The sequence below is a fragment of the Triticum urartu genome, chromosome 2 (genome assembly GCF_003073215.2).
Source record: "Triticum urartu cultivar G1812 chromosome 2, Tu2.1, whole genome shotgun sequence".
Lineage (NCBI taxonomy): Eukaryota > Viridiplantae > Streptophyta > Magnoliopsida > Poales > Poaceae > Triticum > Triticum urartu.
In genome coordinates this window covers 209,347,362-209,419,450 of record NC_053023.1, presented here as the reverse complement: position 1 = coordinate 209,419,450, position 72,089 = coordinate 209,347,362, and the positions used below count along the sequence as shown (strand labels likewise).

Genomic DNA, 72,089 nt, shown 5'->3' with positions numbered 1-72,089 from the left:
AAGGCTTCAGTCGAAGTAGATGGAGCTGATGGAGTAGGTGCTGGAGCTGGTGGCACTGAAGCTGTAGCTGGTGCAGATGACGTGGCTCTGGTGTCTGGAACAGGCACTGCAGCAGACCTCTGAGCTCTAGGCACTCTAGAAAATGCATCCGTGGTTGTCTTGCCCTTCCTCTCCTGCATATCATCTTGAAGTTGCTCCACAACAGACTGAATCTCAGTTACCTTCACATCCAAGTCATAGAATTTTTGCTCCACGATTCTTTCCAAGCTCTCCTCGTTTCGAGTCAGGGTGGCCAGTCCTTTCTCTATCCTTAGAGTGGATGCAATCAAGTAGCCAAGCTGATCTTGCTTGCTTTTTAGAAGATACTGAGATGCCTCCTCCTGGGTTGGCATCTTTGCAGCTTTTTCTGTTTTTGCCTTCTCTCTCTTGGCTTGTGCTTGTACTGAGGATGGTTCATCTTCATCCATAACCACTTGGTTGTCCTCAAAATCTGGATAGATGACAAAGTGTTCCTTATCCAACAGATATTTTCCTGTGCCCATCTTTGAGTTAATCAACTCCTGAATTTGTGGGGCATATCCACAACTTTGGTCTGCTCCTGTCCTCTTGATAGTCTCAACCATGAGGCTCATGACCTTGAATTTCTGTGGCACATCAAATATGTGTAGCAAATTAATTGCATGCCCTCTGATCATGTTGTGGTCACCTGACTTGGGCAAAAGAGTGTGCCTTAGGATCCAGTTGATCGTTGGCAGTCCTGACAGAAGAAAGTGGACTGACCCAAACTTGAAAGTCTCAAGAGCTTTGTCTGGGATTTCCTTGTACATCTGTGACATAGAATTGTGATCCATATTTTTCTTGGCATAAACATCCAAGTCATCTTCACTTTCCTTTGGGGCATTGATCAGATTGGCCCATTCCTCAATAGTTGATTGGTATCTCATTCCTTCAGACATCCAAACTATTCTGCCATCTGGATAGAAATGTGATGTGGAGTAGAATTGCATAATGAGCTCATCATTCCAGTTTGTGAGCTTCTGCCCAACAAAGTCTGCAACTCCACACGCACTGAAGCTGTCATACACTCCAGGATAGTGTTCTTCATTCTCCTTCATGTAGGTCCAGTCGACCCACCTCATATCACACACTATAGGCTTCTTGTCCAACAGGATTGTCTCATAGAAATATTGTTGTTCCTTTGTGTGGAACCTGTAATCAACAGCAGTCCTTCTCCTGGTGGCATATGGATCTGACTCTCTCCATAGCCTCAACCCTGAGTCTCTCCTGATCTTCATGTTCTCAGCCACAGGATGAGCATCATTGTGGTCTGGAATCTTGGGTTTGAGCTTCCTCAGGACTTGTCCTTCATCAGCAGCAACTTCAGGCACTGGGGCCTTGTTCTTCTCAGCAGCTGGTATACTCCTGGTATTCCTCTTAGGTGCACTCTTGGGCTTGGAGGCTGCTTGGGGTGCTTCTTTGGGCTTTGATGTTGTAGCCCCTGACTTTATAGCATCACCCATCAGCTTTTGTGCCTTGGGTGCTGGTGCAGCAACCTCTTCTTCTTCTTCTTCCATCATGGAAGCCTTTCTGATCACTCTAGCCATGGTCTTCTTAACCCTTTCCTTCCTTTTCTTTCCTTCTGCAGCAGGCTCTTTGGGTTTGGATTCCAAAGATGCTTGAGTGGTGGATCTGGCTTTTGACATGGGTTGTCTTCCTGCTGGCCTTTTGATCTTCATCCCTGGCTTAACTGCAGCTGAGTTGTACTCCTTCTTGAGCACTTTCTTCTTTGATGTGGCATCATCCTCAGTGGTCACATAGTCTTTATCCTCAGACTCTGAAGTTTTTTTCTTCCTTGTTCTGGTGGCAGCTTTGGGCAAGTTGCTGGGAGTGCTCCTGCTTCCATCATTTGAGCTGCTAGAGGGACTAGTGCCCTCACTCAGGTGAACCTGCTCTTCTGACCTGTTCTGGCTGTCACTCAGATCAGACATATTGCAAACACTGACAGCAGACCCTGTGAATAGATATAGATGAGATAGAGTGGATGAGCATCACAAAATGCAGAGGTTTTTGCAAAAGAATGAGTCAAAAACTTAGTTTTAGTTTTCCACAGAAAGCATTTCGGATCAACCGATTTGTAAACTCGGTGATACCGAAGCAGCTGTTGGAACCTAAACTAGTGAACTCGGTCAGACCGAGTCACAGTTCGGTGGCACCGAGACTGCTAGGGTTTCACAAAGTCCTGAACTCGGTCAAACCGATTTGCAATTCTTGGTCAGATCGAAAATTACATGTGCAATGGCCTGAGCCGAATCGGTGGTACCGAGTTCCACAACTCGGTGGGTCCGAGATGGTTTCGGCGGAAACCTAACCCTAAATTTTCAATTCACGACTAAACTACGGAGTGTTTTGACTGGATAAGAATGATCTCAATCGTGGCAAGATACATGGTGAACACAATATGCTAGGAATCAGATAGGGATAGCACAGTGATCGAGTTCATACCCTAGTTCGGCGATGAACTCGCTACGGCGGCAACGGCGGGGATGATTCCCGTTGACGGCGGCGGAGACTAGCGGCAGGAGGCGGCTGGCGACGAGGAAGACGATCCGGGGACCCTGGAGGTAGAGCGGGCTAAGCGCAGGCGAAAAGACTTCAGAGAAATTTCCAAAAAATTTGCCCGTGGATATATATAGCTTGACCCTGTTGGTGTGACCGAGTGGAACAACTCGGTGGCACCGAGATTCATAACTGCAATCAGTTACTGAAACTCGGTGTGACCGAAAGGTTCAAATCGGTTGCACCGAGATTGAAAACCTAGATCGACTTAGTGATCTTGGTATGACCGAAACGGGTGAATCGGTCAGACCGAAATGCACAAAGAAGTTTTGGAAGTTTAAGTCTATGACGAATCGGGGACTCCGAGTGCTCCTCACACAGAGTGGTTCGAATATGACTTGATCAAATTTTGTGATGTAGCATGAATAGAGTTTGAGACGAGAAAAGCATAGATATCTAGAGAGGGTTCTTGGGCATTCTTGTCCATCCACTTGGCAAAAGAAAAGAAAACCAATCAATCAAAACAACAAGTGGATGTCCTCGAATGAGTAAAATATGCAATCAACATGCTCACACAATAAAATGGCAATTGAAATATGTGGCAAAGCATGCACAACCAATTCTAGCATCTATCAAACAATTTGCGATGACTAGGTCATCTATATATGAGTATATTGACTTAGGAGTCAAATGAGAACATTTGATCATAGGTCATACTCATCGTTTAAGCACAAGTGGGGTTACCACTTTTACATAAAGCATTGTTGTGTTCACATCATTAGAGTTTCTTTAGCTCAATTATTAGAGTAAAGCTCCCCCTAGATGTGAGATCCCCCCTAAGAGGGATGAACTAACCTTGGGTTTTGTCGATGATGACTTCATGTAGATGTTGAAGATGTGGATGCTCAATGTTGATGTAGATCATTTGAAGCTATCCATTGGAGTGAGTTGCACTTTCAATACCTACACGGGTTAGTCCCACAAGGAACAAACAAGGATATCCATAGACATAAAGTGATGCACACACAAGATGATGTCTATGAAAGCTTTTAGGTTACCTTGTCCCTTGTCTTACCAACAAGAGGGTTTGTGACTCCTTGAACTAGTGCAAGATGTGGAAGTTGATTGCACTTGTTCTTGCCAAGATGATAAGAGTGAAGTATGTTGGCGGAATCACCCTCAAGAACTCTCTAGTTCTTCTTCTTCGGGATCCACACCATCTTGATGGGAATCCTCGGTGTTGTAGTTGTACTTGATGAAGTAGAACTTGAAGTAGTCTTGGGAACCCACTTGACCAAGGCCTTAGGAGCTTCTTTAAATGCATCAATTTCCTCTTGAAGCTTGTCCTTACCTTTTTGCTTGTGGTCTTGTGGTGGAAGATCATCTTGAGCTTGTGTCCCTTTGAAAGAAGTAGGATCATACTTCTCTTGTTGAGGAACAAACTTCATCTTGGGGTATTGATCTTCTTCCCACTCAACTCCATTGGCATTGAACTTTCGTTCAAAACCAACACCTTGATTCTTCCGGTGCCTTCCTTGCTTGCGTACAATTTCCTTGAATTGCTTACTTCCGGCAAGGCTCTTGTAAACACCTTTCTCTATAATTCCCTTCAATAAGCTATTTTCTTTCTCAAGTGTAACTTGGCTAAGAGAATCATTAGTGGAATCAAGAGAACTACTAGAAGCAACAATATTGGATTTAGCATGATTATTGTTACTACTAGAGGAAGAATCTTTCTTGTTCTTGTTACTAGACTTGACTTGAGGCATGTAAGTGGATAAGAGTAAACGCTTGGCAATGCAAGAAGAACTTTTCTTACGAAGATCATCATTGATTGCTTTTAAGAACTCATGCTCTTGCTCAAGGTTGAGCTTTTCAAAGCGTAATTTCTCATGAGTCCTTAAAAGTTCTCGATGATCTCCTAAGATAGTTTCATGAGCTAACTTAAGAGTGTTTAGTTCTTTAGTTAGAGACTCAATCTTCTCCTTATCATTGTCATTCGTTTTATCTTGATTAGCATGATTAATTGACGTTTCATCACAGTATTCATCACTAGAGTTGTCAACAAGTAAATCATCATCACCTAACAAGTCATCTTCATCACTATTGAAATTAACATACTCGGGGTGTGATACCTTTGGGCCTTTAGCCATGAAGCATGTTCCAACTCCTTCATTTGGTGAGTCAAATATGTCGTAGGAATTGGTTGTCACAAGTGCTAGACCGGCAACACCTTCATCTTGAGTATATTCGGAGTCGGAGTGATAGCTTCTCTCGGAGTGGTTGTCGGAGTCGGAGCCGGATACCCATTCACCAACATGAGTTTGATGTCTTTGTTTTGTGTAGCTCCTTGATGACTTGTCCTTTCTTTCCAAATCCTTGCTTCTCCGTGAGGGTCTTCGTTCATAACGATCATCTCTACTCCTTCTTTCTCTAGATGGTGATTCTTCTCTTCTACTTCTTCTCTTGGGAGAATCTTCTCTTCTCTTGTAGGGGGCCGTACACTCATTGGAATAGTGTCCGGGCCTTCCACAATTGTAGCAGTTTCGCTCTCGGCTAGAAGATCTTTTGTCATTGTAGGACCTTGACTTGGAGCTTCTCTCTTTGCTTCTACTCTTGTAAAACTTGTTGAAGTTCTTCACCATTAAGCTCAATTCTTCATTGAAGGTTTGTTTCTCACTCTATGATGTGGGGGCTTCACATGAGGCTTTGTAAGCACCACTTGATTTGTTGTGAAGTTCCTCTTTATCCTTGAGTGACATCTCATGAGCAACAATTCTTCCGATGACTTCCGTTGGCTTGAGATCTTTGTAATTTAGCATCATTTGGATCAATGTGCACATGGTATCATATTTTCCATCCAAGGCTCTTAGGATCTTCTTGATGATGAATCTATCGGTCATCTCTTCACTCCCTAAGCCGGCAATCTCATTTGTGATAAGAGCAAGCCTAGAGTACATTTCAGCAACACCTTCACCATCCTTCATTTTGAACTTGTCAAGTTGACTTTGAAGCACATCCAATTTGGATTCCTTGACGGAGTCGGTACCTTCGTGCATATCAATCAAAGTATCCCAAATTTCCTTTGCAATCTCAAGACGGTTGATTTTGTTGAATTCTTCGGGGCACAATCCGTTGAAGAGGATATCACAAGCTTGAGCGTTGTATTGCAGCATTTTCAACTCTTCCGCGGTGGCTTCACGGTTCGGTTCTTTCCCGTCAAAGAATTCACCTTGCAAGCCAATACACACAATAGCCCAAACGGCGGGGTTATGTCCAAGAATATGCATTTTCATCTTATGCTTCCAACTAGCAAAATTAGTGCCATCAAAGTAAGGACCTCTACGGTGATAATTTCCCTCGCTAGACGCCATACTCTCCTAGGTTGTGAAACCAAGGCTATGACTGCCAAAAGCTATGGAAATCAAAGCAGATGGAGACCAGAGCTCTGATACCACTTGTAGGATCGAAAGTATGTCTAGAGGGGGGTGATTAGACTACTTGACCAAATAAAAATCTAGCCTTTTCCCAATTTTAGTTCTTGGCAGATTTTAGCTATCTTAGCACAAGTCAAGAAATTTCCACACAATTCAAGCAAGCATGCAAAAGAGTATATGAGCAGCGGAAAGTAAAGCATGCAACTTGCAAGAATGTAAAGGGAAGGGTTTGGAGGATTCAAACGCAATTGGAGACACAGATGTTTTTGTCGTGGTTCCGATAGGTGGTGCTATCGTACATCCACGTTGATGGAGACTTCAACCCACGGAGGGTAACGGTTGCGCGAGTCCACGGAGGGCTCCACCCACGAAGGGTCCACGAAGAAGCAACCTTGTCTATTCCATCACGGCTGTCGCCCACGAAGGACTTGCCTCACTAGCGGTAGATCTTCACGAAGTAGGTGATCTCCTTGCCCTTACAAACTCCTTGGTTCAACTCCACAATCTTGTCGGAGGCTCCCAAGTGACACCTAGCCAATCTAGGAGACACCACTCTCCAAGAAGTAACAAATGGTGTGTTTATGATGAACTCCTTGCTCTTGTGCTTCAAATTATAGTCTCCCCAACACTCAACTCTCTCTCTCACAGGATTTGGATTTGGTGGAAAGAAGATTTGAGTGGAAAGCAACTTGGGGAAGGCTAGAGATCAAGATTCATATGGTTGGAATGGAACATCTTGACCTCAACACAAGTGTAGGTGGTTCTCTCTCAGAAAATGTGTATTGGAAGTGTAGGTATGTTTTGATGGCTCTCTCCACGAATGAAGAGTGGGTGGAGGGGTATATATAGCCTCCACACAAAATCTAACCGTTACACACAATTTGCCAAACTCGGTGGGACCGAATGGTTAAACTCGGTCGGACCGATTCAGCAAACCTAGTGACCGTTAGGATTTTCGGTGGGACTGAGATGCAACTCGGTAGGACCGATATGGTTAGGGTTAGGGCATAACGTAATCTCGGTGTGACCGATTACACAAACTCGGTGGGACCGATTTTGGTAATAAGCTAACCAGAGAGTTGGTCAGGTAAACTCGATGGGACCGATTCACTCATCTCGGTGAGACCGAAATGTTACAAAAGGGAAACAGAGAGTTTACATTGCAATCTCGGTGGGACCGATCGCTCATCTCGGTAAGACCGAAACGTTACGAAGGGAAACAGAGAGATTACAATCCCATCTCGGTGAGACCGATTTGCCTAGGGTTTGTGGCAGTGGCTATGACATTTGAAACTCGGTGGCGCCGGATAGAAAGAATCGGTGGGGCCGAGTTTGACTTTTGGTTTAGGTCATATGTGGATGTGGGAAGGTAGTTGAGGATTTTGGAGAATATCACTAAGCATTTTGAGCAAGCAAGCCATTAAGCAACACCTCATCCCTCCTTGATAGTATTGGCTTTTCCTATAGACTCAATGTGATCTTGGATCACTGAAATATAAAATGTAGAGTCTTGAGCTTCAAGCTTAAGCCAAACTTTTTATCCTTAGAATTTTGAGGGATCCACTTTCCTCATCCATGCCATGCCATTCATTGAGCTTTTCCTGAAATATTAATCTTGGAATAATGTTAGCTCAATGAGCTATATGTTGTTAGGAATTACCAAAACCACCCAGGGATAGTTGCACTTTCAATATGTATGGAGGTGATGCATGCATGCATGTTTGAATACACAACATTGATCTAGCGCGTGTGTCAAAAATCATACACTAGCTCCCCACACAGAGTGAGATCGGTTCATGATGGTGTCGTTGTACTAGCCACTTCGACTCGATGGGAGGGATTCATGCGTACACATGCATGTGTGTGTGTGTGCTCAAAGTGTATCATGCATGTCATCTCAGAGAAAAAAAATAATCCCCTCCTAAGTCAAATTACCCTCTCTTGTTGTCAGGCAAAAAAAGTGATGGACCAAGCGGGCCCACAAATGAAAAGCATCGATATCGCTGATAATCGCTTAAGTGGATGCGAGAGGACAACCACCACCGCTTTGCATGTGGGCCAACCATATATTGTTGAATACCCAAAATGCACAACTCTGATGTGCCACATGCCTCAAAAACCGTAAACCATGCACCTACACAAAGCGAGGTTCATATCAAGCGTACTACATATGATGGTCCTCTTCCCCCCCTTCACCGCATACTATATGCGCCTGGCCTGCCGTAATATATGTAAAACCCAAAATAATCCTCATCGATGGTGAAATTAATTAACCTCTCCGATGTAGGTCAAAGTGATGCATGCATGCATGCATCGACGATGGCCTCGTGGGCCCACAGATGGAAGCGTCACACGTGAGTGTCCTAGCTAGGATATATATGCATGTGGCCCAAAAAGGTGTTGTGTGATGTTTGAATAACCAATTTCACAATTTTGATGTGGCACGTGCCTCGGTAACCAAAAAGTCCCGACACTGAGTGAGGTGTACTTGTTCACGGACGCATACGTTATAGTATATATGCTAGTCCCCTCCCACCTCTTCGACGCGTACTATATACCAACCATAACACAAAAAAAGATTCTACCTTGCTGGTCAAATTAACCTCACTGCCGGCTGTTCGTCAAAGTGATGGACACGACCTCGCGGGCCCATAGAAAGCGTCACACGCGAGTATCGAGTGTCGTGTAGGACAACCATCGACTGCATGTGGCCAAAACATTTATGTATGAAAGGGTTGTGTAATGTTTTAAATAACGATTTCACGACTCTGATGTGGCACCGCTGCCTAACAAAACGGCCAACCCACACGGTGGCTCACAACTCGTAGTGTACTGCGAGCGCCCGCCACCCCCAGACGCACACACCCACACACACACCGCGAATCCACCGCAACTATGATGCATGTTAAATTAATTGTCCCACAGTGAACATACATGTTACAAAAGGAGGGACGTTTAAATTTCAGAAAAATCACAGAGATCATTAAGACGTTTTAGTACATTGATTAATTGATTTTCTATGGGTATAATGTGCAAAAATCAAATTTGAGCTACATGCACATGTGACAGTGCACCTAAATGGATTGCAAAAACACATGTGTCTCACTAGGTGCATGTTTACTCCCCGTGCAACAAATTTCAAACATTGAGAATCTTGATTTTTAAATTCTAGTACATCCGAAACTTATTTGAAGTTCATCAAACTTATCGTGTTGTCATATGGACACCAATACAAAGTGGCATTGTACTTTTTTTTGTCAAATTTGAGACCAGTTTTGATGTAATCTTTATCTAATTACAGACGGGAGATTATTAATAATTGGGAACCAATATCCCAAACGGATTATTTATTCGAACCGTGAGCGTTAGACCAACAATGGATACGTGCCATGCTTCGGTTAAGCAATAAAGCGACAGTATTAATCATCCAAATAGAAAAACAATATACGAGCCACCGCGCGACCCGTGTGGAGTTCGAGCAGGCGTGAGTTGATGGGACGCATGCGAGCAGTCCGCCGCGCAGGCAGACGGGGAGGCGTGCGTGCAGGTGTGTGAATTGACGGAGGCGTGCTCGCTGCGCAGTGTCATCGGGTGGCGTGTGAGTAGCTGTGTCAAACTTTGGTAGGCATGCCAGTTGTCCGGTGCGCAGGCTCACCGGGAGGCAAGCCATCGGTTTGACCGCCGCCCGCCTCTCTTCCACAACTCCCACTGCTCCATATTAATGGTGCGTCCGAGCGGCCGCACCCCCCATCCTCGCTACGCACGCACACACAATCCTCTCTCTTCGCTTGCATCCTCAACGCCGCTCTCAGTCCTCAAAGTCATCAGTGTATGAGGATGCCGCCGAAGCGCCCCATCGGAGGGAGTGGCGATGCCAGGGCTGCTAAAGTACCGGAGCACGGCGTGGATATGGAGATAGAGGTTGCCGTCACCGCCGGCGAGTTATCGCTGCACCCTGACGTCGTCGACGGCGTCGAGCTTCCATAGCCAGAGGCGGAGTTCCACACCGACTCCAATGACCACTCCGGCGACGACTCCGGTGATGACTCCAACGACGAATCCGACGACCACTCCGGCGATGACTCCGACGACGACGGGAAGTTGGTTAGTCACCTATACCCATTTATGTGTCAAATAGATCATAGGGTTTCTCTGGTTACTCCCGCCTCCCCCTTTTCGGAATAGAAATCCCGTGGTCATGTTCTCCCAATCCATGAAATCTGAGTAAGTTTTGTTAGATCCGTGTAGTGTATTGATTGTTTGAATGATACAGGTGATAAGTGATTAGTTGTTTCATCTGTGCAAATGATTTATGCTAGTAATCCGACTAGAGTTAGTGTTCGTGCTAATAATTCCTAGCCAGGACTTGACAATTGATTTTGAATGACCTACCTATGTTTGTGCCATTATTTTCTTCAAGATTGGTCTGTACATAGACGACTATGCTTAAAAGTCGAACCATAATCTCTGAATATGTATAAATAAATAGCCATAAATTCCTAATCCTACTTCATGGCATGTAATCAGTGATTTGATGCCAAATTTGTTTTACTATTTGTATAGGTGCTGTCTGACGATGTGGACAGCGAGGATGAAGATGCCTAGAGGAGGTACAAGAGGCGAATCCTGAGGGAGCTTTATGCGGGAATGCATAACAGGCATATTAGGACCTGAAACGATGGCTATGGTTGCCCATTTTGCAACCACAAGATTCATGACGCGTATCTAAATGTTCTGGCGCATGCAAGAGGACGGGCCGTTGGCTCCTTCAAGCTGAAGTATTCTCGCAGGGTGGCGCACGACGCCTATGCCGAGTACCTGGAGAAGCTTCAGGATCGTGTCGGCCGCATGTGAGATGAGATGTGGGATGGATCGAACTATGTACGCTTGATTATGCTTAATGACGGTTGAACTATGTACTTATGGTTAAACTATGCTTATGTACGTGTACGCTTATTATCTATGTCTGAGTATGTTAAATATTTCGCCAAATTTTAGTAAAAATTACAACGAGGGACCAATAAACCAGGATGGAGGTAGTACGTCAATCACACACGGTTTGCTCTAGCAAACCGTCGCCCCCAAAATTCTTTGTGGGATAGAAAACCCTGACCACCCAATTCAAAAAAGAAAAAAAAACTCATCATCCCTATGCCACAAAAACCCTCACCCCGCCCACCACCCCCTCGACCCCTCCGGTACGTTCCCCATTCACACCTGCACAAGCTCCTCCGCGTCTATGCCATCGCACTGCCTATCATGGCGGTAAACACTTAGCTCGCCGCCTGCCGCCGCCGCCAGGCTGCTCGCAAAGCCCACCGCATTTCGCCACTTTCGCTTGCCGCCGCCTATCGCCATCGACTTTCTCGACGCTGCTCGTGGTCGACCCAGCTCCGCTCGGTTGGGGAATCTACCGTACTGAGGGTTCTTTCTCATGGACGACAAGGTAACTAATTTAGCGAGATATTATCTTGTCTCTTATCCCAGTTCATCTACCTCCTTTAATCACCTGGCGGAAATCGCAGTGAATTCATTTTTATTCGAGCTGATTTGAGGGTTTTCTTTCATTCATAGAATGTACAGTGCGTCGACACTTCAGGACTTGGTGACCGCCGCCAGAGATTCCATCTCATCGTACCAGATAACTTGAGAGCACGCGCGGTATGTTCAATCTCACCCTAAATCGGTTGGCATGGCCTACTTTCCCGAACATATTCTAAATATTGCTACATTTGGATAAAAGGTGCCACATGCACCTTATACGTCAAAGGGGATTTTTCGCCTCTTCTTTCTATATTAGGCAAATTAATGATGTATTGTTCTTTCGATTACTCTCATATTTCCATGACATCATGTTTACCCTATCTGTTTAATTATAGACTTTTGTCCTTCGATTTCAACTGTTGTACAATTCTTTCAATTTGGGCCCATATTTGCATGTTACCATATTTTTTTAACAATCCTACCATTTTCTGCAGGACATTCCTCGCTATGCAACAGATTATGTAGTGCACAATTTTTCCCTTTACATACATCAAGGCTCCACGAATGTCATACTGCACATAAACCATGGATTTACAATCGTTGTTACTGTAAGACTTGATGAACGTGGTGACTCCTGTTTTGGCACTGGCTTTTGGAATGAAATTGCAAAGTTTTATGTACTGAAAGCTGGCACTAAAATTGCACTACACATAGAAGGGCCTGGTCATGAGATATATGCTAACTTCCCCGACAAAATCATCCGTCCAGACTTTGTTCGAAGTAAGTTTTCTTTTCAACTATCTGCATATGTTGACTTACCCAGCAATGTCAAATGAATTGTGTAGTATTTAAGCAACCAATTGTTATTCCCCTTTCTTACTATATCCCTACCTAATAACTTCTAGTTACCAATACACTTTTCTATTGCCCTGTTTTAACTAAATATTTCCTGTACTCCCATTTCTATCAGAAAGCGCCGCTGATAAGGAGACTCCGGAGGTGGAGAACGGGGCTGCCAACAAGAGGAGGCGGGACGAGCTAGAACCACAAGCGACTCCAGCAAGCCTAGACTTAATCAGCAGCCTCCCCGATGATATGTTGAGAATCATCATCTCCCTCCTCCCAATCAAATATGGGGCGCATACAACCCTCCTTTCCCAGCGGTGGTGCCCCCTATGGAACTCTAGCCCTCTCAACCTAATCGACACCCACGAGCTGTGCCATGGCTATCACAAAAGTTTGGATGCGTTCTCCAAGATCCTTGGCAGTCACCGGCCCAACCAAAGGCCTTAGAATGGGCAACTTCCGTTCCAACGGCAAGGACCGAGCCAAGCTTGACGACTGGTTCCGATCCCCCACCCTAGATTACCTCGAGGAGCTCACTTTTGATGATGGGCATATGCGGTCGCTGCCAACGTCCGCACTCCGCCTAGCGCCCACGCTGCGCGTCACCAAGTTCAGGAACTGCCATTTCTCGCCCCTTAATGACGCGCCCGCTCTTATTCTACCATGACTGAAGCACCTCGAGCTCATCGCCGTCTGCCTCTCAAAGGGTGACATGGAGCGCTTGCTCTGTGGCTATATTGCACTCGAGTACCTTCGTCTTCAGGCGATCAATGGGTTGAGTACCTTCCACATCACCTCCATGACTCTCCAGACTATTTATGTGTGTTGCTGGTGCGGCAGGAAGACATCACAAAAGGTGGACCACGATATGGTCATCCAGGACACACCTGCACTTGAGAGATTACTTGTAGTTGATCAAGAAGGTCCAACAAGAATCAATGTCATTTCTGCGCCGAAATTGATAGTGGTGGGCTACTCGTCTGACAAATACTCCGAACTTGTTATTGGATCCACACCCGTTTAGGTACAACAGCCGCCTTCTACCTCTCCTTCTATAAATTAACATTATTTCTAATTTTGAAGATGTTTGTTCGTCTATCATTCAGAAAATGATTCCGACAATCTTGACCCCGAAACTACGCACAGTGAAGGTCTTGGCACTAGAATCTATCAGGCCCAACCTGGAGCAAGTTATCAGTTTCCTGAGATGCTTTCCGTGCCTGGAGAAGCTATATATCGAGGTGATGTTCCTTTCCTGTTAAATATTAACCATAAGGGAGTTCAATTTGTGACACCTTTTTCCAAGTTTACAATGACAATATACTACAATTTTTGAAGGTTCTTTTGGAGGATTTCAGTACATACATGCCCCCATATTGGTTGCTTGGTCCATATGTACATTCAATAAGCATTTCTTCTTTGGATTCATCTGTACTAGTTTTCTTAGGGAACTTTTCAGCCACTCCAACCTCTTGTGAAGAAGGCTACATTTTTCTAGAATGTAATCAAATGCCCATGTTAATCATGTCAGGTCGAAGATGGCATGTTAGTGCATTTTACAAATCCTGCAAACAAAATAGCTAGGCCTGTAGTAATGTTCAAAACTGCATGTAGGCACTAACACATTTTCTTTTTTTGCAGATAAGATTAGGCCTAGTGGTGGATAATGTAATACAATAAAATAATCACGTCGAATGCCTAGATCTGCACCTCTTCGAAATTACTTTGAACTCCTACCGAGGGACCTTACTGGAGATTATATTCGCCAGGTTCTTTGTTCTCAGTGCAAGGGTGCTGAAGGAAATGAGGTTTGCCTACATTTATTTCATAAAAATGAATGGTCTGTTGATCAGCGCCGCCGCCTGCAGCAGAATGGAGTAGGCTCCAAAAATGCTGAATTTTATTTTGGAACTTCAGATGACAGAGTAATCGGAAGTCATAGGGTCAACCCCATACATGACTTCTCAGTGGCTGACCCCTTTGCAAAAATTGTGAGGTTTCGAAACCAGACTTAGAAGCGGTGATATTAGTTTGAACCTCTTTGATATCCATGTTCAGCGCATCAGCGCGAGCGTTTGCAGCCGATGAGCTGAATATTCATTTCTAATATCAGTTTGAACCTTGTAATCTTTGAATTTGAGCCATATAACTCTGGAATTTGAACCTTGTAACATTTCGAGCTTTTGTGGTATAATCATTGAAATGACATCGTATGAGACTCGTATATTGCTAGCACTATTTTGACCTTAATATGCAATGGTCTTAGATTTTATTAACCATTCTTGAATCAGTTTACCTTGTCGATCTCACAACACACGATCTGTATAGCTAACTCGACTATGATCTTCGACAATGTTGCACACAGTTGGTTTCTTCCACCGTGTGTATTGTAGAGCGCAGAATTAATTATTGCACTCGAGTGTCCATCATCACCCTTCTATGTAACTTTGACCTCATCACCCAAGGGTAAACTTATGACTGAACTCATTCCACACACTTTGTTTTTACAAAGCTTTTTGCCAATAAACGCCCACGATTTGTCCCTCTTCTAGCCGACACATGGCCAAACTAGCCAGGCGGGAAGCTTGCGAAAACAGCGCGGTAGCGCGGGAACAGGCTCTTCGAGCCTACTCCTGGGGTGCGGTGTTGTCAAGCGTGCACTGGATTCTGGAATCCTCCGCTAGGATGGATCCCCTCCCTCCCTCCTCCCTCGCCTCCTCCTCCCCCTCCTCCCCTCCTTGCCCTAGCTGTCCCGCTCCCCGCCCTGTCCCGCTGGCCGGTGCCCAGTCATCCCCCTCTCCGCTTGCAGGTGCTCTTTCTCTTCCCTCCCCTGGCTCCCCGCGGGTGGGGTTCTCCCCTCTGTCTTCACCGCTGCCGGTGCTCGGTTCTCGTTTCTGGGCCCTTGCGTCTGATGAGGAGGATTCGCGGTCGTCGGTCCCTTCCCCCTGTGGTCCCGTGCCTTGTGCTGGGGGGTGGTGGTGCCTTCCGCCGCTCCTCGTCCCCGCAAGTTCGCTCCTGGTGGCCGGGGCCGGTCGGTGGCCGCGTCCTCGTCGGTTGATGGCTGGATTCGGATCTCTCGGCGGCGGCGTAAGTCTGGTAAGTTTGCTGTTGCGTCACCTGATCTCGTTGTCCTGGGCAGTGCGCCTGATGGGGAGCTTGGTGGCCTCCCATCCCCCTCTCCTGCAGCCTCTGCGGTGGCCTCGTCGTCGGCGGCGGCGATGGCGGGGTCGCTGGTGGCTTCGTGTAACCTAGATCTTGATTTCTCCGCGGTGGCCATCGGGCCGCGGGACGTCCCCTCGGGTGGGCTTGATGGGCCTTGCGGTTAGCCGTTGCCCAGTGGGCCTGCCTCTCCTCCCCCTCTTTCATCGGTGGCAGATTTCCCCCCTCTGGTCCCGTCCGGCCCAGTTGGGCCCATCGTCCGGGTTCCTGCTCCTCAACCTTCTTTGGCCCATGTGGCGAGTCGGGCCCAGGTGGGCACGGCTCGGACGGGCTATTTATGGATCCCCCGCGGCTCTTCCTCCCCTTTGCTAGGGTTTGTGGCTTCCACTTCCGATCTGCGCCGTCACCGTCTTCCCATTCGTCGCCTCATTAGATCCTCCCCACCTCCACCCCTCCTCCTTCCTTTTGCTGTGGTGCTATCCATGGACAAGTCGCGGGGCTCTTCCTGCGAGGCGCTCTCAGGCAGCAAGCGACGCCGTGAGGACTCCCCTTCCTCCGCGGTGGATCTGGAGCTCGAGGCTTCACTCCGTTCCAAGTTGGAGGCGGAACAGGCGGCGCGCGAGCAGGTGGCTCGTGACCGCGAGGCTCGGGCTTCGGGTCCGGAGTGGTCGCAGCGCTCGGAGAGGGTTGGTGTGCCCGGATCCGGCCCGCAGGGCTCTGGATCTGGCCATTCTCTCTCTCCGGTGCTGGACCCGTGGGAGGCGGCGGTGGCCTCTGGCGGTGGTGTTTCTTCGTCTTCTGCCTCCCTTCCTGCTCCGGGAGTGAGCCGCGGTCCATCTGCTCTGTCGTGCCCTCCTCCTCCTCCTCGCTCGGTTGGGGTTGGTGCTGGTGCTCGTCCGCGGCCTCGGTCCTTCGCGGGGCCGGCGCGTCGGCCGCCCGGTCCGGCCTCTGGGGCGCCCCCTTTTCCGGGGATGGGGGATGGGATCCTTCCTCCTCCTCCGTCGCTTCCGCAATCCCGCCCGTCCTCTGCTTCCCATAACAACCCCTCGGCGCTCACCTGCTTCGCTTGTCACAGGCCTGGCCATTTCCAGTCTCACCGCACCAACCCTTCTTTTTGCCTGATCTGTCGCTCTGATGGTCACCTCACGGTCAACTGCATGGCTAGGCAGAAACCTCCTGCGGTCATCCAGTTCGGCTCGGGCCTCCCCGGTTGCGCCTTTTTCGCCTTCGACGGTGACCTGCCTGTCCGGGAGGTGGCACCTGCTCTGTCTAATGCTGCGATTGTTACGGTCAAGGATCAAAAGATTTTGCGCCAAATTCTTCTAGAAGGGATTCGCATTTGGGATGAGGCTGGATGGGACTGGCAAGTTGTGCAGATATCTGAATTTGAGTTCTCTGTGGTGTTTTCCTCCAAAGAATGTTTGCGGATGATTGCCTCATGCACTAGCTTCACCTTTCCCCTCAATCAATTGGTGGTTTTTGTTAAAGCGGCTTCTTGCAGTGGTACGGCAGTTGGTCCTCTCTCTCAAGTCTGGGTTTTGATTGACGATTTGCCTGCTGGTCTCCATTCGTCTGCTTTTCTCATGTCTTTCGGGGTTCTGATTGGGAAGCCCATTGAGGTGGATGAAGACTCTCTGAACAAGGTTGGCCCTGCTAGGATGAAGGTTTGGTGTGTGGATCCTGAACGGGTTCATGGCTCGATTGATATCTTCCCTTCTCCCAATGGTATTAAGCTTCGAGTGCGAGTGGAGGGGGCGGCTGCTTTTCAGACTCCACCTCCCCCTCCTCCCCCTTCTAACCCTTCGGACAAGCATGATAAGGAGCGGGACGGCTCTCTGGGTGGCCCTAATCAGAGCCATGGGTCTAACCTCCACTTCACCCAATCTGAATGGGATGGTTTGGCAGATTCTGAACGTGAGTTGTTTCAATCCCAAGCTCCCTCTGGTGTTGCTCCTCGTGATGATTCGGTGATCCCGTCTGCTGCTCCCAATGTCCCTGCTGCTGGTGCTGATATGTCGAAGTTCCCGCCCTGCTCTGCTACCCCCGTTTCTGGTGCTTGCTCCAATCTTCTTGTCCGCCCGCTCTTCCCCACTCGATCGGGAATTGAAGATCTTCCGGCCTCCCCGGCTCGCGATGTGGTGAATCCCAGTCCCTCCGGAAGAAGAAATCCTTAGTGCGCAAATTCTCGGCTAAGAGCCGGAACTCGTCGGGCTCGAAGCACTCCATGACGGGGGTTTGTCGGTGTCTTGATCAAGATTTGGGATCTATGTCCCGTTCGGGTCCCCATGTTGGCTCTCCTGCTGCGCGGTCGCCTGCGATTCGATCCCCTGTGTCCACGGCTCGCAAAGGAAGGAGGGTGGCGAATTCAGGTGTTTCTGTCCTAGAGCGGGCTGCGGCGAAGGATCTCCCTTCCCTGGGTACATCTCCCGTTCCCTCTATTGTTGCTTCTCCGGTTCGGTTGGTTCTACCTTCTCTTTCGGATGATCATCTTTTAAATATTATGTCGGATGTGGGGGTGGTGGTTGATTCGTCTGTTGGTTCTCCTAGTTCTCTTCTTGCTATTATTCGGGCTAACGAGATGGCTCAGGCTGCCATTGCCAAAGCCAAAGAGTCTGTTGCCTCTCAGGTAGGGGCTTCTAGTAGTGGTCCGGTCGTGGATGCGGGCGCTGGTAGTGGCCAACCCCAATCCAACTTGTCTAAAAGGGGCACCAATAAGCGTGCTAACCCTGCGTGGCCCCTTGCAGGTCGAGCCTTTGAATCAAGAATCTTTCTTATAAATGAGGGCGTTATTCTGGAACATTAGGGGGTTCGGTGCTAGGGGGCGCCGTGACCAACTTAAAGATCTGGTTCGTTCTAACTCTATTGACTTTGTGGGGCTGGTAGAAACCTTCAAGGAATCCTTCTCCCCTAATGACTTTTCTGCTATTGTGGGCATGGACAGATTTAATTGGAACTTTTTACCTGCTTCGGGGCACTCTGGCGGGATCTTGATAGGCTCCAATAAAGATATTTTTGATTTTGTTGCTTTTGATCATGGGATCTTTTGGGCCAGTGTTGTTCTCTCTCATAAAGCTCAGAATACTCTTTGTGAGTTTATCGTCGTCTATGGGCCTGCGGACCATTCCTTGTCGCCTTTATTTCTTAATGAACTTTCGTTGAAGATCGATGCTTGTAATTTACCGATGGTTATTGGGGGAGACTTTAACCTTCTGCGGTGCCCTAATGACAAAAGTAATGATAACTTCTCCTGGCCGCTGGCTAATGCCTTTAACGACTTCATTAGTGCCAATGTTATTCGTGAGCTGCCTCGGGGGGGAGCTCGTTATACCTGGTCCAATCATCAGTCAATCCCTATTAGATCAGTGCTTGACAGAGTCTTCCTTTGTCCCAGGTGGGATTCCTTGTTCCCTAGGGCCTCTCTTTACGCCAAATGCATTATCGGTTCCGATCATACCCCCTTAATTCTTGACGATGGTTCCATTAGCCTCAGGCCTCCGGCTAGATTTCAATTTGACGCCTCCTGGTTGGCTGTGGATGGCTTTGTCGATATGGTTGCGGCGAAGATCTCCCTTTCTCTATCATCCAATGCTCGCTCCTTTGGGCCTTTGGATGATTGGCATTCGTGTTCCTATAACCTGCGTAAATTCCTCAGAGGTTGGTCTCGTAATCGTGCGGCGGAGGATCATCGCACCAAATCTTTCCTCGAAGACCAGATCTTGTCGCTGGATCGCGCGGCTGATTCTATTGGGCTCTCTGACGATGGTTGGGTGGTTCGTTATAATCTGGAGGCTGCTTTAATACAGTTACACCATCAGGCTGAGATTTATTGGCGTCAACGGGGTACTCTAAACTGGACTCTAAAAGGCGACTCCCCTACGGCGTATTTCTTTGCGATCGCGAACGGCAGGAGTAGACGATGTGGTATTAATAGCCTGCTCATTAATGGTGTGCGATCTTTGGAGTAGTCTGTTATTATGGCTCATGTGGTGGATTTCTTCTCTTCGTTGTTGGGGGCTAAACCTCCATCGGGCTTCTCCATTTCTCCCTCCCTTTGGAACTTAGGTCTTAAAATCTCACCCGAGGAAAATGCCTCTTTGATGATCCCTCTTTCTGATTAGGAAATTTGGGATGTTGTTAACACTGCCAATCCTAATGTTGCTTCTGGGCCAGACGGCTTCTCTATTCCTTTCTTTCGGAAATTCTGGCCCCAGTTGAAACAGCTGGTTTGTAATGTTATCCAGGGCTTCTGTCTTGGTACTATCGATATCTCCCGCCTGAACTATGCAGTGATAACCCTGATCCCCAAGGTTAAGGGTGCTGATGTTATTTCCCAATTCCAACCTATTGCTTTGATTAACAACTTCGCCAAATTCCCGGCTAAAGGCTTTGCGAATCGTTTGTCACCGGTTGCTCATAGAGTTATTAGTCCTTATCAATCTGCTTTCATCAAAGGGCGTTTCATCCTTGATGGTATCCTATCCCTTCATGAGATTGATCACGATCTTCACGCTCGGAGAGCTAAAGCGGTTATCCTTAAGCTAGACTTTGAGAAAGCCTATGACTCCGTTAGCTGGCCCTTCCTCAAGCAGGTCCTTCTTGCTAAAGGTTTCGACGGTGCTTATGTTCATCGTATCATGCAGTTGGTCTCGGGTGGCCATATTGCCGTTTTGGTTAATGGTTTTGTTAGCAATTTCTTCGCCAATGGTAGGGGCCTTCGCCAAGGGGATCCTGCTTCCCCTGTTCTTTTTAATTTTTTGGCCGACGCCTTCTCGTGCATGCTTTCCAGGGCGGCCCGTTGTGGGCACATTGCTCCTGTGGTCTCTCATTTACTTCCGGAGGGTGTTTCCCACTTGCAATATGCGGATGATACAATTATCTTGGTGGAGCTGGATGACACCTGCATTGCCAATCTTAAATTCATCCTGTTGTGTTTCAAAGCTGTTTCGGGTCTTAAGATTAATTTCGCTAAAAGTGAGGTCCTGGTGACGGGTGTGGATGAGGCGGAAGCCTTGCGGGTTGCCAGGCTTCTGAACTGTTCTTTGGGTTCCTTTCCCTTTAAATATCTAGGCCTTCCTATCTCTCCTGGCGTGCTCCATGCTAAAGATTTCGCTCCGGCGGTCGCTAAAGTGGGGAACAGGGTGCTCCCTTGGAGAGGCAGATATAATACCAATGCTGGCAAAGTTGCTCTAATTAACTCCTGCTTATCCTCTCTCCCCATGTTTCTTATGGGCTTCTATCTTCTTACGGATGGCGTGCGTGCTGGCTTCGACAAACATAGGGGAGCCTTCTACTGGAATTCCGCGGATAACAAACAGAAATATAGGCTGGTCAAGTGGCAGCATATGTGTAAGCCTAAAAACCGTGGGGGGTTAGGTATTATTAATACTCGGGTAATGAACATTTGTTTGCTTATCAAGTGGTGGTGGAAAATTTTAACTAGTGGGGCTGACTCGCTTTGGTTCTCGATTCTTAAGGCTAAATACTTCCCACATTCCAACCCGCTGTTTGCCACCGCGAGGCGCGGCTCTCAATTTTGGAAATCCCTTGTCAAAGTTAGACCTATTTTCCTGGAACATGTTAAATTTAATGTTGGTAATGGGATGGCAGTCCGCTTTTGGTTGGACTGGTGGTCGGGGGATGCCCCCCTCGCTGAGAGTTTTCCGGTTTTGTTCTCTTACTGTCCTAATCCGGGTATCTCCATCGCGGAGGTGGCGGCTAATAACTGGGATCTGGCCTTTCGTCGGGTCCTGTCTCCTGAAGAGTTGGAAGATTGGCAAAGTCTCTGTGCCCTCTTCCCCGTGCTCTCGGAGTCGGCCGATTCTGTAGTCTGGCCTCATTCGGCCTCAGGTAGATTTACGGTCAAGTCGCTTTATTCTAGACTTATTGGTGGTACTCCTTCGACCAGATTCTCTTGTGTTTGGAAGTCCAAAGTTCCTCCTAAGATTAAAATTTTCCTTTGGCAAGCCTTTCGTGGTCGCCTGCCGGCTGCTGACCAGATTAAAAAGCGCAATGGGCCTGGCTCGGATTTTTGTCATCTATGTGGGGCCTTGGAGAACTCTGATCACATCTTTTTCAATTGCGTGCTGGCCAAGCTGGTTTGGTGTTGTGTCAGATCTTGGCTTCAGGTCTCTTGGAACCCCTCCTCTTTCTCCGATATTCAAACCCTAGCCAAAGCTTTGGTTGGGGTCACCAAGAGGGTGTTTTGGGTTGGCCTGGGTGCCTTATGTTGGGCTCTGTGGACCATTAGGAACAAATTTACTATTGAGCATATCTTCCCATCTAAGCCTGCTGACGTTCTTTTCAAATCATGTATATTACTGCAGCAGTGGAGATCATTGACTAAGGAGGTTGATCGGGATGCCCTGGACCTGCTCATCGACAAAATCCGGGCTTCGGCATCTCACATCTCCGGACGGGATCCTGTCGTCTAATCCTGGTGGTGCTGTTTGCGGAGTTTAGGTCTCACTCCTTTCCGGCCTGCGCGCCGTGTATGGCAGTTGCCTGTATCCATCCTTCCTTGGCTACTCTTATATACTTTTCGTTCTGTGCGCTGTGTGCGTTCTCCTCGTCAACTGGTCTCTTTCCTGTTTGGTCTCGTGACGCTGCCATGTGGCGATTACAGGCCGGCCGCCCCCATTTATTACAGCCGCCATTTAACCTACCCTTGTGTCTCTTCAATCTTTCGATCACGCCCCACCAATGCAAGAAGCACACCCACCATGAGAAATTCTTAGAGGGTATCCTGCACGACTCCAATGGCGCTCCGAGCGGCTGTCGACGACGAGCAGCAGTTCACCATGCGTGCCGTGGTGGACACCCACAGAAGGTTCATGGACCTCTCGATGGTGTACACCAATGACCCGGTTTGGGCGGAGCACTCCATCCACATCATGGAGCCGTTGCTTGCCGAGGAGAAGTACAAGGTGGTCGGGTTCGACCTCGAGTACACCTACGCTCGTGCCGGGTCTCGTCCCAAGGTCGCCGTCGCCCAGATGTGCATGCGCCACCACGTCCTCGTCTACCACTACTGCCTGGCCACAAGGCCTTGTGAGCGTTTCACCAGGTTTGTCAACAGCCCCCACTACATGTTCGCTATGGTGGACATCACCAATGATGTAAAGGCGCTCGAAAATTCGGGCATCACCTGCCAGAATCTTGTCGACATCTAGTGCCAATATAAGATTAGGGGCAGCAAGGAGCATGAGAAGGACTCACTGGTTCACCTCGCCGAGGCCATCATCGACCCCTACTACAGAGACATGAAGGATTCGTGCAACAAGGACAAGCGTGCCTGGCACTCGGCCTGGATGGAGAAACTCGACAAAGCTCACGTCGTGTACGCGACCAAGAAGACGTACACGAGCTACGACATGTATAGACAGATCGTTGACATGAGGAAGTCCTTCCTTTCCCAAAACGGGCAGGGATCCAGCCGGAAGCAGAGCAATGGCAAGATTCGTCGCAACAATAAGTAGATGATTAGATCCTCGTTTCTCCTACTTTAGTATGCATGTAATTGCTTTCTTTGGTGTGTGGAAATGTTATGTGTGTAGTCACTTGTGTAATTGTATGCTTAATTTGGTTATGCAATGCTGTCTTTTTGAGTATATATGTTGATGCTGTAGACAGAGCATAGATGTTGTGCGGACAAAGAAAATCACAGCGCACACGGACTAAACAATGGAACCCGTCGATGATGTTTTCATCAATCACTCACAATTGTATACCAGCAATCGTTTGCTCTCAGCACACACGGCTTGTTAGCAGTAATCGTCTGTGTTGTTATCGGTCTTCGCACATGTCTCCAATTACAGACCTGTTTGCCTCGTATCACACACATCTTGTTCATTTGGACCGTTCCTGTTCCCATGTCTCAACGCAAACAGTTCATCCGAGTGAACCGCATGCCGTATATCGCACACACCATTGATCTGGTTGACCGTTTCTTTTGTGTTACCTAATCACAAATAGTTCATCCGAGTGAACCGTATGCCGTGTATCGCACACGCCTTCGTCTGGCTGCCCATTTCTTTTGTTCCTCCTCATCGCAAACAGTTCATTGAACTGAACCGTATGCCCTTCATCGCACACGCAAATAAAACTTGAACTGTGTTTGATGCATCTGTCATCGCAAACATTTTACACATTGCTGACGGTTTTCATACAACACCTTTGCAATTATTGCATCGCACACAGTTTCTGGAAGGGTCTCTGATCATAGTGTCGCGTTAGCAGCATCCTGCAGTAGTGTATCTCATACAGTCCTAAGGCCAAAGTGAGATCAGATGCTTGGTTGAAACCAACATATGGCTATATTAAGGTAAACGTTGATGCATGTTTTGATGTGAACACGCTTCAGGAGATGGTCAGAGCAGTCATTCGAGACAATCATGGAAAGTTCATTGCAACCACAAATGAAAAGATTGATCTTTGCTTTGACTCATTCACGGCGGAGGCAGTTGCAGTGAGGTTTGGAATGAACCTGGCACATACAGTTGGATGCATTAAAATCGTGGCCAACTCTGATAGTTTGGAGGTTGTTGTTGCTCTAATCAATGGTTATTCTTCTTCAGTAGCTTCTGCTATCTTTGATGACTGTTATTTTATGTCGTTTGACTTTACTCGTGTCATCTATGATCACTGTAATTGAGAAAAAATCAAGTAGATCATGAACTGGCTAGGATAGGTAGATTTTCTCCTCCAAATATATGGATGGACACTACCCCCCGGATGTGTTTTTTTGAAAAAAGAGACTTTATTCCTCAAATGGTAGCCATCGTTTGCAATGTTGGAGAGAATAAAGTCAGGGATACGTGGTTATTTCTCTTATTGTAAGCGATGGTACGGTTCTTATGATTTTTTTGAGTAACCTCTGCTAGGCTTTATTGATCAATATTTAAAAAAATAGGTAAAACGTCCTGGTCATGGGGAAGACCTAACCAAACATGCCTCCTCTGATCTAGTAAAAGTGTGTGCCTAGCTAGAGTATATGGTTCAAAGTTTGAGTCTCTTGACTCGTGAACAAAATTACATGAAATGAAAGAACGTTCCCACGGCTTGATGTCCTTGATCACCCCACCGTAGCTCACACCTGTAGCCTCATGAATATGATTTACCACTATCTTGCAATCTGATGCGATATGTATTTGTCGAATTCCAAGGTCTTTCGCAAGAGAGAGGGCTTCATGACATGCCACCACTTCAAGGGATGTAGGATCAGTCATCCCCCTTATAACATAAATAGAAGAGCCCATGTATACCCCATGTTCATCTCGACAAACAGCGGCTCCTGTACCTAGACAACCTTGGCTTGAAACACCCACATCCACGTTGATCGTGTACTTCCCCGTCAATTTCCAATTCTTTCCCATTTGGCGCACATGAATAGTGATCCCAGTAGCTCATACCTGGCCTAGGCGGTCAATTTCAGCCAGCACTGCAAATAAAATTTGTCACCAGTAAATGAGTCGACAAAGGGCTCTCATTAATTCTTTCATGGATGAGCTTCCTCTTCGCTTTCCAGATGGCCCAAAGCATCACTGTCATTTTTATGAACACCCTCATGCGGTAATGCCTCTATCATCGTGAATAGCTAGGACTTTGCATTTGGTTCCCCATTCGCTATCACCTGGTCAAGAAGATCATGATCCACCATCCGCTCCAACACATCGTGCCATGGTACACTCGACCAAGCTATGCCTCCATGAATCTACACTCTCTAGACGGCGCAAGCACTAGTGTTCGACATATTCATATGCATTCGCACATCCTTCGTATGTAGGATTGATGTGCAAGACGCCATAGGAACACCCGTATCTTGGCCGGTACCTTAGTATTCCATAACATTGTCCAAGCCTTGTCGGTTGCTGAATTGTTAGAGGATTCTGCCCGCTGATTAAGCCAGTCTTCCATGCGCTTTTTTGTGTCCAGTATCATCCTATACGTAGACCGGACACTAAACTTACCAGATCTTTCATAATTTCATACCCAAAAAATCCTCCATCACCTGGAGACATATAGGGATTTGCATTATCATCTCAACATCGCATGGTAAATAAACCTCCTGAAGCAACTGCACATTGCAACGTGCGTTGGGCATGTCAATGAGCTCGAACACTAACTCAGGTGGGTTAGACACCCATGCAACCAGTGCTCATCATGCCATCACGTGGTATCCAGTTATCTAACCATACTTTAGTAGAAGCTCCATTGCCAATCCTTTTAATATTTCCCTGTTTCATAATATCATGACCTTCAATCAGTGATCTCCATATTTGCGAGGGGTGGCTTCCAAGTTGGGCATCCAAAATTGATTCTTGTGGGAAGTTTCAGAATACACACACTTAAAGAATTAGGATTATCTAAGATCCTCCATGCCTCTTTTGCAAGAAGAGCCAAGTTGAAAATTTCAAAGTCCCTAAAACCAAGGCCCCCCTATATATTTCGGCATTGTCATCTTCTACCATGCCACACAATATGGTTTCCTTTTTTCTTTGCTTACCCCCCATCTGAAATCTCGGATTGCAGAAGTTAAGTGTTCACATAAACCTCGCGATAGTTTCAAACAAGACATGAAGCAGACCGGAATCGTTTGTACCACATATTTTATTAAAACCTCCTTACCTGCAGTAGACACAAACTTACTTGTCCAACCACGTATCTTGCTTCAGAAATAGTCCTTCAAATACTTGAAAGCCCCATTTTTTTATAGTCCCACTTCAGACGGCATACCGAGATATTTTACATTGAGACTTTCATTAGGGATCTGCAACACATCTTTTATTAGTACACTAACCGAATCTGGGCAACCTTTACTAGAAAATAGCGCTGATTTGTCCTTGTTAACTCTTTGTCCCAGAAGTCTTAGCATAAGTTTCCAACAAAAGAGATACTTCCTCCACCCTCTCTACATTTGGTTTTAAAAACAGCAGGCTGTCGTCTACAAACAATAAGTGATTCACAGACGGAGCCGATGCAGCCGCTTTTATACCCCCAAGATTAGATGACTGAAGAGATAATTGTCAAAAAAAAAGAGGCGCGTCGGTCCGATTTCAAGACTTGCTTTCGATTGACCTTGTTTTGTGGCCTGCTGAAGGCCGACCCGGACGGCGAGCCGGCCTTAAAAGCACGGCCCACATGGCCAGATTTGGGCAGGAATAGAGCTGCCGCTCGGAGCATACGCGCATCTTCTATATCTAAATAGCTAGCCCCCACTAACATATTTCTCTTAACATGCAAGCATGCCACCTCATCATTCAACATGCATAGGAAAGGCCCACCTCAACATGCAACTATGCATATTAAAAATCCACTTCAACATGCAAACATGCATGCATGTAAAATTTCATTCTATTATAATATTAAATTTATTTCATATTTAATTTTAAAAACTATTATTTTAAATATTCATGTTCCATATAACCAAAATCTCACTAAAATACTGCAAAATATTCCCGGCATCATCTAGTTTCTCAATTCTCCGGTCGTCAAGAGTGGTTCGCAAGTGCTACAGTACAGACTCGGTACCTGAACCCAACCAGACGCCGCCCTCTGAGGTTCCGACCGCGCAACCCCGCAAAAGCTCCAGGACGGCATGCTAGGGCCGCCGGGGACGGTGGACATGGAGGCGGAGCCGGAGGCTGCAGCCGCGCTCGTGGCCTTGGGGTTGGAGCCCTCTGCGTCGCAGCTCGGTGAGCACAGCCCGTCTGTACATACATCCGTGGGATTACCTAATTATCTATTTGAAGGAATGCGATTTGTTAAATTGATGCGGATATCTGTCAAATATGAGGCTCTTCAGAGCACCAGCTCCGTGCTAAACTCAGTTTTGTTTTGATAAATTTGTCCAATTTTTAGCGGTGCTAGCTATCAGCTATGCTAACGCTGAGCATCCAGACCTAGGAATGGTGGGGATTTGGTACCAAACCTCTTTCTAGGGAGTGGCAGGCTCTTCATTTCGTTATATTGCACTGCCATTTTGTTCCTTTTGGCTGGTAATTTGTCCCGTTTAAAAATGTCAGAGAGAACCTCGAAGGCACTGGGATGCTTGCGCGTCACCACTTTGAGCTCTGTAATTAGTAGTTGGGGTTTTCTTACATGCGGGATGTAGCTTTGAGTTATATCAGTTCAGATAGTTGATGGTGGATTTGCATTTCAATTATACCCAGGATATGACTTGTTCTTTCATCATTCTACACAGATGTTTTCAAGAGCAGACTTCATTTATTGATTGATGGAAATACGAGTGATTTTGATACGTGGGTATCATTGATAAGTTCTGCAGAGGAAACTTCTGTTGTAAGTGATTTTTTATCTTGTTCTAATTAGTTTTTAGTAGTTTAGAACCACGACGCATCACCTTTCCTATTCATTATCATATAACCTCACAAACAAAAGGGAAAACGTTTCTTTTCAAATTTCAACACTTTTGCATGCCAGACCAATGTATTTTAAGCAGCATCTGGTTACTGATGTTTGCGTTCTTCCAGAATGACATAAGGGTTATTAGCTTGGTCTACGATACCTTCTTATTGGAATTTCCTTTGTGCCACGGCTACTGGATTAAATACGCAGCTCATAAAGCAAGGTTATGTACATATGATGATGTGGTGGGGGTTTATGAACAAGCCGTCCAAGCAGTACCTCATTGTACTGATCTTTGGGTCAGTTACTGTGGATTTGCTATGAGTGCGTATGAAGACCCTGCCCTTGTTAGAAGGTAAAGAAGACACAGATGTAACCTGTCCCTTCTTTTCTCCAGAACCAAATCTCTCTGGATCCTTTCCCTTCTTTTCTTTGTATAAACAAATTTTCTCACAGTGCATTCGCCTGTATGTTTTTAGGATCTCAGGCTATTTAAAGGTTTCAAACCGACAGTACTTCATGGACCAGCAATCATGCATGCATTTCATGTTGTTTAAATTATAACATTAGGTGGAGATAGAATACAGATTGATCAATTACTAGAAAATAGACCAGTCATGTTTTCCATGTAGTGTAGACTTCTATAATTTGTACTCCCCCCATCCATTTTTACAAGGCCTAACCCCAAAATCAGTTTTTCCAAAAATACTAGGCCGAATTGGCCTCGCGTCGCGCGTGGCCATTACTATGTAGCACACCACGCCTGGCCTTTTCCATCGGTATTTAAGGTTGTGCATGCATGCAAACAGTCCTTACCAATAGTGATGCACATGCATACGAGGGATTAGCACTAAATAAATGGATGGAGGAATTAATAGAGGGGAAAGTGTGGGCCTATGCACTAAATGGAGTTTGCATGCGCAGCCACTTACTGCAATTTGGTTGGCTGCCTAATTTGCTTCAACTTTTGGGCTATTGCCTTGGTATAAGATTCAAAACTTAGACCTTGTAAAAATGGATGGATGGAGCATCATGTTTGTTATGTATTGATTGGGGAAATCTTGATTCCTGAGCACGAGGACTGCGGAAGTAAAGAACCGGGGAAATAAAACAATGTTGAAATTTTGACCTTCTTAAACAAGATGCTTAAATTACTCATCTCTCTATCTGTCTGATTGATTGAAGGTTAAAATTTCATGGTATAATGTTTGTGCTTGGATTAGTATGTGAAACAATGTTACCCAATGAAATTAAAATATACTGTTAAATGGAAAGAGTATACTGTAATGTGTTAGAATATAATATTGATATCTCTTGCAGCAAGTTATAGATGCATAGAATATAATATCGATATCTCTTGCAGCAAGTTATAGATGCACAATATTGTTGAATAAACATCCTTTAATCCGTTTGATACCCCTTTGGTCCTTTTTGTACCAGGTCAGCTCATGATTTTGTTGTTGTTATGTTGCTGTTGTGCCATCACTAATTTTTGCTATGGCTTTTTTGACAGCTTATTTGAGAGGGCTATGTCTCTTGTTGGAAAGGATTACTTGTGTTATCACCTTTGGGATAAGTACATAGAGTTCGAGAATTCTCAGAAGCAGCTGATTCAGCTTGCTACCATTTATATTAACATGTTGAAATTTCCCACAAAGAAGCTGTACAAGTATTATGGGAGGTACATCATAGTCTCTTCATTCCCTCACTACACTACTTTTTTCATTGCCAATGACTCTGGTTTTATGCTCAGTGGAACATTTGCTCGTTGAATTCTAACACGACTGCCTGAATAAATCATGTAACTGTCAATAAGTCGTTGAGCATGTTAAGGGAGTATATTTTGCTCTTCCAGAGGTTAGATTTAGGGTTAATTTGGTTCTTTTGTCAAACGCAGCACTAGCATATGACCTTACTAGGCGATTTTTGCTTTTTTTGCATCGCTGTAGATATTTGGGTCATTGGATTGTATATTTGTTGTAGGTTTGCTTTATCAGGTTTGCCAATTGGGCTAGTATCATGGAAGAGTTTTCTTGCTCAAATAGGCTGATTCAATATATATTTTTGAAGACAAATAGACGAATGCACGGCGCGCTGCTGCAAAAATTTGTATAAAACAAAAACTGCGTGAACTAATCAACCTAGCTAGTGTCTTTACGATTCATCTTGTAGCAAGCTAATTTGGTTTCATATCTAAGCAAAATGTGCACATATGTCGGCTTTCTTCCATGGAGCACAGGAGTGTGAGCTGCATGCATGCGTCTGTTTTCTCTCCGGATTAAAACACACTCTAGGCGTGAGTTACTGCATGCATGCATCAGTTACTGCATGTGCCTGGTGGAGCTGCTCTCAACGTGTAGATTGGATGGCTATTGTAGACTGATCTAGTATATCCAACAGCTAAATTAATTTTGATGTTGTGGCTCAAGGAGAAGGGAGAGAATTCCTAGTACTGGGGCTAGCTTTAGATATTGTAGATAACATTAACTTACATTGTCCAATAAGGTTAGATAGCGTTGGCTGGTAGTTAAATTTCAAAAGCTACCTGTTTAATGTTAAGAGTTATATTGTGTTCCATGTATAGCCTGTATATTTTCCCTGTTGTATGAGGGGTTTCTTGCATATTTACCACACCCCCCCTCCCAGGAAATACAAGGTGCATATTTCCTAACATGGTATTAGAGCCTAGGCAATTTTTTTCACATGCGCAATTCGTACAGATCCAATCCCACCCCGCCACCTTCCTTCTCCTCTGGCTGGTAGTTGCTCCCCCCCTCCCCCCCCCCGCGCGTCCATGCACGCCTGCATCTACCATGACGTGTTGTGGCTGATTGTTCTTCTGGGTCAACGCCGATTCCCGCGCATAGCGACGCCCACTTGTGGATGGGTTGGCCCGCCCGCTCAATGTCAAGGTCAACCTCAGGTCTTTTCCTTCCGGCCTGTCACTCACAGAGACATGCACGTATACTACTTGTACTAAGCAGGCAAGCTGGTTGATCGATTCTTGATGCTGCTCATGTATACTAATTGTACTAAGCAGGCAGGTGGATCGATTATGGCTGCTGCTCCCTGTTGCGATCTTCACGTCCGCCTGCCCTCTGGCTCCGTCTTCCACCGTGGCCGCCGAAAGGCCCTCCCGCTGCCTACCGCCCATTGGGCCTTTGATTTCCTTCCTGTGGCTGACTGCATCTCCCGATGCATCACTGTTCTTCGATCCAGAGGAACGGGAGTAAAAATAGTATTAAAAAACAGGCACAATGTTTTCGTCGGGTATGCATCTACCTCGCTGCCCGCGAACTCTTGATGATGTTCTTGATCCCATCTCGCACACGCGCCTTTCATCGGTGCTTGATGCTCATCCACATGTGACGTCATCCCCTTTGCTGCCCTCTGTAGGTTGTGGTGATTGCCACTCCTCGCACGATCGCACATGGTGATTGCCGTTCTACACTGACTCCTCTCAACTTTCACCGACAATGTTGTTGTATATCGCTCCATCGACTACACCTCACACCCGCCTTCCCTTGGCGCCTGGTGCTTGTTTGGATGCGACATCGTCTTCTCAACCGGCTTCTGCAGACGATATTGGTCATGCTACACAGCCTCATCTAGCGGCTTCCACGGGTGGTGGTGGCTGCTCCTCTGTTGGTGCTGCTATGTTGACTATTTCAGCCGTGTCCTTCACTGAGCATGAGATTGTGCGACTTTGCGGCCTGTTGATTGCCTCTGGCTCTCCATTGCCGGGTGCATCTACTTCGACCTCTTCAGTTGAGTAGTTGAGCCCCTGACTGAGTAGGAGATTACGCGACTTCGATGCCTGCTATCTGCATCTTCCGGTTCTCCATCGACATGTTCTGTTGGTTCTGCTACTGACTCTTCTGGCATTGTGAGACCACCTTCTACATAGGCAGGTAAATCTCCATGGATTCTTGATAATGGAGCATCTTTTCATATGACTCATGAACCATCTACTATGTCCTCTATTCGACCTCTCGATTCTCCTGTTCATGTTCTTACTGCTGATGGTACCTCCCTTTCGATTAAATGGCGGAGGCATTCTTAGCACTTTGTCTTTTCATGTTCGTGATGTTGCTCATGTTCCTCGACTTACCATGCAACTCATTTTTGGTGGTTAGATTGTTGACTCTGTTTGTAGGGTCGTTCTCGACTTTGGCTCCTGTTTTGTTCAAGATCGTCACACTGATGCTCTCCTTGGCGCCAGGGCGCCAGCCCCTGGAGCATAAGGGCTATCATTGTTGGGATTGTCTGTTGGATGCGTATTTCTTGGGATGTGACTTGATGATTCCCATCCCTTCTACCCGCATTCATCTTCCTCGATCTTTTTAGTGGAAGATATCTCTTTCCTCACTTTTCTCGACACTCCTATTACTCATGTTGCGCCTTTCTCCATCCGTCCAACCGCTCTTGCTCCTCCGACTGTTGCAGATCCGATGCCGTCATCTCCTATGGTTTCCTCACCTCACTTGTCATAGGGTTTTGCACCTTAATCCCCAGTGGCTTCCCCATCTCCATCACCAGAGCCTGTCCCGGTGATTCCTCGTATTCTTTCATCTTCTCGTCAGTATTATACTCATTGTCCATGTGTTGTGGATGCGTCTACTGATGTGCCATCTTCCTCGTCTCAACCTACTTATTGCTTATGTGCTCGCGCGCTTTCGCCTATTGACCGCTATGATTTTTCTAGCGTTGGCACTGCTTTTCTTGAGCTGACTTCTTATCATGATGCTGTTGTTCATCCTGAAGTGAGCTTGCCATGGCGGAGGAGATTGCTGCCCTTGAGAGCACGAGCATGTGGAATCTTGTTTCTCTTCCTCCCCGTGTTCGTCCCATCACTTGTAAGTGGGTCTACAAGGTCAAGACTCGCTCTGATGGTTCTCTTGAGCGCTACAAAGTTCGTCTTGTGGCTCGTGACTCAGTAGGAGCATGGTCGCGATTACAATGAGACTTCTGCTTCTATGACCCATATGACCACTGCTCGCACACTTCTTGTTGTGGCCTCTTTCCGCCATTGGTCTGTCTCTCATCTTGATGTTAAGAATGCTTTTCTTAATGGTGAGTTGCATGAGGAGGTTTACATGCAACCACCACTCGGGTATTCTGTTCCTGATGGCATGGTATGCCATCTTTGTCACTCTCTCTATGGCCTTAAAGCAAGCCCCTCGTACATGGTTTGAGCATTTCACCTCTGTGGTGACTGTTGCTGGTTTTTTGGCGAGCACTCATGATCCTGCGTTGTTTGTCCACCTTTCTCCTCGTGGTTGGACTCTTCCGCTTCTATATGTTGATGACATGATCATCACCGGTGACGACCCTGAGTACATTGCCTTTGTTAAGGCACGTCTTAGTGAGCAGATTCTTATGTGTGGTCTTCGCCCTCTTCGTTACTTTCTTGGGATTGAGGTTTCCTCTACCTCTGATGGCTTCTTTACTTCCCATGAGAAGTATATCCATGATCTTCTTGCTTGTGCTACTCTTACTGATGAGCGCACTGTTGAGACTCCCATGGAGCTCAACGTTCACCTCCGTGCTTTTGATGGTGATCCCTTGTTTGATCCTATGCGTTATCATCATCTTGCTGGGAGCCTTATCTATCTAGCTGTCACTCATCCGGATATATCCTATCATGTCCATATCTTGAGTCAGTTTGTTTTCACTCCTACTTCGGTCCATTATAGTCACATTCTTCGTGTTCTATGATATCTTCGTGGCGCGATCTCTCACTGTCTTCTCTTCCCCCGCTCCAGTTCATTACAGCTTCAGGCCTATTTGGATGCCATGTGGGCTAGTGATCCTTTGGATCGCCGTTCACTTTCTGCTTACTGTGTTCTTCTTGGTGGTTCCTATGTTGTCGGGAAGATGAAGAAACGGACTGAAGTGTCCCGTTCGAGTGCAGAGGCTGAGTTGGAGCTATGGCTCTTGTGGCGGCAGAGGCAACTTAGTTATGGTGGTTACTTCAGGAGTTTGGTGTGTTTGTTACTACACCTACTACACTCTTGTCCGACAGTACATGTGCTTCAGAGGTGACTTGGTTACGGTGGTTACTTCAAACTAAGCATATACTCCCTCCATCCGGTGAAAAGTGTACATCTAGAAATTTTAGGACAAAGTAAGGAGTGGAGTAAAAAATGCATTGGGAAGCTGCAAGCCACCATCTCTCTCCTCTTTAATTACCCAACCTCCAATGAGCTAAGTGCATGTAGAAATTAAGAAGACTATGTATAGAATGCTATTGGTCTTGATTACCGTGGGATGAGAGAAAATACTTTAAAGTGCATTGGGAAGATAGAAGTACACTCTCTTGTGGACAAATTTTAAACCCAAACGTACACTCTTCATCGGACGAAGGGAGTAGGTGTTGATGCTTCTTTTGTGCGCGTTGGTGTGCATGATCATGTTATTGCTATTCAGTATGTGCTTTACGAATTGCAGTTGGCGGATTTCTTTACGAAGGCCTAGACTAGAGCGCAACATGGACTTTATCTCTACAAACTCAATGTTGTGGATCCACCCTAGAGATTGAGACAAAACCTTAGTTGCAGATCAGAAATTGTTGATTTGTTTAATTTTGAAGAATCTATCGATAATTTGGCGATCTATCTAGTGGGACCAGGTCCTAACCGTTCAGATTTACTCATGTTAATGACCTTTTCCAACTCCAATGCATTCATCTACCAATGATGCCAACCAACAACCTTAGTGTCATAGCATGGGGAAAACAAATGTACGCAGATAACTGGAAAAGTTGGAGAGATTATCACTGGTCCCTTGCATTGATCTGGTTACAGAGTACAACTTATACACGAGAGAAGAGGGAGGCGGCCCGAGAGAGTCGGCACGCAGGCCTTGGGCAATCGTTACAGATCCTAAAATCTAGGGTGTGTACATGAGTTACAGTACAGTACAAATATAGTCTAACACCCCCACGCAACCGGAACTCCGTCCGGAAGGACGTTCAGGCTGGAGCGAAACTCGTGATACACTTGAGACGACAATCCTTTTGTAAACAGATCAGCGGACTGTGAGGAGGACGGGACATGCAAGATGCGTGCTTCGCCAAGAGAGACCCGATCACGCACGAAATGTAGGTCAATCTCGATATGCTTAGTGCATTGATGTTGCACCGGGTTGCTGGCGAGGTAGGAGGCACTGATGTTGTCACAGTAGACCACGGTGGCACGGCGAGGAGGACAACGCAGTTCATGCAGGAGCTGACGTAACCAACAGGACTCGGCGACGCAGTTGGCCATACCACGGTACTCAGCCTCAACGCTTGAACGAGAAATGGTGGGCTGCCTCTTAGAAGACCAGGAGACCAAGTTGGATCTGAGGAAGACACGGAACCCAGAGGTGGACTTGCGGGTGTCGGGGCAACCGGCCCAATCGGCATCGGTGTATGCAACAAGATCGTGGGAGGAAGACTTGTAGAATTGGAGCCCATAGTGAGATGTACCTTGCAAGTAACGCAGTATGCGCTTGATCAGCTGCATGTGGCTGTCCCGAGGCGCATGCATGAATAAGCATACTTGTTGGACGATGTAGGAGATGTCTGGCTGGGTGAGGGTTAGGTATTGGAGAGCGTCGGCGAGGCTGCGGTAATGAGTGGGTTTGGAGAGGAGGTGACCGGCAGTGGCAGACAATTTGGAGCTAGTGTCGATGGGCGTGGAGACAGGTTTGTAGTTGAGCATTTTGGCACGGTCAAGGATCTCTAGTGCGTACTGTTGTTGACAGAGGAACAAGCCCGAGGCATTGGGTGTGACATTGATGCCCAAAAAATGGTGGTCACCTAGATCGGACATGGAGAACTCGGACTTGAGGGCTGTAATGATGGTGTGAAGGGTTTGGGTGGAGTTGGCGGTGAGAATGATGTCATCAACGTACACAGGGAGATAGGCAATGCTCGTCCCCCGATGAAGGATGAATAAGGAGGTGTCACTTCGAGCAGCAGTGAACCCGAGAGAGAGAGAGTGCAGGAACCGCTGAAAGCGAAGGAACCATTGCCGTGGTGCCTGCTTCAACCCATAGAGAGACTTGTGGAGTAAACACACGTGATCCGGACGAGAGGAATCCACAAACCCAGCTGGCTGAGAGCAATACACTGTTTCGTCGAGAGTGCCATGGAGGAAAGCATTCTTGACGTCTAGTTGATGGATAGGCCACGACTGAGAGGTGGCGAGGCTGAGAATGACACGAATGGTAGATGGTTTGACCACTGGACTGAAAGTCTCCTCATAATCCACACCTTCTTGCTGAGTGAACCCACGAACCACCCAGCGAGCTTTGTAGTGAGCGAGAGAGCCATCCGCATTAAACTTGTGATGAAAGATCCACTTGCCCGTGACGATGTTCACACCTGCAGGCTTAGGCACCAAAGACCAAGTAAAGTTTTTCATTAAAGCAGAATATTCATCTTGCATAGCTTGTTGCCAATTGGGGTCTTTGAGGGCGGACTTATATGTGGCGGGAAGAGGGGACATGGTAGAAGTGGTGTTGGTACTGAGGAAGAGGCGTCTAGGCATGCAATAGCCAGATTTGGCACGGGTGGACATGCGGTGTGAGTTTCTGGGTGGCTCTATCGGGAGCGCATTGCATGGCAGGCATGGCGGGCTAGGAGTGGTGGGCTCGGAAGTGGAGGGGGATGCGGTGGGCCGGGCGGCAGAAGAACCAGAGCCGATCGGAACAGACTGCGAGGATGATGCGGTGGCAGAGGGGGCAGGCGCGGGAGCCGAGGGTCCACTGGATTGGTGGGAGCCAGGCGAAGTGGGCGCGGCAGGCGAGGGGGATGCGCGTGGGGATCCGCGTGAGCCGATGGGAGGGGATCCGGTGGACGCTGTCGGGGTAGTGGAGGCGCTGGGCCCAGCGTTGGGGGAGTGCGGGCAAGCGATAGGTGGGGCGGGGGATCCGAGGGCGCAGGTGGGGGTGGTGGATCCGAGAGATTCGGTGGGGGTGGGGGCGGGGGATCCGGTGTGGACGTACTACATGGGGGGCGAGAGGCTGGCGGTGTGTACGGGAATTGCTGCTCGTCAAAGATGACGTGGCGTGAGACGATGACGCGGCGGGACTCCAAGTCAAAACACTGATAGCCTTTGTGTTCTAAAGGATAGCCAAGGAACACACAACGAACGGAACGAGGCGACAATTTGTGTTGCATGGTGGCGGAAGTGTTCGGAAAGCATAGGCGGCCGAAAACACAAAGATGGTCATAGGTGGGGTGTGTGCCATAGAGAAGTGTGGTGTGTTGTTAATGGCACGAGAAGGCCGGCGGTTGAGGAGATAGGTGGCCGTGTGAAGGGCTTCGACCCAGAACGGGGGAGGAAGATGGGCTTGTAGTAAAAGAGTGCGCACAATATCATTTGTGGTGCGGAGAAGGCGTTCGGCCTTGCCATTCTGTGGGGAAGTGTGTGGGCAGGAGAAGCGATAGGCAATACCGTTGGAGGAGAAAAAGGCACGAAGAGAGGTGTTGATGAATTCGCCTCCATTGTCACATTGCATGGCTTTGATGATGACATGAAATTGGATGTGGACAAACGTAAAGAAGCGTTGTAGGATGGAAGACGTGTCAGATTTATTGCACATAGGGAAAGTCCATGAGTAATGGGTGAAATCGTCGAGGATGACCAAGTAATATTGGAAACCAGAAAAGCTTATAACAAGAGATGTCCACAAATCGCAATGTATTAAATCAAAAGGTGCAAAAGTCTTACTAAAGGAAGAGGGGAAAGGAAGACGTGGCTGGCTGCCAAGTTGACATGCATTACATGGGGTATGAGCATCCTTATTACAATCACTAAAGAAATCTTTGGCTAAGGAAGAAAGAGTGTGCGCGCTAGGATGGCCGAGGCGGCGATGCCACAAGTCCGGTGTAGAGGTGGTGAAGAGTGCGTGCCCGAGCCGCGTTGGTGCCAACAAAGGGATATAGGTCGCCATTGCTAACGGAGATCCTGAGCACCTTCCGAGTGCGAAGATCCTTCACAAGAAAACCACATGTGTAAAATTCAATGGAGCATGCATTGTCTTTGGTAAAGCGTCGAACAGAAATTAAGCTAGTGACGACATTAGGGGAAACAAGAATATCTGTGAGGGGGTAGGGTTGTGGAACCGGAAGCAGTGATGGGAAGATGTTGCCCGTTACCAACAAGAATACTAGAAGCAAGATGCTGCTTTAAAGAAGAACTTGACGAGGTGAGGATACCTGGATTGCCTGTCACGTGGGAGGAAGCACCGCTGCCAAGGTACCATTCGGGCGCTGGGGGAGCAGGGTAGCCGCCGTTGATGTAGGCGGTGTTGAGCATGGCGAGGTGATCCCACGACGGAGGCGCGGCCGGGTAGAACGGGGCTGGTGGCGTCGGCGGCGGCGGGTAGACCGGGTAGGCTTGGGTGCTGCCCGAGCACGCCGGCGGCGTTGGGAGGGACCTAGCCGGAGCGCGGAGACGGGATCGCCATCCCATACGGTGCGAAGTAGCCGGTGTACGGGGAGAGCGGTACCTGCTGATGCTGGCCGCGACCCCCGTTGTCGTTGCGTTCACGGCCACGGCCGCGGCCGTGCTCGCGGCCACGGTCACCGCCTTCGCCAGGACGGTCACCCCGCGACCAAGGGCGGGAGCCGGCGGGGGAGGGGCGCCAGGAGCGCCGTCGTTGGAGCGATCCGTGGGGCGATCGTGGCTCGGACAGCCACCGCCGCTGGAGCTGCCGCCCGAGGAACCACCGCCAGGCAGAGCAAAGGCGGAGGCGCTCTCCTCAGCCGCGCGCTGCACCTGGGACTCCTTAGCCAGGACGACGCGGGAGAGGACGGTGTCGAAGGGGAGACCCTGATCGCCGAGGACGACGCGGATGGTGTCAAGGCGTTTGTCCAAGCCATGGAGAAACTGAGTGGTGAGATCCACCTCGGTGATGGCATGATTGATATCCGCGAGGGCATCGGTGAGGAGTTTCATGCGGCGGGCGTAGTCAGACAAGGAAAGATTGCCCTGCTTGAGGTTGCGATACTGGCGATTAAGGATCATGAACCGAGCGTCGCAGTTTGCAAGGAAGAAGGCCTGGATCTTGTGCCAGAGAGCATATGTGGTGGTGGCGCCGCCGACGTGGTCACACATGATGTCGGAGAGAGTGGCATAGATCCACAGGGTGATATGGGCGTTCAGCTCGAGGTATTGGAGGGTGGCATTGGGTGGTGGTGGATGCTCGATGAGGTAGGTGATGCCGTAGCGAACGAGGACCATGAGGAAGACGGTCTTCCACTTGTGGTAGTTGTGATCAGCAGGATTAAGGAGAAATTTGATGTGGTTGGTGATGTGATCGTGATAGATGGAATCGCTGGGGGTTGGAGCAGGCGGCGTGGAGGGGGTAGGAGCGCCAGAGGAGAAGATGGGGGCGAATTTGGAGCCCGAAGAGGTGGAAGAGCCGCTGAAGAGCGAAGGGTTTGTGTCGAAGACGAACGGCGGGGAGGTCGCTGCCGTGGTGGCCGGGGCGGTGGGGGCGCTCAGCGCCGAAGAAGAGAAAGAGCCCGACGAGGTGGCGGCGGAGGTGGAGGATTCGGTAGCCATGGAGGCGGCTGGTGTCTGATACCAAGTTGGACAGATTATCACTGGTCCCTTGCATTGATCTGGTTATAGAGTACAACTTATACACGAGAGAAGAGGGAGGCGTGCTCAAGAGAGTCGGCACGCAGGCCTTGGGCGATCGTTACAGATCCTATACTCTAGGGTGTGTACATGAGTTACAATACAGTACAAATACAGTCTAACAGGAAATGTATCCCGTATGGGGCACAATATTTGTCTCAGCAAGAACATATGCTGCATTGGGTGTACTTCGATTCCATACAAGGTAGTTTGCGATCTCTGTTCTACAACCGGAAGTGATGGAGACGAAGATGTAATCCGTAGTTCACACCCTTGAGAGAGTGCTAATCTCCGTTGGAGAGGTGGGAGACAACAAATGCTCCCACGACAACGAATGTCTCACCCAAGCCTCCTAGTACCTCGGTAAACAAATGCCCAAGTACCCTCTCACTAGGGGTAGCTCTTGGGGCGAGCTCCAAACCCTCGCATACGAGCTTGGGGCACAACCACACTACTTGGAAGTTCCCAAGAAACACCAACCGTCTAGGATTCCCCACAAACCCAAAAGTAACAGGATTCATGAAGGATCTCGTGAGGAGTCAACAAACTCGATTTTTGCTTTGCTGGAGTTTTAGATCGGGATGTCCTCTTGCTCTCCCTGAAAGTGTAGGTGCAATGAAGGGCTAGGGAGGGATACCTCAAGCTTTTGAGGCGTTTAACAATGGTGGAGAGTGAGTGAAAGTTGTCACCTTCTTCGTGGGGAAAAAGATGCCTTTTGTAGGCTATCCCTAATTTTGCCGGTTATGCTGCTAGTCTGGTAAGCTTGGAGGGTCCGGGGGGCCTTCGAGGTGCATCTGAGCGAAAACGTAACTTATCTATATTCGGTCGGAGGCAGGTAGGGACCACTTTGAGGGTTGAAGAACTTGGAGGCTCCCGGAGACCTTGGAGGTTTCAAACCTCAACATAAGTTTTATGTGTTTGGCTTACAGACCACCCGGATGGTCCGAGGCTCACTTGAGGGGAAACACTCAACATTTTAGGGCTCTCTTTCATAGGATGTGGGTGTTTTTGGCTTGCTTTTGGTTTGTTGATTCCCATACCTAGATCCATGGCGTATCCTCTCTTTATAGTACGACATACATACGACTCAAAAACAAGAAACGGCGGTAGAAAATTGACGTGTTGTCTTCTTTTATCCTTTTTGCTTATGGGGTTGCTGGCCAACTTTATCTTTCATTTTGAAAGGTCCTGTGTAACCACTCGAAACATAGTTTAATTTAACCACAATATGCCATTAACACCAAAAGCCTCATTAGGGGCAAGATGTACAATATGCTTAGTTTAATTTAACCACAATATTATGATATTGATCAATAATGGTTCTAAAGAGTTATAAGTTGAGCTCCGTGCACTCTGATAAATCTTTCCGTTTGAATGATCATAAGATGCAAACCTCATCAGGGGCATAGTTCACAACCTCATCATCATTTGGCTCAACATAGATTGGAGTGCGATGACCGGCAACCCACTTTGTCCTAGGAGCACGACGAGTACTCCCAGACCCATGTCCTTCCTCCAACGAACCATGAGTTTTCCTCACAAAGAACTGCTCACTGTTGCCCTTGTGATTCTTTGCCCTAGCATCCCCAACATGGCCATCTGAACCTATGAAAAGCATGGGATACAATAGTATATGATAAATGGAGGGGGTGGTGATCTCTAGGCCGTCAGCGGAAGCCAAAAGAGGCTGCTTAAAATAAATGGAGGTGCTCTCGTGACACCCAGGAGATCCGGTATAAATTCGGAGATCCTGGTGCCTTGGAATTCCGAGTTCCCATGCCTGGAGCTCTGGGGTAGCTAAAACAGCTGCCTTTTCCTTGACGAATCCGGGTAGAGGGAGTTGGCCCCGGCTATGCTGGAGCACCCAAATCATCTCTCATTGCAAAGTATGAAGATTTTGTGGCCTAAGAGCAACTCCAATGGGGCGACCCATTTGGTCTGCCACCGTTCGTTTGGGTCGACGCAGACAAAAGTGATGGCCCAATGCACGCCGGAGCAGCGTCGCGACCCCGCCTACGCAACCGACTCTCCCGCTTGGGAGGTCTGGTTCGCGTTCGAGCACGAGGAGGCTAGGAGGCGTGGCGTCCGCGACGTGCGGCATGGCTCCCCGCCGCCGCCCCTTGTCGTGCGTGACGAGGACCAGGAGGCGGAGGCCGCCTACCAGGCGGCGCTGGCGGCTGCCCTCCAGGAAAGCGAGGAGGACGAGCGGCGCAAGGCGGCGGAGGAAGAGGCGGCGTACCAAGCACGCATGGCGGAGGCATGGCGCTCTTCGCTTCGGGCGACTGCATCGTGCCGCCATTGAGGCCGCCGTCCCCCGTCAAGGCCGAGGCGGCGCCGACCCCCATCAAGCTGGAGAGCTACTCATGGAACGGGGTGGTGCGCGAGTGGGTCAGCGTGCCACCCATCTGGCTTGGGGCGACGCCGGCGCAGGAGCAGCTCTACCTCGAGCAATGGCGGTAGCAAAGGCTCGCCGAGGAGCACCGCGAGGGCGAGTACCTCGAGCAGCTGGAGCGCGACGCGGAGGAGCGCCTTGCCAGCAGTGGTACAGCCAGCGGCGGATGACGTCGCTACAGCCTGGGCGACAACGTTCCCCTAGGCTGGCCTGGCGCCGACGCCATCGACCTCACCGCCCCCCGTCGACGACGACGAGGACACCTAGGGCAGCACGCCTCCTCGTAGTTTTTTAGTTTTATTTTATGTTTTAATTAATGTAAAAGTGGACTCGTGGACTCTCGTCAAGTCCGGCATTAATGTTTTTATTTTCCAAAATGTTTGCGGTATTTTTATCGCGCGACCTAAAAAATGGGTCGGGCCAGCGTTGGGCGCAAGCGCCGACGCAAACGCGAAAGCGGACATGGGTGTCCGCCGGGCCGACCCAAACAGACAAAATTGCCGTCCATTTGGGTTGGCGCATTGGAGTTGCTCTAAAAGGATCTATCCTGTAGAATATCGCAAGTCCTATCTATAAACTACGAATTAACGCAACAGGGATTCAAAATTGAGAGGAGAAAACAATGCATTACCTGAGGAGATCGACATCCTTGCCCTAACTTGGTGGAGGATGGTTTCTACGACGTTTCCCGGAGGGTAGGTACCGGAGAACGATGAAATCAGAGGTCCTCCATGTGGAGGAAGAAGATGGGTGGCATCTAGCGCAGCATGTTGAAGTAGTTCCTTTAACACTAGTGTTGTACACGATTGATCTGAGCTGTTATAACTCAATTGTACTGACTCGACAGCAAATATTTTTCTACTCCTATGGGCCTGAGTTAATCTGGGACATTATAGTTTGGTCCCACTAGACATGTGACTTATACTCCCTCCGTTCCACAATGTAGTGCCTATAATTTTTTTGAGAAGTCAAACTTTACAAACTTTGACCGAGTTTATAAAGGAAAACATGTGCATCTAGAATATCAAACACGTATCATTAGATACATCGTGTGATGTATTTTCATATTAATATATATTTGGTATTGTAGATATAAATACTTTTCTCTATGAACTTGGTCAAAGTTTGACTTTTCAAAAAATCTGTATGTACTACATTATGGAACGGAGGGAGTATAATTTTTCTATTCCTCCGACTAGTGTGTGAACTTTAAAGGTTTGCAATTAGTAGAGTAATAGATCTGTAGAAGTCTTCACTGATGCCATTTCATTTGTTTTCGTCTTCATTTTTGCTACCAGTTTTAAGAAGTTGGTAACATCATTGGAACAAGAGGTTACACATTGCGGTGCTGAAATATCATCAGAAAATTTACATACTTCTGAAGCGATGGAATCTGAGGAATCGGAAGGGTATATCTCGACTAAAGTTGCTCGCTTGTTTGACCAAGGTGGGCATCTTAAACCTGAAGTACTGAAGCAGTACTTATTTGCTGGGGAGCGTTTCTACCAAAGGTCCAGTGAACTCGACAAAGAAATCTGTGGCTTTGAGGCATCCATCAAAAGGCCTTTTTTTCATGTCAAGCCACTTGATGATGACCAACTTGAAAACTGGAACCTGTATCTTGACTTTGTTGAGAAGAATGGCGATTTTGATTGGGTATTTTTATTCTTGTACTTGTTTTTTTGTGCAGAAGTCTAGCTGCATCGTCTGTGCTAGCATATGATTATATCTCGCTCTTGGCCTCTCATTTGCAGGCTGTAAAACTTTATGAGAGATGCTTGATCCCCTGCGCTAATTATTCTGAGTTTTGGATTCGCTATGCTGAGTATGTTGATGCCAAAGGTGGCAGAGAGATTGCAAACTATGCTCTTGGTCGAGCCTCGTCGTGTTTTGTGAAGGTATCATCGATTGGAATACTATTTTGTTTGATACATCTATTATTATTATCATTATTAGTAGCAGTAGCAGCTTGTATAAGGAACTTATATTCTTCTGTATCGACTTGCTTTGCCAAGTACATCGAAGGCGGCAGAACCACTTGTGTTACATCTCCCAGACGCATGCATAATTCCCTTGATTCTGCTGTTTCTAAAATCGTTGGAAGATAGCCCTTTAAAATAAGAACCTGAAGTTTTTAGAACAGCTATAGCCTACATAGAAAGGAAATTCATACATTGTGCTGTAGATTTTTCATCTCAAAGTTCACTGTTCCCTCCAGAGGCATTTTCTTTGCCTTGTAATCTGTACTTTTTACTTTTCAGCACTTATTTGATTGCCTAGTCAGTAGTCACCGTTATGCTGTTTCCATATCTGTTCATGTGCACTGGATTAATTACTTCTTTTTGCTTAATCTTGATGATAAATTGATAATACAGTTGCCTTCTATGGTGTAGCACCGAGCATGACTAGTATTCCGGTGCTTGCTGAGGAGGCTCAGTTGTGGGGTATGGTTAGGGCTCGAGGGCTCTAACAGCTCTTGTTTGGAGGGGTTAGGTTGGGTTTTGGCTGTCTTTCTGTTTTTCACAGGCGGGCATGTACGCTAACAACTAAGTGTGTGTGCATGTGTGCTCGGGTTCTCTACCCCTTCCTTTTCTTCTCTAATACAAAGATACGCAGCTCTGCTGCCTGTTCGAGAAATAAATTATAATACAGCCGCCTTTACATATGGATAGCACATATCTGAATCTAGTTTTTCCATCTGAAGACGAGATCACTTCCTAGCTATCAAAGATAAGATTTTATCTGTAGCCATAATATCTTGCTAATCAAGATAACAAATTATTCTAAGCCTACCCAGCCAGCCCTAGTATTGCAGTTGCTGCTACCTAGATGCGTGAACTCCATGGGCCCTAGCTGGCTGGAGGTCCACTGCCATGTGCTGCTGCTGTCACTGTTCTGCCGCACTGTGCACTGTGCACATGACACTAGCCATCATTTAATGAGTTAATCTTCCGTTATCATTTTATTATAAGGGTTTAACACTGACTCAATGACATATTTTAGTACTTGAAGAGCATCTGTATCTATTTTCAGTGACTTGGCATATATTTTAATACCGCCTATGAAATCTCTATATGCATCCATTTATGTATTTAAAGAATGGTAAACGGTGTAATCATGCATTCTCAAAATGGAGTGATAAATGTTTACTGCCTGTCCATCAACTTTGTTACTTGTTTGTACTTTAGAACATGCAGCTCCGTGCTACCAGCCTGGATTCTGTTGTATTTTTACTCTTTGTTTCATTCAAACAGGGAGTCCCGTCTTTCAGTATGTACTATTCAATGTTCAAAGAGCAAATTGGTGATGCACCAGGTGCTCGTGCTCTTTTTGTTGAAGGAAGCAGTAATTCCACTTCAGATTTCTGCATGAATATTAATAGACTGGCCAACATGGAGAAACGCATGGTATACACCAGTTTTCTGTGCATTGGTGCTGGTTAGCTTCTTCATGAGAATATTATTCATTTACACTGTTCAACTGTTCGTAGGGAAATACCAAAGCAGCTACTGAGATATATGAGAATGCAATTCAGGATGCCATGCAAAAGCAGAACACTGAAGTACTACCGGACCTGTACACTAATTTTGCGCAATTCAAATATGCGGTAGGTAATATGGGACCTTCCACCGACATCAAGTATGATATGTACATCTTGTAGTATACAATATACTTTCTGCTAAGGCATCTTACAGGCATCAGGTGCTATCTGAAAATAATTGCAGATTTTGGGTTGTTCCTTTATCTGTGATGCTTTTCAAATTGCAGTGTACTGAAATTAAATCAGGATAGACAGTATCATTGTGAGTAGTAATATCTGTCTTAGAATTGTAAATATGGGTTTGTCAGGGTAGGATGGTCCCACATTGGGATTGCAGTGTGAGTTATACTAGCATCTAATGTTTAGGTTCAAACATAAAAATTTATGTGGGTCAACCTATCAAACATAGAGTCTTATCCCTTAATTAGAGTGCTGATTGACGAAGCAAGTTTGTTAGGAAAGAGTCCAGTGAGTTTAGAAATCGTATTAGAGTTTGAATAGACTTACGGCTTGTCGGTCAAGTCTTGTCTACTATATAAAGCGGCCGACCCCTCTCAGTAAAGCAGAGAGGAATATTATCTACTTTTATTTACTTTTCAGTAATTAGGGATTATGGTTATGTCAGTAGTAGATCTTTCCAATTTGGTATCAGAACCATCTACGATGGCGGGCAAAGAAATTGAGATCGAGGCTGTGAAGCAGATGAAGATCATCACGAGGCAATTGGAGGCCTTCACACACCAACGAGTGGAGGACCAGCCGCTCCTTGCCGAGCTGGTGCAGCGCTTGATGGTGCTCGAGCAACGGCTGCCAGCCCTCCGCCGTCACCAGATTCCACGGCTGCAGCAGCCGCCCATGACACCACCTCCGGGTCCCAGGCCCTCCTCCCCAGCGACGACGCACCCCTGGTGCTTCCCCTCGCCAACAGTGCCTCCGGTGCCCCCTTCTCCAGCGGGGGAATTGCTGCCGGCGGACCTCTGCCCGTTGGGCAGATTGCCCCCCCCCCCCCCTTTCCTCCCCCCCCCCCCCTACCTGTTGTCGTAACACAACCCTGTGCGGACTCCTGCCAACCACCACGGTGCTCCATCCCCCTTTTACCACCTCCAGCCATCTCCTTGCTCGCCGCAGCTGCCCCTAAACATCAATCTGGGCCACTTTGCACCCCCACCTTACAGCTCAAATTCCACCCCAATTTGCTGCCCCACCTACCAGTAGCAGCCCTACCATAAGCAGCTTTACCAGCAGCAGCCGCAGATCGCCGCCGCCTCTACCTGCAACCGATTTCATACGCTGTTATGGCCGGGAACCCTCCACAACCAATCTATGGATCCACCCCGCCCATCGCCTCCCTTCCGCCCTTGCCTGACCACCATCTCGGCTTAGGTTCGGGTTCCGGCGTTCCGCACTTCCAGAAGCTCGACTTCCCAACGTATGATGGCTCGGTCGATCCTCTTGGTTGGCTCAATAGGCGCGAGCACAGACGAGGCCGACAGCATCTGGACTGCAGCCTACCACTTCACCAATGATGCTCACTTCCGGTACTTACAGCTTGAGTGTGATTTTGACATCACCGACATGGTAGCAGTTGAAGGAGGCTTGCCACGTTCAGTTTGGGACCTCACTTCGCGCAAATCCCTTGTGCGAGTTGGTGTGTCTGCCATTCACTTCCTCGGTTGCCGACTACGCAGCAAGTTTCTAGCACTCATGTGCCACAACAATAAGCCATTAATACCGTCCCAATAACGGTTCTTGTGCACGGCAGGGCTGTCCAATGGTCTTCGCATTGACGTTGAACTTAAACGACCATCTGACCTCAAAACCACCATCTCCTTCACCAAGGCCCCTCCGATCCTCCTGCAGTTAACTCAACTCCAATATCTTCCCTGCCAGCACCACTTGCACCTGTTCTGCCGCCGACCACTCGAGAGCCAACTCCGCCATGGCAGGTTCGGCACCCCACCCAAGCTGAGTTGGCAGAATAATGTCGTCAAGGCCTTTGCTTCAACTGTGAAGAGATTTATGTTTGGGATCACCGGTGCGCATGACGAAGATAGCTCCACAACTGGTAGCACCCAAGGTTCTCTGGGGTGATACAATGTGAACCCTAGGGGTGGCCCGATCTTCATGAAATGGAGATGGATTTGAGGAAGAACGTGAAGAACACAAAAAATAAAGGAACACAAGGAAAAGAGGATAACTGAAGGCATAACACACTTGTAATCATAGATCCACACCACACTGTCAACGTGGTTTCTACAAATCCAAGGAAAAGCAAGAACAAGGTGGGAAGTTCTTCCCCAAGTCCTAAGATGAGGAGGGCTTGAATTCCACATGGGAAGGAGGTCTTGCACCCTTGCAGTCTTTACCTCTCAAGGTGGCCTTGTTCTCCATGAGGAGCCATCTCCACAATGGAGGAATCCCACTAGGGGAGGTAAATGAGCTAAGCTCTATCAATGAGTTCTATTCTTAACTAACCCTAGAGAGGAGTTGCGGGTGGAGTATTTATAGTCCAACAACGAAGGGGTAAGGGGAAACATATACATGGGCCTTTGGCCCGTTTACTGAGCATAGGCAGGCATGTCTGGGCAGTCCGGGGTGACTGGCCCGAACAGTCCGGGTGTAGCGGACGGAAGTGTAAGCAGGGTGCTATTGATGTCCACCTGTCCTGCCAGTGCTGTGCTTTGAGTTATATTTGGGCCTAGAGGGTCACGGAAGATGCAGCAAATAATTTAGTCATGTGTTATGCTCTCCTGACTAGAAGAGTGTATATTCGCCAGTTGATGTTTCTGCTTTTAGTTTGGACTGACATATGTTATGCTTAGACATAGCACATTTCTGCTTGTATTTTTGGCTGATTATGTCATGTTCTACAGGCAAGTCATAGCATTGGTGAAGCTAAAGAAGTCTTTGTCAAGGGAATAAAACAGGCACCCTGCAAACCATTGATTAAGGTGCATGTCTTTTTTTTCCTTTAGAAAACGGCGGGCTTTATTAACTTGGTGGCACAGACAAACCGCTGAGCATACTAGTTTATACGTTTGGAACCGAGTCAAGCCAAACATCAGTTGCATCTGGGTCCATATAAGCACCATTAGCAGCTAAGGTATCAGCTAATAAATTACACCCACAATTACAACAGACAACCTTGAAAACTATAATACTAGTAAGAAGGATAAACTTTGAATCCCTTAATATGACACCATGTCTTGACCAATCATGTTCGTTGCTTACCAACGCCAGCTTGAGGACAGTGGCATCAGTTTCAAGCACCACCCATCCCATTCCTGCATCAGAAGCAAATTGCAACGCATAGATACAAGCATGCATAGCATCGGCTAGATTAGATAAGCCTCCATACCCATTCCATGGACAGTGCCATTTATTCTTAATGAGCATAGTTTCATTTTTTATTCTTTCCTGTCTGGAAAGAGACCTGTGTAATACCTTCTGTGATCTTCCACTAGGGATTCATACAGTTCATGAGTACATACGGAGGATCTACAGAAATACCTCTGCTTGATTCTGTTATTGCTAATGCCGTGATTCCTGGATCTGGCGTATCAACAGCTTTAAGCCTTGAAGACCGTGAAGATATCTCGTTGTTGTTTCTAAAGGTTAGAGAGTTACTGGCAGTTTGCATTGTGTATCTTTTTGTGCATTTCTTTAGTACGTCTGCGTGTGTATCCTTTGCAGTTCGCGTGCTTGCAGTTTAATGCACACTGGCGTGCACACTCCATTTACATTCACTTTTCTAAGTGGATCGAATAATCATTTCTAAATGAGATTCTATCTCTTTCTTCTTGTTCTGCGCTTAATATTATGGGATTCAGTAATCTGAAGTATAAGTGAATTCAGTAAACATTGTGTTGGAGTCGTCTCACTACATCTTAAGTCACAGGTGGGCATCACTCAATGTGAATGTAGAAAACAGTATACATTGTAGTGCACTGGAACATAATATCCATTTGGCAGTACTATCCCTGAATTTCGATGGTATCTGCTTTTAACACCTGGACTGTGTTACCCCGTACAGCCATGCTGTCTGGCCAACCTGGCTATCTTCAGCATGGTTGTTATTCCGTTGTGAATTAACAACAAATAGTCAAACGGGGTTTGATATAAATTTTTCTGACACATTCTTTGCTTAAGATCATGAAAGAAATGCACTTTATTATTGGTAATGCATATATGCAGCCAATTTTTAGAAAGAAACATAACAAATGCTCTGAAACATTTCAAACATACTTGTTGATTACCTGCAGCTAGTTCATCACTATGATGATTTGTCTGACCTCTTATTTACTTATCATCAACTGATCATCTATCCATGCATGCCGTATGCTCCAAGCCTTCATTGTGAAGGTGAATTATTCATCCAGAATTGAGACATTGAAGTGGCTGAGAAGGGACGAGAAAATGCTCATGCCGATAGCAGGCCTGGGAGGCGGAAGACTTACATTGAAACTCCATTGTCACTTGATGGAGGATGAATGGCAGGGGAGCTGTGTCAGATTCTCTTATGTCATGCACGTGTGACATTTAGTTAAATCTTTGCTGTCATGCTGTAATGGTTTGAACTAACTGAAGCAGTGGCCTCATATTTGTTCTATTTTGTTAGCATGCTGAGGAAAAGTACTGGCATACAGTTCTTATTTCCCACACACAGAGGAAACTTAGATTCTTTCTTGTCCGTTATCTCCTGCATCGTTATATTGCTGGCTCAACTGGTTTCCTGCTTGCAGTTTGTTGACCTTTATGGGAGTGTCCAAGAACTCAGAAAGGCATGGGCTCGACACAGCAAACTTTTTCCTCACAACACAAGGAACCTGTCACAGCGGCACTGTACTACTGACTGTAACAAGAGGAGAATAACTGAATTTCTGAGGGTTGCTCATGACTGTTCTCCAGAAGGCAGAATCACATTAAAACAGTCATCTAAAAGTGAAACTTGTTCTTGGCAAGTTGATAAAGAAGTCGGTTCGCAAGTGGATATGGATGCTGTCAATTCAGGAGGACAGGGATATGATGATGAGCAGAACATCGGGACAGTTGATGCGCAACAGGAGGTTGGCGATACAGCTCACGGCCAACACAGCTTGGACAAGTATGGAATTCAAAGCCAAATGTTTTCACATGCTAACCAAGATATCAGTCATGATTTAACTGTATGCGAGCAAATTGACCAGACAACAATATGTCAGGCTTCGGTAAGTGAGAAAGCCGCTCAAGCTGAATCATGCAATCATGATTCTCCTTCAAATTCAATTGCTGATCCCAAGCAGATTGATGTTCAGGACAAGATTAAGGCCATTGAGCTAAATGCAGTTGATCATCATCCAGGAGCAGTATGCTCAAGATCTGAACCATCATCTGGGACAAGCTTACTCAAAGGAAGTCCGTCCGGTCCAACTCCAATATTTTTAGAATTAGAGAATAAGCAACTTGAGAAAATCCAGGTAAAGCTGGAAACAGAGCATGATGTGTCTGTCAGTAATGCAAAGCCAGAGAGCTCTAGTGATAATCCAGAAGCAACTCAATGTGGTACGGAAGTCTCTGCACTCAGTCAAGACCATATTCAGTCTTCACAGACACAAGATCTGTCAGTCGGCGCAAAACCTTCCAGCTCAGAAATGGCAACAACACAAATTACCACGTGCTCTCAGTTTTCTCCTGACAATGCAGTGACTGCTCAAGCTCCCCTTCAGCACCACATGGATAATTCTCAAACGTACCAATCCATTAACCTTTTTCTAGCTGGACAAAACATGCAGCAGATGCAGCAGCAAGGGCCTGCTTATGCAATTTCTCAGAATGTTCATACATCCCCACATTCTCAAGTTCACCTCGTCGCACAACCGAACCAGGGAAACCAACAGTACATGGAAATGATGCAAGGGTATGCATCCCAGATGTGGCAATATTACCAGCAACAGCTGTATCACCTGCAGACTCAGCATAATCAGCAGATACAGAGTTTGCAACAGCAGCAGCTTCCAACCGAGCATCTCCAGCAAAGCTTTACGCAACAGGTACAACAACTAAACCAACAAATGGTACTTTGGCAGCAACAGGTCCAGCAGCAGCAACAACAACAACAACATGCACAACAAGTTCAGCAACAGTCTGACAAAACACAGGGTGAGTATCACTCAGGGGATACTAAAGGTGAACAAAATAAACATCAGCAACAAGAATCTGGAATTGATCAAAGCCAGCAGTTCCAGCAGCAGCAGCAACTGCTTTATTTCCAGCAGCAGCAGCAGATGTACTTTATACAGCAGCAACAGCAAATGTACCAACAACAACAACAGCAACAGCAGCAGTTAATGCAGCAGCAACAGTATCTCTCGCAGATGCCGCAGCAGAAACAAGACATGGAACAACAGCAGGAGCTCTTTCAGCAGCAACAGCAGCAGCTTTATGATCAACAACAGAAGCAGATGGTAGTTCTGCAGCAGCAGCAGCAAGAGTTTGCCCAACAACAGATGCAGCAGTACCTGCAACAGCAAGCAAACCAACAAGTGTTCAAGGATCAGAATGGCGAGCTAAATCACCAGGTAGCTATCCTGCTGTACTTGATTCTGATAAAAGAAGGGTAGGAGTCGGTGTGTTAACTTGAGTTGCTCTGCATTATGTTCCCTACACTATTTGAAATCAGTGTGACTAATTCAGAACTTCAGGCTACTGTCCATTATGTTACAGAAGATATTTTAGTACTAGTGAATACCAAGTTCAGCTCTGTGTCCACTCTTGCTGTACGTTAAGCTCACATCAACACGTCATAAAATCCAGCTCGCCTTATTTCCGGACATATATTTTTGGTAATTCATGATATGTGACATCACACAGTAGAATCAATATTGAATATTTGCCATTGTCTTCTAGAGGAAACTGTGGCACAACGAACTTGGTATTTAAACATGTTAAGTTTCATTTGCTAACTGTGTCGTCTCTGAGCATTTCTGTATCTCTTCAGGATGCAAGGAAGAGGCAGCTGGAGCATGGTCAACAATCTGAAGCATCACAGGTGACATTCAATATCAACGCACTTGGATGTTTTAAATCAGTTTTGAAGCATGTTTTGTCCTTAAAGCAACACAGGTCTTTGCTTGGGTCTTAAATTTGCCTCGGTCCTAATTTACTTGTCTCCCGCAGAGTGATGTTTCCAAATTGCGGAGTGATGAGCAATCTGAGTTGTCCTACCCATCGACTCCACAGTCCCAACGTTCTAGTCATTGAAGTAATCCATGTAGGTTCCAAGCCAAGGATCTATGAAATTCCAAGTGATTGATCTAACCATTCGACACTTCGATCCATCAAAGCATTTTGGAAAAGGGACGTTTCATCTGTTCCATGCCCTAACAGTATGCCGTGTCTGAGTGGTGATGCTGAGCTTCCCCTTTCCCCTGGTGCAGAAGCTTGAATGCGCGTGATTGCGATTGCTCAATCTAACACATTGAATGTTGGTGTCATCCTATAGCATTTTGTGCCTTCTTCGAGAGCAAAGGCCAAAATATGAAAAACTAGCTTAAGTCATGAGGAATGTCAGCTGTGACTGACAGCTCGCCGTGGTTCATAGAGAGCGTTTCTGCTGAAATTTAATTATTATATAGCTGTAAACTTTTTGTAGCTGTAAACTTTGAGAGCAAAGGCCAAAATATGATCGATTGTGTTTAATTATTATATAGCTGTAAACTTTTTGTAGAATATAAGTAGTATTTTCCATGCATGTTGCGAGAAATAAAAGTAGGAGGATTCACTATAAAGTCAGAAGTGTGGATGTTGATAGAACTAGCACAAATGCCAGTGCATTGAACGGGAAAGAAAGTTAACGTATCCATTAAATCGTTCATCAGCGTGTTATGACAACATCTGCATAGTGACACCCGACGACAACAGTTGCTCGCGTGGGTAGGAGTATATATTAGTCCAACATTGTCTGTTTCTTACCGGTCCATGAATAAAAAACTTACAGCAGCAAATCTTTTTTTCTTGAGACCCTCAATCCGACACATGAATTTTTTTTGGGAAAAACCTCCGATCAATTTATTATCTTTCAAGACAGTACAAAGAACGCTAGAAGTAAAAATTATATCCAAATCTATAGATCACCTAGCGACGACTACAAACACTGGAGCGACCAGAAGTCATGTCGTCGTCATCGCCAGAGTCAGGCAAACCTTGTGTAATAGACAGTCGGGCAAACCTTGTTGTACTAGACAGCCGAGCAAGCTGTCATCGTCACTCCCTCATCGGAATATGACATGTGAGTTGAGATTGAATTATTGTGGTCCTCCAGCCTGACATTTCTCCTATCTCCACTTTTCCAAACCTGGATCTAGGCCAGGATTCACAGCAAAGACCATCACAGATCCACAAGACTCGACTGGCTCTCCAAGACCAGTGTTTGGTGTGAGGCTGAAGAAAATCAATCTTCAACCAGTTCCGGTCATGTCAAAGATTGGCAGAAGCCTCAGACGACCCCAATTCGGTAATGCCAAATTCTTCGAAGAGAAGAATTTCTTCATTGGCGAGTCACTATATAACTCAGACAAGATTAGGCGTCTGCGCTTCTTGACCAAGATGAAAATGAACTACTATGCTTCATTGCCGTTTGAGAAGAGCAAGATCTTCCCGGATCGTCACATTCCTCATGTGGCATGGAATCCATTCCATGCTTCCGGCCAGTTTTGGCTGTTCTTCACGATGCTGGGCTGTTTAGCTTCTGTTTAGATATTTGCGATTGAAATGAAGAACTCATTCTTCAGTTCTATACAACAGTGCACTTCTCAGGAAATGCTGATGACATTGCGACATGGGCTTTGGACTCGATGAGTGAAGACACTCACTACAAGGCACCAGTTGATGAACTACTTCATGCTCTTCTAGTAGATCCACCCCTTGAAGAAGCAAAGAAGATCTATGAAAACCTGAACTTCCACATCATTTTATGCAAGTACTGATGAAGCCATTGTGGCGGTGTCCTGTATTAGGGGGTACTAACTTGGTCGGCCCATACTCCTCAGATTGGGCTGATGGGCCCTCATTCTTATCAAGATGGACTTCGGAAGCTGCATGATGGGCGTGCTTGCTACTTGTGAGCTGCGTTGGGATTTCCTCGAAGAGGAGAGGATGATGCAGTATAGTAGAGATAAGTATATTCCTCAGTTAAGAACCAAGGTTATCAATCGAGTAGGAGAACTATGCAACACCTCGTTAGCAGTACCTACACATAAAATAACAAATTCTTGCACCCAACGCGAACAAGGGGTTGTCAATCCCTCGGCGCTTACTTGCAAGATTAAATTATATGGTGATAGATAGATAATTAAAGCACAAAATAAAATAAATAAAGAAAAATTGCAGCAAGGTCTTTTGATCTTAATATATGATAAAAAGTGACCCGGGGCCATAGTTTTCACTAGAGTCTTCTCTCTTAAAAATAGCATAGGATGGGTAAACAAATTACTGTTGGACAATTGATAAAAAATAAATAATCATGACGATATCCAAGGCAATGATCATGTATATAGGCATCACATTCGAGACAAGTAGACTGAACCGATTCTGCATCTACTACTATTACTCCACACATCAACCGCTATCCAACATGCATCTAGAGTATTAAGTTCATAAAGAACGGAGTAACGCCTTAAGCAAGATGACATGATGTAGATAAAGTAAACTCACGCATGAATAAAACTCATCTTTTTATCCTTAATGGCAATGATACAAATATGTGTCATATCCCCTTCTGTCACCGGGATAGAGTACCGCAAGATCGAACCCATCACAAAGCACCTCTCCCATTGCAAGAAAAATCAATCTAGTTGGCCAAACCAAATCAATAGATCAGAGAGAAATACAAAGCTATAACAATCATGCATAAAAGAGTTCAGAGAAAACTCAAATAATATTCATGGATAATCTGATCATAAACTCACAATTCATCAAATCCCAACAAACACACCGCAAAAAGTCATTACATCGAATAGATCTCCAAAAACATCAAGGAGAATATTGTATTGAAAATCAAAGAGAGAGAAGAAGCCATCTACCTACTAGCTATGGACCGGTAGGTCTGTGGTAAATTACTCACACATCATCGGAAGGGCAGCAAGGTTGATGTAGAGCCCCTCCGTGATCGATTCCCCCCTGGTAGAGTATCGGAGAAGGCCTCTAGATGGGATCTCGAGAGAACAGAAACTTGCGGGTGGCGAAAAAAGTATTTCAGGTGGATCTCTGATGTCAGGGGAATATTTCAGAATTTATAGAGGCGGAATTAGGTCAAGAGGTGCTACGAGGGGCCCACAAGCCTGGGGGCGCGCCTCCCGAGCTTGTCGCTCCCTCGTGGCTCTTTAGGTCTTCTTCCGAACCTTCTAGGGTCTCTTATGGTTCAGAAAAAAATAATCCAAAGTTTTTTCTTTGTTCGGACTCTGTTTGATATTGATTTCCTAAAAAGCAAAAAACAGGCAAAAACCAGCAACTGGCACTAGGTTAATAGGTTATCCCAAAAAAGATATATAATTGCATATAAAACATCAAACATTGATACTATAATAGCATGGAACAATCAAAAAATACAAATACGTTGGAGACGTATCAGTGATCAGGATTGCATCTGCCGAAGGCTTGACGTATACTCCAAGACTTCTCCTGCCGCCTCCACGTCAAGATACCGACCTTGTTGTTAGAGTACTACATATATAGCCATGTAACATTTTGTATTTACCCCATTGTGTAAGGGGTTTTCTGCATATTTCCTGCACTTGTACGTGTATATATGCTGGCCTATGGCCCCATGGGAATACAAGTTGCATATTTCCTAACATGGTATTAGAGCTAGGTCATTTTTTTTGCACGTCGCAAGTTGTGCTGTTGATCCCATCCATGGCCGCCGCTGCTTCTATCTCTTGCCGCCGGCTCTCCACCTCTAATCCTCTCTCCTGCAGGTCCACGCTGGCCTGCTCTTTCCTTCACCCCGCCGGCCAGACCACCGTGTGCCGTCTCCTCCGATCCAGTCAACATCGCCCCATTGCTGCAGGACCATCCGCCCGCTCGCCAGTCCGTCCGCCCGCTTGCCAGCCCAGATCGAGCCGAGCGCGGACCTCTCGCCTGGATCGCTGGATTGCGAGCACTGTAACGCCCAAGATGCGGATATATCTCCCACGTGTCGAGGCACGACTTAGAGGCATAACCGCATGTTGGTTTTGTCACAAGAAGGGTCATCTTCACACAATCCCATGTAATGAACAAGAAATGGATAAATAGATAGTTGGCTTACAATCGCCACGTCACACAAAGGAACAAACAATTCATCCATCATTCAAAGTACACACATAGTCTGACTACGGACAAATCCAAATGAAAAGAAGACAACCCCAAATGTTAGATCCTTGATCGTCCTAACTAGGCTCCATTACTGATCATCAGGAAACGACACATAGTAACGACCAAGGTCCTCGTCGAACTCCCACTTGAGCTCGGTAGCATCACCTGCGCTGGTATCATCGGCACCTGCAACTATTTTGGTAGTATCTGTGAGTCACGCGGACTCAGCAATCTCAAAACCCGTGAGATCAAGACTATTTAAGCTTATGGGTAGGATGAGGTAATGAGGTGGAGTTGCAGCAAGCGCTAAGCAAATATGGTGGCTAACATACGAGTACAAGAGTAAGAAGAGAAACTACGCAATGAACATGAAGCTAGAAGTGATCAAGAAGTGATCCTGAACTACTTACGTTCATACATAACCCAACCGTGTTCACTTCCCGAACCCCGTCGAACAGAGACCATCACGGTTACACACGCGGTTGATGCATTTTAATTAAGTCAAGTGTCAAGTTCTCTACAACCGGATATTAACAAATTCCCATCTGCCACATAACCACGGGCACGGCTCTCGAAAGTTTATACCCTGTAGGGTGTCCCAACTTAGCCCATCACAAGCTCTCACGATCAACGAAGGATATTCCTTCTCCCGGAAAGACCCGATCAGTCTCGGAATCCCGATTACAAGACATTTCGACAATGGTAAAACAAGACCAGCAAGACAGCCCGATGTGCCGACAAATTCTGATAGGAGTCGCACGTATCTCGTTCTCAGGGCACACCGGATGGGCAAGACGTCGGGTTAGCTGAGACCCCGGTTGCCCAGAGGGCACCGTACATCGCCCAAGTTGGACCAGCACTCAGAGGAACACTGGCCTAGGGGGGTTGAATAAAGATGATCCTCGGGTTAATTACTCCCTAGGCAAAGTTTTAGTTGTTATTAGGCAAATGTTAAAACCAAGGTTGGGCCTTGCTGGAGGAGTTTTATTCAAAGCAAACTGTCAAGGGGGTCCCATAACCCCAACCGCGTAAGGAACGCAAAATCAAGGAACATAACACCGGTATGATGGAAACTAGGGCGGAAAGAGTGGAACAAAAGACCGAGCAAAAGGTCAAGCCTTCCACCCTTTGCCAAGTATATAGATGCATTAATTAAATAAGAGATATTGTGATATCCCAACATATCCATGTTCCAACACGGAACAACCTGCAACTAGCAACGCTATAAGAGGGGCTGAGCAAAAGCGGTAACATAGCCAAACAACGGTTTGCTAGGAAGGTGGGTTAGAGGCTTGACATGGCAATATGGGAGGCATGATAACCAAGTGGTAGGTAGCATGAAATAGCAATAGAATGAAACAACTAGCAAGCAAAGATAGAAGTGATATCGAGGGTAATGATCATCTTGCCTGCAGAGTTCTCAGAGTTGTCGAAAGCTTGCTCCTCGTAAACGTACTCAATAGGTTCCTCGTTTACGTACTCGTCTCCCGGCTCTACCCAAAGTAAGAACAGAAGAAACGAAACAACAATCAATCACGATGCAATGCACAAGCAACATGATGCAAGACATGGCATGGAATGTAAGGTATGATGTGCAATGCATATGGGTACTCCGGAAGGGAAAGGATGATTAAGGCATCAACTTGGCAAACCAAGCATGCCACTGGAAAGATGGGGTGATTTTGGTCGAAATCGATATAAAGATCACCGGAAACGGATGCACGGTTTGCAAATGACGAGCAAAACAAGAATGATGCAAAACTGCGCTTAACAGCATCATAGCACTTAAGATGCAACAAGAAACTATGATACACCACTCCAACATAGCAACAAAGCTAATCGCAGTGAAGCATAAGTGAAGCTCTACAAATCATGAACACTGAGATCCTGCTAGAACTCACCAGAACAAGTCTAAAATAACATGGCAAAAATGCAAATGATAGCAGCATCACAGACTTGGTGAAAATACTAAACATGTCACAAACAATATCAGGTAGCAATGTTTAGAGCTAGCAAATAACATGCTACAGGAACATATCATGGCGAACAAAGGTATGTCATGCTAGTACTAAAGGCAAAGAACAAAACTCCTTTACTGAACTTTAGCCAAAGAGGCACAGAAAATGAGGTAGCACCCATGCAAGCATGACAAGTGATATGATCAGTTTCAGACTTGGAAGAAAAAACAGAGCATGGCAGAAACAGATTCATGACAGCAACTTTGCAAGCTCATGCCACTCACCACAAGGCATTTCATGGTATAACAAGATAACCAACAATAAGTAGACACATCTATGAAGCTAAACATGGCAAGAGAAAGTTCATAGGGTGCATGGATCACTAGCAAAAGACATGGAAAAAATGAACTTCATGTTAACAATCTGCCAGCAACAATATTTAGCAAAAGTAGAGCATGGTAATGACAAGCTAGAGTACTCCATAATTGCAACCAGAGGCATGAATGGATAGAGCACCATAATGTAACAGGAAAAGACTTAGCAAAATATACTAAGTGTCTGAAATCATCAACATCACATAGCCTACTTTGCATGCTTATGCTAGTCACCACAGAGCTCATAAAAATACAAGGCTTGCACCCCCTGTAAAGATGGCATGGATACGCTCCTAAAACATGTAGACATCATGCTCATAGGATGCACACACAAAATGCAATGAAAATGACAAATCAGCAAATTATGATAAATTCCAGCAGACAACATCATATAGCACTTCTGCAACGAGGATTAGGGCATCAATATGGATAGTAACATGCATGCAAATGACACTAACATGAAGAGCATCACGAGGTGAACATTTTGATATATCATATGCGCAAATCGGAGCTATGAGCATGGAGATATGACATGTCAAAGGGGTGCACATAATGTTGGATGTCAGGGACTTAGACGAAAATATCACCTCGCGGATCTAGGGTTTGTCCACGGCACGCGAACTGAGGTCGCCGGAAAATTCGCCAGAGATGGTGGGGAAGGCAGCCAGAGTCGATGGAGAGGAGGAGGACGCCGGCGAGGTCGGGGGCACCGGATCCGAGTCTAGCTGGTGCCGGCGAGGTCGGCGATGGGCGGCGGACGGCGGGGTCGGCGCGGGATGGCGAGGTCGGAGTCGGGCGGCGGACGGCGGGGCGTGGCGAGGTGGAGTCGGGGCGGCGTGGCGAGGTGGTTGCGGCGGCGCAGGGGATCCGGCGTGGCGGCTTGCGCGGGCGGCGACGGTGGAGGCGAACGGGCCGGGGGGCCCAACCCGGGCCGTGCGGGCCGGCGGTGGGTGGTGGTGGAGGAGGCCACGTGGCGCGACGGGAGTGGCCGTGGGTGGTGGCGCGGGCGTGTCCGGCGGCGGGCGGACATGTCCGACGGCCGAGAGGTAGATGGGTTAGGGTTTTGCCCGGATTTTGAGGAGGGGAAGGCATATTTATAGGTAGGGGGAGCTAGGAGAGACCAAATGAGGTGCGGTTTTCACCGACACGATCGTGATCCAACGATGGAGATCATAGAGGGGGTTTAGATGGGCTAGTGGGCTGATTTGGAGGGATGCTGGGCTGCAAAGAGAGAGGCTTTTACGGTTACCCGGTTAATCGTTGGGGCAACAAACGACCTCCAAATGGAACGAAATTTGCCAGGCAGCCTACCGGTGATGTACCAAAGCTACTCGACAAATCTCGACCCATTCCGAGAACGTTTTTCTCCCGCTCACGAAACGAGATCTGAGAGGTGCAACGGGTGCATGTGGGAGTGTCGGATTCTGAAGCGGACAACGGGGAAAATGACCGGATGCATGAGATGAACACGAATGCAAATGAGATGCACATGATGACATGAGATGAAATGCATGAAATGGAAAAAAGTCAAAACAAAGACAAAAACCCAACCACGAAGGAAATAACATATCACATAGCCAGAAATGGCAAGAGTTGGAGTTACAATTATGGAATGTTACATCCGGGGCGTTACAACTCTCCACCACTACAAGAGGATCTCGTCCCGAGATCTAGGACTGAAAGAACTCCGGATATTCGGAACGGAGGTGATCCTCGTGTTCTCAGGTGGCTTCTCGGTCGGAATGATGTGATGACTTAACTTTCAGGAATTTGATCGACTTGTTGCGAGTTTTACGCTCGGTTTCTTCAAGAATAGCAACGGGATGCTCATGATAAGACAAGTCTTCTTGAAGATCAATCTCTTCGAAGTTGATAGTGCGCTCTGGCGTCTTGAAGCACTTGCGAAGCTGTGACACATGAAACACATCGTGCACATTTGTTAAGTTGGACGGAAGCTCAAGTTGATAGGCGAGGTCGCCTCTTTTGCCAATGATCTTGAAATGACCCACATATCTAGGGGCAAGCTTCCCTTTGATACTGAAGCGTCGAGTGCCTTTCATTGGAGAGATGCGGAGGTAGACATGGTCTCCAATCTTGAAAGACAAGTCATGGTGCTTGCTATCATAGTAACTCTTCTGGCGCGATTGCGCGGCTTTGAGATTTTCAGGGATGACTTTACACATTTCTTCAGCTTCTGTGATCAAGTCATTGCCAAGACGTTGGCATTCACTAGTCTTGGACCAATTGAGAGGAGTACGACACTTTCCGCTATAAAGAATTTTGAATGGGACCTTGCCCGAACTTGCTTGGAAACTGTTGTTTTAGGAGAACTCGGCATATGGAAGACAACCTTCCCACTTCATACCGAAAGAGATGACACAAGCCTTGATCATGTCTTCGAGGATTTGATTGAATCGCTCGACTTGGCCACTTGTTTGAGGATGGAAAGCTATGCTGAAGCGAATGTTGGCGCCCATGACCTTCTGGAAGGAGTCCCAGAACTTAGAAGTGAAAATGCTTCCACGGTCTGAAGAGATCAATTGTGGAATACCATGCAACGAGACAATTTTGGAGGTGTATATCTCTGCCAACTGAGCTGCTGTGATAGATTCTTTGATTGGAAGGAAATGAGGCACTTTTGTTAGCTTGTCAATGACAACAAAAATAGCATCATTCCCACGCTTGGACTTGGGAAATCCAGTGAAGAAGTCCATTTCAATATGATCAAACTTCCATTCTGGAATAGCAAGAGGTTGGAGGAGACCAGTTGGTCGTTGGTGTTCTGCTTTCACCCTTCGACAGACATCACATTCATTCATGAATTGAGCGATCTCTCGCTTCATTTGAGTCCACCAATGCTTGAGGTCATGGAACATCTTCTAACTGCCTGGATGAATGGAAAGGAGATAATTATGCGCTTCTTTCAGTATGACCTTCCTTAGATCACCTTTAGGAACCACAATCCTGTCCTCGAAGAATAAGGTGTCCTTGTCATCAATGCGATATCACTTGTATTTGGATAAGCCCTTGGCAATACCATGTTTCACCTTCTTCACCATGGTATCAAGGAGTTGTGCCTCACGAATTTGGTCTTCCAAAGTTGGAGTGACTTGAAGGTTGGCAAGAAAGCCTTGAGGAACAACTTGGAGATTGAGCTGGCGGAAAGCTTCACAAAGATCCAGTTGGAATGGCTTGAGGATTAAATTGTTGCAATAAGCCTTTCTGCTCAAAGAATTTGCAATCACATTGGCCTTGCCTGGAGTATATTCAATAATTGGATTTTACTCTTGAATCATTTCGACCCAACGAGTTTGCCTGAGGTTGAGGTCGGGTTGAGTGAAGATATATTTGACGCTCTTGTGATCGGTGAAAATGTCCACTTGCCTTCCCAACAAGAGATGTCTCCAGGTTATTGATGCATGGACAACTGCCGCCAACTCAAGATCATGAGTGGGGTAGTTCCTTTCATTGGGCTTCAATTGACGAGAGGTATAAGCCACAACTTTCTTCTCTTGCATTAACACGGCACCGAGACCTTGCAATGAGGCATCACAGAAAACTTAGAATGGCTTGGATTCACCAGGAGGAGTTAAAACATGAGCTGAGACTAGCTTCTCTTTGAGAGTGTTGAAAGCAACATCACACTCAAGTGTCCAGACATACTTGACATGCTTCTGGAGGAGGTTGGAAAGAGGCTTTGCAATCTTTGAGAAATTCTCAATGAATCTTCGGCAATAGCTCACAAGCCCAAGGAAACTGCGGAGCTACTTGACATTCTGAGGAGGCTCCCAATTCAGAATTGCAAAAACCTTCTCCGGATTAACAGCAATGCCCTTGGTGGAGATGATGTGACCAAGGTAAAGAACTTTATCAAGCCAAAACTCACATTTGGAAAACTTCGCATAGAATTGATACTCTCTGAGCTTGTCGAGCACCAATCGCAAATGCTTGGCATGATCCTTCTTATTCTTGGAGAACACCAAGATATCATCGAGATACACCAGGACGAATTCATTTGTGTAGGGGTTGAAGAAGAAGTTCATCATACGAGAGAATGTTGGAGGAACATTGACAAGGCTGAAAGACATGACCGTATATTCATAAGAACCAAAGCTAGTTCTGAATGCTGTCTTGGGGATATCTTCTTCATGAATGCGAATCTGATGATAGCCCATACGGAGGTCAAGCTTGGAAAACACCTTTGCACCTTTGAGTTGCTCGAATAGCTCATTGATGTTGGGAAGTGGATACTTGTTATTGATTGTCTTCTTGTTCAATGGACGGAAATCGATGCAAAGTCGGTCCGTGCCATCCTTCTTCTGGACAAAAAGAACACCACAACCCCACGGAGATGAACTCGGTCTGATCAGACCCATACGCTCTTGTTCATCGAGATGTTTCTTCAATTCCTTCAGCTCCTTTGGTCCAAGCTTGTATGGACGCTTGCAAACGGGTTCAGTGCCAGGCTCAAGATCGATAACGAACTCAACTGGCCGGTGAGGAGGCATACCCGGAAGCTCTTCTGGAAAGACATCTTGGTACTCACAAACAACTGGAATCTGAGAAATAGCGTCTAACTCGCCCTTCTCATTCAGAGAGAACAACCGAATGGTTTCGTCATGAGCGGCATAGATGATCACATCCTCAGAAGAGTGTGTCAATTTAATCTCCCCGGCAGCACAATCAAGTTGAGCCTTGTGCTTAGAAAGCCAATCCATCCCGAGAATTAGATCAATATTAGAGTCGGCAAAAACCATTGGAGAAGACAAAAATTTATAGTTGCCCATCTTGATGGTGTCGGCGTCCTGGGAACGGGGGTCCCCAGACTTGCCTGCCTGCGGTCCATGGCGTGGCTCCACCAGCGGCCTCGTACGGCCCATCTTCAGCAGAGAACACTCAAGACCCTCGCAAGGGGCCAAGCCTCGTGAGGCGGACAACGCAAGACCTCCTCGGGGGTGGCCTCACCAGGCTGACTCGCGAGGGGCGGAGAGATCAAGGCGGGGAGCACCTCGCGAGGTCCCTGTGACGCAAGCCATGACGACCAAGGCCAGGCGGACGCTAGCGCGCGCAGTGTCCTCGTTTCCTCTTTGGTGCTAAAGGGACATGCGCAGGCGAGGAGTCCCGAGGCATCATGCAAAGGTTTCCATATCGGTGCAACAAGACCAAGACCAGCAGGACGGATGTCACCGTGGAGCCCAGAACGGCGTCACCACCAGAGCCTTTGGCAAGCAAAGACCACCTTTTGTCAGGATAACTTGTACTAGTTGTCTCCCTTCAAATTTGGGCATTGTGGGATCCCTTCACGCCTACATTTGGGAAGAGGACTAGAGCCTCTATACATAGGACTAGCTACCACCATAGGGGGAGGATCTGAGCTGAAACGAGACCCATTCCACCAAGGCCACCACACAAGCTCATCAAGCTCAAGAACACCTCTCCTCAGGAGGCTATTCATCCCTTGTACTTGTTCATCCTCAGCCCAAGAGGCAATGCACCACACCACACTGGAGTAGGGTATTACACCACAACGGTGGCCCGAACCAATATAAACCCTGTGTCCTTTGTTCTACGAGTTCGACATGCTTACCTCTGAGATCGTGGTGAGAGCGTGAGCTAGGGGGAGAGATCTTCGTGCGCACCCCAGAGTTCGAACCTCAAGGGTTTTGCCGGAACCCGAAATCCGACATTTGATGCACTAGGTAGGGGTGCGCTGAAGCTTTCCTTCCGTTGATCCACGTTCCATCGCTCCACCGCATCCATGTCAGACGCGCGTTGAGCCCGCGCCGAGCGCCGGGCCGCCCGTGTCGCTCAGACAGCCCTGTCGGCGGGCCTCCCCGTCATTCTCCATCTCCTGTTGCCAACGCCACTACCGGTCCGACAACAAATGAGCAGCAAGCATCATCACTGCACCCCTCCGTTCAGCGGGACGGCCGCACCGCCACCCCGTCGCTGAATCCGGCTGGCTCATCGTCTCACGCTCATCGCGCGCCCACGGATGCGTAGGCCGCGCTGCTCATGGCACACGAGCTCCTGCGCTACCGCCCGGTCGACGACCTCTACGAGGACTGCTTTAGATCGCATTGCCGAGCTCGTCAGTGCCGCTGGGGGCTCTCCTGCACCATCTCTCTCACTGCCTCGCCCACCTCCACCCGCGGGCGATGTAGCTCACGGAGCGCCTCCGCCGCCTCCGCATCAAGACGACACCCTTGCGCCAAGACGCGCAGCTCGCGCAGCGCCACCGCCCCCTCTGCATCAAGATGGTGTCCACGCGACGCGCGGTCCCGCGGCGTGCTCCGCCATCCACAAGGAGCTATGCACGACTCTGGAGCTGTTCAACATAGCGACCAAGTGCACAAGAGCTGAGGAGGGGTGTCTCTCCCTCCTCGAGCTCCCTGCTACCGACCTGGAGGAGAAGAAAGCCAAGGTCAATGACGTGAAGCGCAAGGGAGTAGCCGTACTCGCGGCGGAGCTGGACACGAAGTGCGACCGGGACCACCCCGAGTCGTCCAAGAGCAGCCGTCCATTCTGTGCCTTCCATAATGTACATAGCCACAACACCAACGATTGTCAAGAGCTCAGGGCCATCCGAGACGGACGCTTCGGTCGATGCCTCGAGCGCAATGACCGGGGCTATGGCCGAGGAGGAGGACGAGGTGGAGGACGCTTGGACGACCGCGGCACCCGCCAGGAGTGGCGCGACCGACCTCGTGAGGACCACTGGCAGGAGCAACCTCGTGAGGGCGCCTGGTGCGACCAGCCTCGCGAGGACCGTCTTCAGGGTAATCCTGGCCTCCCTCCGCTGCCACCACCACCAAGAAGGAACGACGACCACCATCAGGACGAGGGGGCTGGGGGCTTCCAGGAGCCGTGCGCCATCGCTTGCATCTTGGGCGGTGCTCAGGCCCCGGCTTCCCAGCGCATCTTCAAGCAGTTCTCTCGCGAGGTGAATGCATCCCTTCCCAGGCTTGAGGCCACGTGCCCGCTCAGGTGGTCCAAGTACGCCATCACCTTCAGCTCGGCGGACCAGCTCAAATGCACGACGACCGCCGGTGTCTCCCGATGCTCTGTTCACCCATCATCAGCAATGTCCAAGTCACCAAGACCCTCATCGACGGTGGCTCAGGGCTCAGTGTCCTGTCCGTTGAGACGTTCGACAGCCTTCAAGTACTCTATGATCAGCTGCAGCCTACCAAGCCCTTCCCAGGAGTGACCGACGGCTCCACCACCCTGATAGGGCAAGTTCGTCTCCCTATTACCTTCGGCCAGCACGACAACTACCACACCGAGCTCGTCGACTTCGACGTCGCCCACATCCATCTGCCGTACAATGCCATCCTTGGGTACCCAGCATTAGCCAAGTTCAAGACAGTGACCCACCATGGATACAACGTCTTCAAGATGCCAGGAAGCGGCGGAATCATCACAGTCCCCTACGAAGAAAGAGATGCGGTGTGCTCCCTCGAGCGCGCCTTCCAAGCCGCAGCAATCGAAGACCCTGACAGCGAGGGCACGCAGCATCCTCCTGAGGCCATCCCCAAGAAGAAGAAGTAGCTACTCCGTACATGGCCTTAGGGGGGCAGTGTCTCTAGCGGCGCCGCCTTAGGATCAACGCCCGCACCTGGGGTGCCTCCCTCCCTCGCATAGGAAGGCGCGCCCGGCGCCCTCCTGGGCGAGGCTCGGGGGCTCTCTTCTGGAGGGCCTCAGACCTGGCCAACATCACGAGGGAGGCGCTCGAGCACCACGTGAAGGCGTGCTCCGCGGCACGTTTCCCTCAGGAGGGCACCGGGCGAGGAGAGCCCGGCGCTTAGGAGTTCATCGTCAAGGCCACCCGGGAGCTTCAAGAAGCAAGGGCTATGCACGGTGACCGCCGCCCACCTAGTGCAGCTCCCCATCCAGGCAAGGGTGGCGAGCTGCGCGTCTGCATCAACATCCCAGGGCTCAATAGGGCCGCATCTCAGGAGCGCTTCTGGCCTTCGCGCGCTGGCCAATGCGAGGGTCCACCTCACAGCTATGTTTGCATGCCGTTTGGCCTGCCCAGCATGGCAGCTGCCTTCTAGCGCAACCTACGGAGCATCCTGGCAACCCAGGAGGCCAGGCATCACGCGGTCCTAGCGGAGATGGAGACGGTCCTCAAGGAGCCACCTGAGCCCAGAGCCTCCCAAGGCTCAGGGTCTTGGCGGCTCGTGAGGAGAGACTTCTTCAGGGCACACCTTTAGCTACCCCAACACTTCTTCGACAAAGAAACCAGATGACATTTTCCAAGTTCATTCAGCTGGGAGCGCCCCTCGGGCTGCATTATTCCCAGGTCGCATGGGCCTGTCCCTGCGGCGTGTATACTTCCACATCTTACCCTACTGGGGGCGCCCCTCGGGCTGCATCATCCCCAGGCCGCTCAGGTCCGTCTCAGTGGCATGTATTGTTCTCGCATCTATCTAAGCTAGCTGTTCCCATGCATGATTTATCTATAGTCACCACCAGCTTAATTGTCACCCACCATGGGAGCCACGCGCCGATTGTTTTTCTTCAGGATCCTTCGCATGGGAAGGCTAGGCACGGCGCCTGTGCTCGGATCCGTCCCTACAGCGTCGATAAAGCCAACGACTGAGCTCTGTCTGGCGGGCCGACCCTGTTCACGTCACCTCCTGGGGTCGTTGGTGCTTGGCCTCCGCATGCGATGGCCTCAGGAGATTCGCTCAGCGCAGGTTGCCTAACCATCTCGCAGGACCACCACCATCATCAAGAGCCAAGACCAGGTGCAACCCGCCTTGAGGTAGGGCCTCGTGAGTCCTGCGTTGGCTCACGAGTGCCCAGACACACCTCGTCCAGCCCTGCCGTGCAAGCCACGTGTCAGGGCGGGGCTGTACATGCCCCAGGGGCTCCACTCAGAGGAAGCCCTCACTCACACACCAGTGGAAGCACCATGCTCCACGCTGGCAGTCGACACTGCCGAGGAGTGGCTATGCCCGTGCAAGTGCGGAAGCGCTATGCTCCGCGCTGGTGATAAACAACTAAGGGCGGCCTCATGGCCGTATCAACCTTAGGGAGCCTCTGAGCTTAGTGTCCGGCCTCATCGCAACACCTCCCATCGGGAGAGTCGTGCGAGGGGGCTGGGCACGGGGGCTGCGCTCGGGTCACGCCCAAGTGTAAGCCACCCTGCCAGGTTCCTCGGACCTGGTCGTCGCGCGCCCTCCCAAGCGGAGCCAAGGTATGAAGGTCGTTTGGACGTCAAGGGGGACTCCTGAGCATCGTGACTCAGGAGCCTAACTGGCCACGTAGCCCCTCACTCCTTGGTCCGTCCTAGTGATCTGGACGGTCCAATGGCGGCTGAGGTATGCGCGAGGTCGGGCCCTGCCGACGTAGAACACTAGGTCTACTCTCGCATATCCTTTCTGTAAGCTGTTTGCGCATCAAGGGGGACTCCTGAGCATCGCGACTCAGGAGCCTAACAGGCCATGTAGCCCCTCACTCCTTGGTCCGCCCTAGTGATCCAGACGACCCAATGGCGGTTGAGGTATGCGCGGGGTCGGGCCCTGCCGATGTAGAACACCAAAGCAAACGGAAAGGAATTCACGGAATTTCAAACAAATATTACAAGACATACTGTTTCTCGAATACCAAACACAAGTTTAAACGCCTCCGTGAGGCATGGTTCATGTTGCAGAAGCAAAGCAGGAAAAGGAGCCGCCAGCAAGTCATCTCATCATCCCTAGACGCTGCTGTTGCTCGCAAGAGGCATCCCTTCGACGGTGATGCTGCCCTCACCTGAGCCACCTGCTGGAGTTGCAGGTTCAGTAGCATCACCAGTTGGGGGTGCAGGGTCGAAGGCGCGGAACTTCTTCAGCAAAGCCTCCACCTGGCCCTTCACGGCTTCGGCAGCAGCTGCGTAGCGCTCGCCATCCACAGGCTCCAACAGCTCGTCAACGTTGGCGTCAGGATCACGAAGATGGAGATGGCTAAAGACGCGTGTCAGCACGGCCGAGGAAAGCATGCGGGCTTCCTCCTCCACCAAGGGGCCGATCCCGTCCATGACATCCTCGAGCACCGCGACCAAATGAGGAAGCAGCTGGGTGGGGCCCTCGTTGGCTGTCGCCAGCGGCTCCTCCAAGCCCTTCTCGTAGAGTGCCTGCAGCGTCACGCGGGACCTCTCCTCAAGGGACTTGAAGGCCACGCGGTCCTCAGCCAGGACCTTCGCCTTGATTTCCAGCTCGGCCTTCTCGGCCTTCATCTTCTGCTCCAGCTTCTCCAACCGGCTACGCTCTGCGGCTTGCGCCTTCGCCAGCTGCTCCAGCTCGGCATCGCGACCCCTGATGGCGTCCTCCCGGGCCTTCATCTTCTCCTCCTCCGCCTTGCGGTCTCGAGCTTTGATCGCATGCTTGTTGCGCACGGCTTCCAGCTCGGCCTCCAGCGACCGAAAGCGATCCTGGGCGGCCCCGGCGTCCTTCAACGCCACCTCACAAGCAGCTGCGGCTTGGGCGGCGGCCTGCTTGTCCTTCTCGGAGGCCGCCGCAGCTTGGCTCAATGCCGCCCGGACGGACGCATCGGAGTGAAGCCAGCTAGAAATCAGCTCCAGGCGCCCGGCTGCCAGGTGAAGGTCGGTGCCTTGAAGATCCTCTCGCAGCAGAGTCAGTGTGGAGAGAGCGTGCTTCAGGACGTCAGGGGAGGCGGAAGGATCCAAGGTTAGCAGTGCGGCGGAAGGAGGAGGAGACAACGTCGTCACCATGGCCTGAGAGGCTAGGAGCTCCTGAACTTGGGGGACCCCAGCAACCGAGCCAGACATCGGCACCTCCGGAGCCAGCGGGGCTACGGGGGCTGCCTCCTCCGGAGGACGCTCCCCCAAGTCTCACGAGGACGATTGGGCCGGGGAAGCGCGAGCGCTCTCACTGCCCTTCCCCGCGGAGGAGGGTGCGGAAGCTGCAGGCGACTTGGTCCCAAGCAGCACCGCCGCTTCCTCCTTCCTCTTCTTCGCCGCGGGCATCGACCTAATTGCGCAATGGAGAAGCGTCAAGAATCAGCAGCAGAAGCAAGAACAAGGCAAGACGAGAATACTTACTGGTCCACCGCGGCGTAGTCCCTCCGCTTCCTAAGCTTGAATCCTGAGAGCCTCGCAGCCTGAGGCGCGGGCGCGCGGCCTCCAGGCGCTGAAGAGGGGGCAGTAGATAAGCCGGAAGCAGCTCCAGGCAGCGTCACAACAGGGGCGTCGTCTTGGGAGATCAGCGCCGACCTTTCCCTCATCGGAATCTCGGCCGGTGACCTCCTCCGTGGACTGACCTTGGACCTCGTGGAGCCCCCCCAGCCATGTGCAGGTCCCCCCTTTCCAGGGGGACATGGGCCTCGTCATCGTCATCAGGCAGGGTGCGGAGGATGTCGGCCTTGCGCAAAGGGGAGGTCTCCCCCGCCCCTCCGCGGGTCGCCTCTGAGTCGCGCTCCTCCTCCTCCTCTTCCTCCTCGCGAGACTTGTCAGAAGACACGTCCACCAAAGTCTTCGTCACTGGGACGTTCGAGGGCGCAGGCGGCACAAGCCCACGCCCGTCGAAGACAGGCAGAGCGGCGACAACCGTCGCCCCATCCGGACGGCGATACAAGGGAACGAAGGAGTCCGGCGGGTACCCCTGGTCGTCCCCGACCAAGGAGCGGAGGGCCGAGCGTAGCTCCTCATCAGAAAGGGCCTCCAGGTGCAGGCGGAGGTCATCCCCTTCGCCTCCAAGCTTCCACAAGGGGCGCGGGTGCGACTGGAGGGGAGCCACGCGCTGCTTCATGAATTCTTTGACGATCATGTCCTCCGTCAGCTTCGCCGCCCTTGAATCACCAGGCCTTAGGTCGGCGGTCATCCTCTCCAACACCTGCGCCGCCCGGGAGTCAGTGAGCTTCACGCGAAGCCACCCCTCTAGGGACACATGCTTCTCCGTCGGCGGCACCAGCCGGGGGTGGGACGCTTGGCTTCCATCAAGACCCACTTGCCCCTGAAGCCCTCGGACTTCTTCCCGGCCTTCGAGATGGCGTTGGTCTTGCTGGCCATGACGAAGCCAACGCACCCAGAGCAGTGGCCCTCTTTGATCCGGAGGAAGAAGAAGTGGCATAGCAGTGCCACGGACAGCATCACTCCGACATACGCCTCACAGTAGAAGGCGAAGATCGATAGGAGGAGGACGGAGTTGGGATGAAGATGGAGAGCGTGGATCTTGTAATGGCTAAGGACGGAGTAGAAGAAGTCAAAGAAGGGGGGAACCAGCTCAGCGACGATGCTGCTCATGAAGAAGGGGTAGAACGTGCTGCCTAAGGCCTCCGGCTCATCGGAGCCAACCCGGAGCACAGTCTTCCTCTTCTTATCACCCTCCGCTGTCATCAGGAGAATGACGACAAGGTTCTTCTCTGACACGCTCGGTGCATCGAGCGCCGGCTCGTACCAAGACGACGAGGGAGTGGCCCGAGCTTTCTTGGGCGCCATTGGTGGCAGGCTTAAAGGAGGATCCGTGCGGATCTGGAGTCTCTGGAAGCAAGGAGCGAGAAAGGGGATCTGGAGCAAGGCGATGGAAAGCAATGAAGGCAAATGCAGCCCGCGCCAGCCTTTTGCCAGGCGGGCAGTTGCCGAGGCAGCGTGGGGAAGCGGAGACGCCCACGTCCCATCAATCGCCACGCGTCAACCGAGGCCACAGGCTGTTGGGTTCTGCGGCGCTCCGCACTGGCCCCTCGGCTTGGCCTCGAAGCCAAGTTCGAGCGCGCCTTAGGCCCGGGGGCTACTGTCGGCGTCCTGGGAACGGGGGTCCCCAGACTTGCCTGCCTGCGGCCCACGGCGTGGCTCCACCAGTGGCCTCGTACAACCCGTCTTCAGCAGCGAACACTCAAGACCCTCGCGAGGGGCCAAGCCTCGCGAGCGGATGATGCAAGACCTCCTCGGGGGCGGCCTCACCTGGCTGGCTCGCGGGGGGCGGAGAGATCAAGGCGGGGGGCACCTCGCGACTTCCCTATGACGCAAGCCATGACGACCAAGGCCAGGCAGATGCCAGGCGGA

The 72,089-nt window shown here is 48.4% G+C and overlaps 1 protein-coding gene across 2 annotated transcripts; it reads left to right on the top strand.

Moving 5' to 3' along the window:
- The first annotated feature begins 26,966 nt into the window (after positions 1-26,966).
- Positions 26,967-53,146, top strand: LOC125536817 (pre-mRNA-processing factor 39-2). 2 transcript variants are annotated; one of them, XM_048700090.1, is made up of 13 exons: positions 26,967-27,172; positions 27,682-27,779; positions 28,056-28,200; positions 29,359-29,526; positions 43,175-43,532; positions 43,631-43,774; positions 45,131-45,283; positions 45,367-45,483; positions 48,291-48,368; positions 48,882-49,031; positions 50,160-51,974; positions 52,394-52,444; positions 52,573-53,146. In XM_048700090.1, exons 3-13 carry the CDS (start codon positions 28,166-28,168, stop codon positions 52,654-52,656), a joined length of 3,153 nt encoding a protein of 1,050 aa, XP_048556047.1. In that variant the 5' UTR covers positions 26,967-27,172; positions 27,682-27,779; positions 28,056-28,165; the 3' UTR covers positions 52,657-53,146. The 2 variants fall into 2 exon arrangements, with proteins under 2 accessions (XP_048556047.1, XP_048556046.1); XM_048700089.1 differs by having other exon boundaries at positions 27,971-28,200.
- Positions 53,147-72,089: the final 18,943 nt, after the last annotated feature.

Coding starts and splice junctions, on each gene's coding strand:
- LOC125536817 (XM_048700089.1), top strand. CDS start 27,076: ATGCTAGGGCCGCCGGGGACGGTGGACATGGAGGCGGAGCCGGAGGCT. Junction 43,775..45,130: donor CCTCGTCGTGTTTTGTGAAG/GTATCATCGATT, acceptor TCATTCAAACAG/GGAGTCCCGTCTTTCAGTAT. Junction 48,369..48,881: donor CCTGCAAACCATTGATTAAG/GTGCATGTCTTT, acceptor ATCTTCCACTAG/GGATTCATACAGTTCATGAG.